The 72,089-nt window shown below is 37.8% G+C and overlaps 1 protein-coding gene across 2 annotated transcripts; it reads right to left on the bottom strand.

The window, feature by feature from the left end:
- Positions 1-19,708: 19,708 nt before the first annotated feature.
- On the bottom strand, positions 19,709-26,127 carry irx4a (iroquois homeobox 4a). 2 transcript variants are annotated; one of them, XM_021311015.2, is made up of 6 exons: positions 26,055-26,127; positions 25,107-25,268; positions 24,042-24,293; positions 23,220-23,326; positions 21,382-21,692; positions 19,709-20,484 (listed from the first exon to the last, which is right to left on the bottom strand). In XM_021311015.2, exons 2-6 carry the CDS (start codon positions 25,149-25,151, stop codon positions 19,766-19,768), a joined length of 1,434 nt encoding a protein of 477 aa, XP_021166690.2. In that variant the 5' UTR covers positions 25,152-25,268; positions 26,055-26,127; the 3' UTR covers positions 19,709-19,765. The 2 variants fall into 2 exon arrangements, with proteins under 2 accessions (XP_021166690.2, XP_035986587.1); XM_036130694.1 differs by lacking the exon at positions 26,055-26,127 and having other exon boundaries at positions 24,042-24,305; positions 25,107-25,486.
- Between the last annotated feature and the right edge of the window lie 45,962 nt (positions 26,128-72,089).

Here is a 72,089-nt window from a genome sequence, read left to right as displayed (position 1 = left end):
GGTGACAATGATGACTCGCATAATGTGTTTTTCTTTTGTTTTTGGAAGTTGAAAACACATTTTGCAACAAAACACTTATATCAGTATCTTTCTTGAACAGTGTGATGGCTAGACATTCCCATGCTGTTTTAACATGTGCAAATGAGCATGGCACCTTCAGGCATCTGGAAATTGTTGCCAAGGAAGAACCATCCTGCAAAGGTCTATGATTTTCTTTCTCATGTCTTTGCTGAATTTTTGTCTGACGTCATATGAGAAAGCTATGAGTTTGAAGTGTCATCCCGAAATATATCCATTGGTTTGCCTCCATTGACCTTATACAGTCTAAACTGACCAGTCAGACACTCATAAAACCATGTGCCTTTATGTGCAGTAAATATTGATATCTGTTTTCAAAACCAGGGTTAAAATGAAACTTTTTTAGCCCATATGTCTCTCCAAATTACCACTAAGAAAGCATTAAAAAGGTAAGCTAAGTCAGTCCATTTGATCACCCATACAAAACGTTTAAACCACATTCAGGCACAAACAGACAGTTTTATACAGACTCATTTTATAGGTTTCTTTCCTAATCACACTTTTACATTATTTAAAGATAACAGAATTTTATCTTCACAATAAAACCTTTCTCTAGGGTGAGGGAGGGAGTACCAGGTAGGCAATAGGAACGCTCCATACTGCACTGGTGTGTATTGTACGATCTTCAGGAAAAATACCTCAAGGAATAAACAAAACAGCCTATGACTTTTCATAAACTGCCTGACACTATATTTAAGGCATTGAAAGAGGTATGTTATGTGGGTGTAAACATGAAGAATGTGAAGAGTACTGAGTAACAAATCAAGTCCTATTGCAACATTGAAGACTCCATGTTGCTTTTTATGCACCCGTTTTTGTTTTTACATTTCATGTGCATTGTGATGAAAGGTGTAAAATTCTCACTGAACTGCATGAGTTACTGTCAAGTCCAAAATTAGTCACACCCCTGGCCGATTTGGAATCAGATTTAAAATAATTTTCATTCAAAGGAAATGTTTCTTTCTGAGATGAAAGAATGAGACAGAGATAAAATAAAGAAAACAATGTATATATAATTTCAATTGAAATTAAAATAAATTCAACCTCTTTTCAATCACCAGTCAATCTTTTCTGACATTACAGTAGTTAGACCCTTTTTATGTTTCACAGCCCAACTATCTACATACATTTTTGACAATTAATAGTTTGTGATAAGGCGTCCTTGCCATTATTGGTGACATTTAGCTTCCTCCTCAGATTCAAATTGGGACTCTGGCTGGGCCACAAAATACACTTTTGTGTATTTTTCAGACAATTACACTGAGTCTGAAGAAACATGCTTATATAATAAAACCACTACTTTAAACCAATATCTGGGTTTAATGGTGCACTTACTTTGCCATGTTATTACTTTTTTGATTTCTTTCCATGTTAAAGGATCAACTAACCATCTGGGGATAATTACTTAAAGCTGGACACTGCCCAAAATGATCAAAAAGTCATTAACCAAATTAATCAGAAATATATTTGCGCTGCTTTTGGTTTACTTTAAACGTTTAGCTAGCAAAGGACAGACCAGTGAGTTTCTCCATATCATGGCATATTGTGTTCTTATTGGATCCATCCAGTAACATTTATGTAGCACTTGCATTGATTCTGTTGCTGTAGCACATATTTGCAGTAAGTCTAGACATGACTTTGTGATGCCTATCCAACAGAGTTCTTTGACATGTCAAAATAATCTGTTGCAGCCTGGTTTATATAGTGATTGCATTTTGGTATCTGCAGTATCAGAATCATAGCAAAGCTGTTTGTACAGGCATGTGTCTTCAGATGCTATTGCAATGCAAGGCAGACATGTAAAAATGTGATGCGGTACAAATAACATGTCCAAACTGTATATTATTAAATTTTTTCTCAATAATTATGGGGAAGTACAGTCTACTAAGGATAGGCATTGGTGTGGCATTGGTCAACAGCAAATTTTAAAGTGGATGCTCAACAGACAATGGAGACATGCTCAATGAAGCATCAACTGTTTCTCCCTTGTTGCCTCAAATCCCCAAATCTCCGATCTTGTTCTCTGGTAGGTACCTACTGTATATACAGTCATATACTGTATATCTGCTTAGAATATTAATTCAAAGTTCCTTTATTTCAGTAGCTCTATTTGTAAAGTGAAACACATTTTACTGATTCCTACGCAGACTAACGTTTACACAGCTTTCTTTTGGTTAATTATGATAATTTCCTGCTTACAGCTAATAAAAACACAATATTTAAGATTAGAATATTACATCAGACCACTAAAAAAAATTTTAATACAGAAATGTGTGCTTATGTATATTTAATAACTGGGCAAAGGTTTTCATTTTCAGAAGGTATCGTTAATCTGACAAATGATCCTCATCTGAACACAAATCTCAATTTGTTGAGTAGATTTATTGACTGAAACCAAACTTTTAGGCTGTAGTTTAAAATCAATTATATATTTGCAAAAGAATCCTAATTCATACAGAGAAGAAAAAAAACTATTTAATTCACCTTTTCTTATTTCCTTCTTTACTTGTAATGCCACGTATTCTTATTTTCCCACTACTACAAAGTTAGTTTAAGTACCAGACTGTAAATTTCAAATACACCTTTCACCTACCATGTTGAGTAGATTCTACCTAAATCAAGGGAACTGCACTTGATATTTATGTAATGTTACAATAGTGAGCTGTTGATTCAACCACTATCTTCATCTTTTTATCTATTACAAATTAAATTTATACTGTAAGAACACTTGTGAGTCCCTTTTTGACAGTGGCAGTTAAATAATGCGGCAGTGACAATATTTCCATTTTAGGCACACAATATGGAGAACTCCGAGTCGTTGTTCCACTTGAATGCCCTGTGATAGCATATATTCATTCTCCAAAGGAGGTGCAAAGCAGACGGGGTGTCACACACACACACACACACACACACACACACACACACACACACACACACACACACACACACACACACACACACACACACACACACACACACACACACACACACTATGTAAATAATGCATGTGTCTTAAAGGGTTTCACCCCACTGCAACTGGCCCACTTCAATTAGAGTGCTTTGCACCCGTCTTTACTCTCTTTCTTCATGTCTGTTTCTCCAATGCGTCTTATACAATTTTCATTATTTTGTTTTACTTTGTACAGTAAATTTCAACAGTACAAGTGATTTTCGGTATGAGCCTTTTATTGTGCAATTCATGTCTATTTTTTACAGAACAGTTTCAGATTTAGTTAATATCGCTCCCTCCATTTATTGAATTGGTGCGCATGATAAGCTAAATTAACTCAATGAAAGTAAGCCAAGCCAACTTCATTGATAAAGCACTTTAAATTGTGTTTTATTTATTTTAAATTCTAATAGTTTGTTGATTTAATACAATCATACTTTTTGTTCAGCACCATGGTCAGTTCCTGCAGCTTTTAAAGTAGAAATAAAATCCAAGCAAATGTAGCAACATGAAAACACAACAGGCATACAATAAGGATTAATGAACAACTTACACCGGGTCAAAAGCCAAAGAGGAGAGGTGAATCTGTAGAGCAGTTTTAAAATTGTCAAGTGAAGATAAGTAAAAAGCAAGCATGAGGAAAAGGAATACACAGTATAGAGAATTTCAATTCATTTAAATTTTTCTTGGGTAAAAGATGGTACAAGATATAGGTCCAATGATTCATTGCTAGATTTAGGCACAAATAAAACATTTGGCTAAATGTCCCTAACCAAGTTGCGGAGAACCCAGATTTTTTGCATTATTCAGGCTGGATAATTCATGTTGGGGCCATTGCAGTATCTTTATGTTTCCTGTGTTTTCTGTATTTATGCATTTCCTATTTAACCTTTATTTTACCACGTAAACTGTATGTCTCGCCGCTGTCTTCACCACTCTTTCTACACATTTCCAGTCTGAGGCGTTGCCAGCCCCAAACAAGACAGCAATAAAGTTGGTCAGTACTCTCTCTATTATCCCTCTGTAGAAAGTGATGAGGACGACAGGAGGGAGGTTTGCTCATCTCATTTGCCACAGAAAGTGCGGACACTGGTGTGCTTTCTTCACAAGAGCAGAGGTGTGGAGGGACCACCTCTATGTATGAATCTGCACCCCCGGACATCTGATGCTGCTCACTCAGTTCACTGTGGCATTGATGAGGAGGGGTATGTGATTTGGCTGATTTCTCCTAAGGTCAACGATGATCTATTGTGTTTTGTTGACATTCAGGATCAGATCTGTTTTTTTGTCACAGCAGTCCAACAGGTGTTTTAACTCTTACTGTTGACCAGTTAATCGTTGTCTCTGATGAGACCCACCACAGTTGATTATGTTGTTTGTAATGACCCTGGCACAGCAGTCCTGGGTCAACAGGGTAAGGAGCAGTGGGCTCAATACGCAGCCCTGGGGGGGTGGTGGGGGTGGTGGGGGGGTTGTGGGAGATGACACTTTTTTGCCAACCTGCACAGACTGGGGTCTGTCTGTGAGGAAATCCAGTAGCCAGATACACAGTGGGGTGTTGATTTGAGAGGGAGCCATTTTACTCACCAGGTGCTAGGGGATGATTGTTTGTTAGGTTGTTTTTCTCCAGGTCTTCCAGGGTCAGATCGACTGCAGGTGAGATGGCATCCACTGTGGAGTGGTTGGAGCAGAAGGTCTTTTGAATGTTACATCAGACCAATACAAGTATATATGTGGGCTCAATGAAAAAAATATGTTTAAGACTTGCTTAAAGGTTGTTATTTTCAAAAGGTATTTTAATATGACAATTGTATATTCTAATTTATTGTATATTGCTGCTGAATTCTTATAGTAATCACATTTTACAGAGGTAACTTTTTACCACACCAAAATATTAAAATTTCAGTTTTTGAAATCCCACAAAAATCACATGGAATATCTGTTGCCTCTGTGTTTCTTCCTTCAGTTTCTCAACAACCCATTATGATTACTTTTTCAGTAAACTTCAGTTTCACATTGGAGCTTGTTTTTTCTTTCAATGTTGGTCTTCTACTGATCTATTTATTTGAAGTAAGGCCTTGTGACCCCTAGTTCTAAAGATGCCTCCCCTTCCTTGACTTTCCCCCATTTTACCAATTTACTTCCACTCACCATATGAGAAGGGCTTGGCCCAGTCTCGTCTTCTCCAAACACATCTAATTACCCCAATGCCAAGCTTTTCCCATCCATCATGTAATCTTTCGGAGACAAGGTATTAGCACTCCCTGTCCCGTCAGCCAATTACCTTGTGCCTTCTGCTCGAGTCACCTGCATTGCAAATGTGACCTTTACTTAGAGGGCTGATTGCATGTTTCCTTGAGTGTGTAAGAGATCGCAGGGTTTGCAAGTGTGTATGCTTGCAATCAACGAAAAAGTGTGTTAAGAAATTTAAATTGTGTCATGGCATGCTTTTTTTATATTCATGAAAGACCTCGTACATAGCAATCTGTATATATGGCGCACATGCAGGGGCCTTAAGAATTCCTGAGTTAGAGTACTGTTTTGTGCATGTTGTATTTAACTTAATGTACAAATGGGAAATGCAGATCTTGTGTGTGTGTGTGTGTGTGTGTGTGTGGGTGTGTGTGTGTGTGTGAGAGAGAGAGAGAGGGGGGGGGGGGGGGGCGAATGGTGAGTAAGCCCTCTGACCCCCTCTCACCTCCCCTCATGTGATAGGCCGTTGTGAATGTTAATGTGCTGTGATGGCTGTGGAGCAAATAAGTGTTTCTGACACAGTACAGCCTCCCATTACAGGACCAGGCCAAATGGACTCGCCAGTGCCTTAATGAGCCGGCAGATCAGTCAGCCGCAGCCACTGTACAACTCCTGCACACTACTTATGCAGGGACGGACCTCAGCACCATTGACTGGAGGGGAAAAATCTGGCTTCTGATGTCTGAAAAACACCTTTACTTCTTCCAGTTGAATTACTTACCTTTCCTGGGGTTTGCGGATTTTACAAAAATGTTCAAAAACAAAGCCCAGTTTTTTGTATTTCTTTGTCTCCATTTATAGTGGAAAACAAGGACAATTCTTTGAATTGTACTAAGTTAACCTATCTTTCTTTATTACATTTCCATAATGTTCACATCAATAAAACCCAGTTGTTAAGGCAGAATGTGTTTATGAAACTGACCTCTGCAGTGTCATCATTTGTGTCAGTCAAAATATTTCATGTTTTCTTATTTAACTTAAAACATGCCCTTTGGCCCTTATTACATTGTCTTAAAGACTGGTTGTATGTGTTCAGGCGTTTTCATTCTGGGAGATCAACCTTTGCCCCAGTCAGTTCTTTTGGAGCCCCAAACAGGTTTGCAGTTGTATGTTACCGTTTTGATTTTTGTATGATTAAACATTGTACAATGAGATTTTCAGAGCTTTGAATATTTTCTTATTGCCAAACACAGCTTTAAACCTCTTCAAAAGTTTACCCCTGACCTGTTTGCTGTGTTCCTTTGTCGTGGAGTGGCATCCTGGACCAAGATGCAGACGTACACTCGGAAGCAGCATGGTGAGTTGAAGAATTTAATTAAGAAATAATGACACATTTAGGAAGCAGAAATCAGGCATGGTAGCAGGAAGCAAACACAAACCCTCAATGAGAAACAACTAACTAACTAACTAACTAAAGGCTTAAACAATTAAGAAAACAGGTTCAAGTTATGGGCAAAAGGAGACGCAGGTGATCAGGATTGGCTAATTAACTGGTGACTGTAGCAGAGGGAGAAAGATAAACCAGTACAGGTAGGGAGGAATGCAAGAAAGAAACTAATAGAACCCAGTGCAGAATAAATAAATAATTAGATAAATAAATAAATAGATAAATAAATCAATAAGAAAACTATAACACAAAGTAAATGGCAATATTAAGAAATACACAAGAAAATAAAAAAGCTAAAAAACACACATGACAACAGTGAACATAAACTAATACGGAAAACCCCAAAGGTCAACACTAACAACAGAAAATGGCAAGAACTATTGGACATAATGAATAATTAGGAAAATACTGAAAAAGAACACCTAACAAAAACCAAAGACCTAAGGATCATGTCGTCATTAGTCTTCATGATACTGTTTGTTCAATATTGTTTCTTAAAAAACTTCAAAGGCATTTCACACAAAAACTGCATTTATAAAATTTAAACTCTATTTGGTTAATATGATGACTTCTAAGGAAAATTTGTTGATCTAGATTGTATTCAAGGCCATTAGTGTAAAGGCAGCTGAAAACATATGCGTGTAAATCTATACTTATTATTACCATTTATAAAAATAAAATAAGGAAGTGTATAATTTCCCTTCCATTTCACACTGTTTGCACAAGTCAGCAGTACGTCTCATAGAAAACTTTTATTTAAGGCAGATATCCAGGCATCCTTGAGTAGAAGTGAATTTAAAGATAGAAAATGTCACCTGTCAAACAGGCCAAGAAAACAGAAATTGGGAAATCTTGTAAAATGTTTTTTGGAAAGACAAACTAAGAGGCTTGACCACGATGAAGTCCCAGTTAACTCTGCAGCCGGTAGACCTTATAAACTCAGCCACAACCAGTCCAGTGGAGTTACAAGCTTGTGAACAAAGACACCGTCTTGCTCTTCTCCCCCTGGATTGTCAGGAGAAAGTACAGATTCAGGTTGTTATTTCCGAGAAAGACGGAAAACACATCGCTTGGCTGACTCATCATAATTTAGTTTGAGAATGTAAAATCCCCACTCCTTGCACCTGAGAAGAGCTTGGTGGAAGAAGAAAAGATAAAAAGGAGAGAAAGAAGGAAGGGTAAAGATAGAGCATCCAAGGAGCAGACGTTTGGCTTGATTGAGACGCATGGCAGAAACTAGAACCATACAGCGAGTCAGAGCACATACTCACAGTTGGCCGGGCTGTCTTTCAAAACTCTCCAAATAGTCTAAAGTGGACCTGTTGGAGTTACTGAGTCGTCACACAACATGTTGTAGCCCAGGAGCAATGGGCCTGCAAAGGTGTCTCTTTTCTCGCTCCCTCTCTCTCTCAGCGGGACTTGTTAGAGGTGCTATTTTGGATTCTTTCTGCTTTCATTTTCTTTGCTGCAAAACACCAGGAAATGTTCCATATACATTTTAAAATTCAAGGTTTACAGTTAAATCCATCAAAGAATGCTGAATGTGAATTAACACATTTTAATACTCTTACATATGGCCCCAAATCTTACTATATTGCTATCAGTGATGAGCACAGCAGTTCAGGTTTCATTAGCAGTTTGACGGAAAGGGAACCTGCAGTACAAAGAACCTTTTAAGAATCTCTTCGGAAAAGGAAATAATTTAAATACCAGATTTTTTTTTTTGTTTAAATCCGGACAAACCAAGCAATCAAAAGATAACAAGTAATGCTATCCTTAGGTCGTAAAACAGAACGACTTATTTTGTTAAATATGATGTTCACTTACCTCAATGACTCTATATTACAGTTGTTAACAGAACACAAAGGGTTCAACACCAAAACAAAAACTAGCTTAACTCTTTCCCTAGAAAAAAATTGTGGGGACAAGAGAGGAAGGAAGCATATTTGTATAGTTTTAAATTGCAGCTTAGATTTGCAGCAACACCACTGGAGCATCCTTATATGCTTTTTTACTGGAAAACCCTTAAGGTAGCGCTGCCTCAAACTGCCCGATGTTGGGACCCTATACTCAGGAAAACAAGCACAGACTTCTCTAAATCTGTGATATTCAGAAGCTGCAGTGTTTTTGTTGTATCCACATAGCACACTCAGTCCAGTACTGCCTAAATACATTTTAATGATGGCAGCAGCTTTTCAGTTTGTGGGCAATGGTTTTGAAGGTTTGTATTTGGGGGTACATGGTGATACATCTGTTTCCACTACTGCTAAGTGTGAATACTGCACAGGTTTTCACCTAGGTCTTTCCTATAACTTTAGCTATGTCCCACATCCAAAAACACAATAACTTTACTGGCTACGCTAAATTCCCCTTAGGTATGTGTGTTTTGATTTTTAAGTCATGCATGATTCTGTGTTGCCTTATTGGTGCACTGGCAATCTGTCCAAAGGGTTCTCTTGGCCAATAAATGATTGGACCCATACAACCTTTTCTACAAGGATCAAGCTTATATACAAAATGTATGGATATTTTAAATTTGGACACATAAGTCAAGAAGAGTCAGTACAGTACTATCTAAGTGTTCTCAGATGAAATAATAAGGTGTAACTTTTTTGAAAATGTTACAGACTCTACAACCTAATCCCCCCTCTAGTTTATTTGTAACAATTTCAATAGACACAAAGGTAACTACACTGGCAGGTGCAAAATTCCTGGACAGAACCAAATATTAACGTCATTCCAGTTACACAAGTTTTGACACAAATAAAAAAGAAGAAGGAAAATAAACTGCACATTAAATAATAAACTGTATTTTATCATGTATTGATTTCTATATTTACAAACATCAAATGAATTATCTAATCAGTTAAATTATTTTCCATTTATTCCCATTTGATAAATATGTGTGGTGATCCACAGCCAAAAGTACAGTCAATATTTATTAACTAAAGACATATGGCACAAATAAGAGACTGCTGTTTAAAATAAAATAAAAAATATAATATAAAAATAAATAAAAATTAAAGACCTGCAATCCTTCTCAATATCACAGCCAATAAAATTCTGATCCCTTACTTATCATTCCAATTTTTAAAATAAATAATCTCTAAAAAACTTAAATTTAAATTTAAATGCAGACTTGATGAGAGCAAGTGGCAGAAGATTACAAATCTTTTTTGTAATTTACAAATAAATTACAATTTATTTCCTTTTATAAATTGACATTTCTGCTGTTTAAGGCCATAGTAGACCCAGTGACAATTGGTGAGATCTAGTATCAGGTTGGAAGTTGCTGATAATGAGCGGTATGTAGGATCACCAAGAAATTAACATGTTGCGACTTCAGATCATATAAGGCACCGTAGAGGTTTTTTTTTTTAAGATGCAAAAATACACAAATCTTAACAACTTGCCACAAATGTAATTTAATTTTTATGGTATCAAACAGTAAGAATGAATGTATTCTGCAACACCCCTCAACAAAAGCTGCCACATCTCAGTATACTGTTGTAGAAAAAGGTGTAATATGCACTGAGGTGGATTGGTGTGACTTGGAGGCAAAAAAGTCAGAATCTGCAGATTTCATTATAAATATGATGCCTCTCCCATTTGTCTTTGTGTCAGATTTTCTAACTTAGCTCATGTAGCGTTCCTCCCATATTTACTCAAATAAACATTGATAAAATAGGTTTAGCAGTGCTATTGAGGCCCTCTTGCTAGAGAGCCAGCTTTTAAGTAGACTCTATTGCATAGGCATTGACAGAGTCTGCTTAATAAGAGGTGCATTTTACCATGTGTACATTTGTTAATGTACTTCAACCATTGCACATAATTAAACAAAACAACGGCAGAATAGAACTGACTAAAAGACTCAAATTACCAACAGTTAGGTTAAGCTAGGTATCTAAAGTCTGTGGTTATGAACTGCTTGGGTAGAGGATCATCAGATTCCTACCAGTTAATATATGAGACAGTTTTAAAACACACAAAGTCAATAAGCCCTTCATACTTACAATCTTACCCAGAAAATGACTGGTAATTATAGTCATTTACTGGGTCGGCATAATGTGTGAATAAAGCTAGAACTGATCTACCGGGTAAAACTGACCTGGCAACAGGTCAACACCTCGTATCATACCCGGGAATTTACAGAGACCGCTCTAGAGTCAATAAAGCTGTTACATTCCTGGGTCATCCACGCATTTGCATGAATGTAAAACATTTGTAATCTTCGAATAGCTTTCCCCTGATATCTGCAAATCACTTCTCTGATTGAGAAATTTACTAAAATTGTATTTCTTCTGTAGTTTTCATAAAGCTACTAACCACTGTAACAGATTCAAATTGCTTGAGGATCCCCTTCTCCGAAGGTTTGCTATCTTGAAAAAAATCTCTTGCATTGATGGGATTTATCCATATGAGCATTATAACTGAAGAAAGGATTTATACGATTTGCTGCCGCTGGACTCTCCCAAAGCAACCTTGGGAGAGTCCAGGATCTCAAAATTTTTAATCTTACAGTGAATACCCATCATTTAAGAAGTAGGAAAACAACACACATTCACCTCACAGTGCTCCTACACCGCTGCAGTGTCTGCTAGGCAAATTTGTACAAATTATTTTAAGCCCACCATACACTCTACATTTATGTCGGAAATATATAGAGGCTTAATTGTTACATTATTTATGAAGCAGGGAATTTTCACAAAAGGTGTCTTTTACTTTTACTTTATTTGCTACTCTCAGCTGGCTTAGCTAATATTAGCAGCCTGCTAAAAGCTCCATGTCAAACAGCATGACAAACGTTGATTTAAATTTACCAGTCCGAACACACAAGTATCAGGATATGGTGTCGAAAGTAAGATTTGGTTGTCTAATGGCTGCTATCAATGGTGCATTCAGTGTCTCTTTGTCAGTTAAGAGATCAGAGCTCCTGGAAAAAAAAAAATAATCCAAGGTCCCTCAGTTTGTCCACCAGTTTGTGGTGGATGATCGAGTTGAATGCTGAGCTATAGTCAACTAAAAGCAGCCGCACATAGCTCACCTGCTGTCAAGATGGGACAGTGCAGCATGGAGGGCTGTGGCTAGTAGTGGCTCTATTTGCTGGTGGGTGTCAACACTTTGGGGAGGAGTGATGTGATGTGATCCTTGACCTGATGTTCAAAGCATTTCAAGACTATTGGTGTCAGTGCAATTGTCTGGTAGTCATTAATGCCAGAAATGTAGGATTTGCTAGCGAAGTGTCACCATGAGCCACACTGAGGTTGGTCTTGTAGTTGGTGAGCTGCTGGATCCCCTGCCATACCTGAATGCTGTTCTTGCTGATTAGGTTGTCTTAAGTCACCCTCCTATTGTCCGGCTCAGCCTTTTTTCATGTTAACTTGGGCTGTGCTGAAGAGACCCAGATTGCCTGAACTGAAGGCATTGTTTCACTCATTCAACAGCTGCTGGACCTTCCTGGTCAACTAGGGCTTCTGGTTGGGGTAGAACCAGATGTGTTTCTCCACAGTAACAGTTACTATGCAGGTCTTGGCGTAACAGAGGCATCATGGGGCCAAATTTTAACAGTTTTTGTGATGGTAAGTACAGTTTTCCTTAGGGGGACATAAAGAGTAGTTCAAAACATGGAAGAGTAGTCAGACTGGCCCTGGTTTGGTAGTGGCACAGCCTTGTAAACCAGCTTATTGTTGCTGTAGATCAGGGGTGTCAAACTCAAGTCCTCGAGGGCTGGTGTTCTGCAGCTTTTAGATGTGATCCAACACACCAGAATCAAATGGCTGAATTATTTCTTCAGCATGCAGTCAAGTTTTCCAGAGTCCTGCTGAAGACCTGATTATTTGACTCAAGTGTGTTGGACCAGGGATACATATAAAAGTTGCTGATACCAGCCCTCGAGGAACAGTGATAGATAGATGGTGCGGCATTTTACAGTAACATACTCCATATTTGAGGAGTTAGTAGACGAGCTGTTATAAATGCACACACAGAGACGCCGTCCTCTGCTCGTACCCGTCTGCGTCCTGTCTTGGCTCTGTGCAGTGCCACCTGCTAGCTTGATAGGAGAATCCTGCCATTCTTCTTCCATGAGCCAACCTTTAAATTTTTTATAGCCTACAAGTTTCAAAACTTAAATTTACACTCTTTTATTCAAAGAATAAAAAGACTATAAATGATCTATATGCAGACAATGAATGGGTAAGGAAATTGATTCTGGTTTAAAGTTTGACCACAAAAATATGGTAATTTGCCAAGAATGTTTAAACTTTATGTGTCTAAGGTAATATGTCATGAGTCATGAGATATTTTCAACATTACCTTAATTCAAAGAAGTCTTAATACACTAAAATTTGGAAAAAGGAAACATGAACAAAAAACAATTAAGCACATTTTTCACAAAATGATATTTACATCATAATGTTTATTCATGTTTAATTAGAAATTGAATGGTGTAAAAATACATCCCAGTCTTTACAGGGTTAAACCTTCATTGCAAACTTTGATGTTTTTTTATTTTTATTTTTTTTTATTCCCCAACAAACCTGAGGGCCTTATTTGTATGTTTTGTTGAACCTCCTGAACACAATGGAAAATGGAAACAAAGGTCAGTGTTAAGTCTCCCTGGCTTTTGTTCTTTAAAACAACAATACTGTATTGATCTGTCCTGAATGATAAACACAAATGTCTTGGTAAAACACAGTCTCTTTTGACCTTTAGCAATTACTTTTATATGGTTTTAGTGTTTCTGTGGAGAGAGAAAAAAACTAAACCAACTTATTCTCTTCTGTCGTTTCTTTTGTGAGGTTATATAACAACACCTTGACTTACTATGATAAACTATAGTTTATCATGCAGAAGCTGCTATCTATTCTATGAAAGGATCATGAGGGCAAGATGTGAGTTTTTTTTTTTTATCTGCCAGAAGGAGCTCAAATCTTCCCATATTTTTTTTTTGTTTACAATATTTGTTTACAATATTTTTTGTTCATATTCTCAAGCCTTTATTGCTTGCTTGATTAATGTTTGTGAAAGTATAATGTCTAGTTGTTAATCACACTCTACTAAGACTGTCCAACTTTAAAAAAAAACACAAACATGGAAATGTCATGGTTTGTCCCACAAAACTGCATAAACTTCTAATAATTTACATACATTGACATGGCTATCACTCTACTCCTGTGTGCCATAAACAATCCTTTTAACTAGGCTGAAACAAATCCCAACAATTATTTAGGTTAATTTTAAACAGACAGTTAGGGAACCGAGCTGCTTAGATTATCTGTGGAAGAGTTTAACCGAGTGTCAAAGCTGAAGTGTGTCATTGTGACCCATGATAAGAGCCTCTTGACCCTTCCTACAAAAACAGCTGCAGATTACAATGCCAAACTTTATTTAGAAATCTACAATTATTGGTAAGCACATTAATGTAAACAAGTCTGCCTACAAATAATATTATTTGTTTTAAACCTAAATCATGATGCTGTAAAAAAAAAAACAATTAATTTGCACAGTACTGTTTTTTTTTTTCGTTCTTAGCATTTGTGATTCTGAATAAAAAAAAAAAAGAAAACAAAAAGAAAAAAAAAGATCTGAAGTTTTTTCTGATCAGCTTCAGACGACTGAGAGGATGAAACGCAACTGGATCTCAAGTTGACACTTGTGGAAAGACTGCAGCGAGGTGATGGCAGCGAGCGGTTGATAAAGGCCAGCCGTGGGGGGGCTGAAGGTGCATCTTGGACATGCTCATTTGGCAGCAGGGCTCTGGCCACAAGCGCAGGCGATCACGCAGACACACAAACACCAGTCCACACATGCATGAAGAGCCTATCTCCAAACAGTGGAGACAGGATAACAGGAGGCACTTCAGATCTCAAAGCAGTGGAGTAAAATGTCTACACCTCAGTGTGGTGGCAGAATGATGACAGCATTTAAATCCGCCATTCACCACAAAGCTTATTGTCGTGGGAATCATGAATGGTTTCAAGTTTAAACAGCCTGAAATGTTTAAACTTTTCAGGCTAGTCTTGGCAAATCTAAGCTCTAGATTTTAAAACAAATGGTTCTTGGTTTGACTCAAGCTTACATTTTTGAAGTGACCCTATCCTGTTTGTTGCAGTTGTTAATAAAACTAATATAGTACCTTAAAACAGCCTTCGTGTACCCATAACTTTTCCTAATTTTGTCACAATTCAGCCACAATGTTTGCTGAATTTTACAACTAGACGGACACAAAGAGAGCACAATTATTTCATGGATGAAAATAGATATATGGCTTTGAACATTTTTACAAATAAAAACCTGATGATTGTGGCATGCAGATCTACTGAGCCTCCATGGGTAAATACTTTGTAGAACCACCTTTTGTGAAAATTACAGGTGCAAGTATTTTTTGGTGTCTGCCAACTTTGCGCATCTAAAAACTGAAACTTTTGCCTATACTTCAGAGCAAATTGGCTTTAACTATCTATTGTAATTCATGAACATGCCTTGTTCCAAAACATATTATTGTGGCTCTGGCTGTATGTTCAGATTTGCCGTACTAGTTCCCTAGTCTCAAGTCCTTTGGAACATTTTATAGTATATTTTTTTTTTTTTGCTTTGTTTTGTTTTTCTAAATTGAGCTCTGTCTGTCTTCCCATCAACACTGATCAGTTTATGTAAAAAAGAAAAAAAATCTATCCCCACAACATAACACTGCCACCACCATGTCTCACTGTCCCTTACATGTGGGAAACTGCAGATTTCCTCCTCCACCGTTATCGTGGATGCCTTGGCTGATTCTCGAATGTCTTGGTAGGTCTGGTATTGTGCCAAACTCTTTCCATTTTTAGAATATGGTTTGAGCTGTGATTTGTGAGGTTTTCATGTTTTGTTTTGTTTTTTTACAAAAGCTATGCTTTTCCAAAAAATTATCCCTGACCTGTCTGGTGTGTTTCTTGGCCTTCATGATGCTGTTTGTTTGATAATATAGTTTTTTTCTAAACCTCCGAGGCCTTCACATTGTATTCAAACTGGGACTCAATTACAGAAATGTGGACTCTGTTTGTGAATATGGTGACTTCCAAAGGCAAGTGGTTGCAGTAAATCATATTTAGGGGGAATCAGAGTAAAAGGGTGCTGAATATATATTATGCACATCAAAACGTTCAGATTTTTATTTGTAAAATGAATAAATAAATAAAACCTGTGTTTCTGTCCTATAACTTCACAGTTATGTGCTATCATTCTAAAAAGATAATGCAGCTCCAACTTTAATTAATTGCTTCAATTGGCAACAAGTAATTGAAATTAGTTGATCCAACTTAATTTATTTAGTTTCTAAGTTCTTAAATTAAATAATTTTTGAATAAAGTTGGGTAATTTTTTTACATGTTATCCATTGAAGCAACTCATTTAAGTTGGAGCTGCATTCTCTTTTTAGAGTGATACGCTGTATTGTTTGATGACATAAAATGACACAAAAAATGTAATTAAGTTTGCTTGTAATGTAACCTTTTTAAAGGTTCAACTGGCAATATTTCATGTTAGAAAAAAATTATCTGCTTCATTTCATCCGGAAAAGCGAAAGGGCTGTGAGAGTATTCTTCTTTTTATTATGTCTGCCTGTGTTTGTGTGCAATCTTTACACACTGCCTTTTGTGTGTGATCATGCTTTACACGATTTAATTTAAGGACTGATCACATTAGCGCTATTCCCACCATATTAACGCCGGTCAACAGATAAATTAAATATTCAATTAGGACGTCGCACATACGACTGTGACATCACATTTTATGGGCGCAATCCTCTGTGTGCGTCTGTGTGCGGGAGGCAGAGAGAGTTCAAGTGTGTGTCTGTTGATGTGTAATGATGTGTAAATATATTTATGGCTCAGGGTCACAGAGGTATTAACCTGACCCAGGCTGCCTTTCCCTCTGGGGCAAACCTCCACGCTGGTGATTGTTCGGCATGCTTGTCCCCTCTTGTTTGGGGGGAACCTCTATAAAGAAGCCAAGTGTTTGATGCAAAGATTGTTTAAGAAATATAACCAAAGTGTTCTATTGCTTTTAAAATGTTACTTGTTTACATTTATGTTGCACCAGTGGTATTTTTATTTCCCATAAAGTGAGATCAAGTTTAATGATCCTAGAATTCGTCCATGGTAGGAGGACCGCTGTGCTTAGATAAGTGTTGGTTTTACCAAGTTGGCTGGGCCCATCAGTTAAATGTCCCATCACGCTGGCATGTGCCAAAAGCCTACATCTTACTCAAGTTTAAAACCTCTAATTGGTAACGTTTAAAAGGCGTTTAAGAGTGCCCTTTCCTCTCCCTTTTCTCATTTCCCATTTAATGTGTTGTGTCAAAGTCTATTACCTCAGTTGGACGTTTCTGTCCCTTAAGTTGAAAAAAAGGGAAAAGGGAGGGGGTGAGGGTGAAGAGAGAGTGAGAGGTAAGATGGGGGTGGATTGGGGGGGGGGGGGGTTAGAAAAAAAAGAGAAGCCATCAGCTGAGGTTTGCCAGGTCGATAAAGCTTTTAGATTTGGAGATGTTTTCAGGGGGAGCCCATTTCCTGCGGCTAAGAGTTGTTAATGGAGCTTAAGGAATTATCTTATGACTCTCAGTTCGAGAGCAGTTTATTTCTAACCTGGGCCCCCATGCTCCCTACGTCGGAGTGGCGGAATATGCTGCTGTCAAAGCGGCTTAATGAAAAGTAACGCGTCACTGATTACAGTTTTATTTGGCCTCTATGTAAAAAGCTCCTGTTAATTTACCATCGCGCTCCCTCTGTGCGTTCGTATTTGCCACGGCTGAATGATTTGGTTATACCAGCCTTGCCTTTCTGCACACACGATTTGTCCCTTCCTCTCACTCCTCTGTGCTGCCGTATGTCTCTTTCTCTCGAAAGAAAGGCCGTTTGGTTTAGAGGCCTAATCTTCATGCTAAATTCATCAGATGGTGAGGCTGTCTCCTATGGTTATTTCTTTGCTTATTTCTATCATGACTGACTCCATATGCAAGGTAAATGGGGTTAAAGAAAGTGGATTTTTTGTTGTTTTTCTTCTAATAAGGGCGTTTATATAGCGATGTTTATTCCATCCAAAAGGGGATCTCAATTGTTGGCTCTTTTCCCATTAAAATTCATCACTAAAGCCCTCCTCCCCTCTCTCTCACAGGACAGACAGAGTCCCCCGAGAGCTCCACTTTCGCCATTACTGTCAAGTACCCTTGACTCCTTTTCTTTTTGCCCTTTTATCTACAACAACTAATTTGAGTTCCTTTGCCCTTTTCACTTCTAGACGACGTGAGAACCTCTCACATAAAAAAGGAAGAAAAAGAAAAAAAAAACATTTACACTTCCCAGAAGGGGAGTCAGGATCCAGTTTTCATTTTTATTTTATTTTTCCTGTATGGGAGCCTGCCTCTTAAAAACAGAGGTGTCGAGGGGGCAGAACCTCACTTTAAACGGCTTGCTTAAGGCTCCAAATCCAACAGGGGGCTACCACGTGCACTAGAATCATAGCACGAAACGTGGTTAACGTATGATTTTTTTTTCTTTCTTTCTTCGTTCAGTATAATAACAATTATCTTGATGTTTAAAATGTCTGTATGGAAATCAGTGGGGTAAAAATGTAAAGTATTTGTTTGGGGCAAAGTATTTGAGTGGTGGTTGTTACAGGTTGAGCCTCTCAGGGCGCCATTCTTCTGTTTCCTCACAAGCAACCAAAATACACACCCTACTCTCTGGTCAACTCACATTAAAACTGTATTTTCAAAAGCTTCTATTTGGTTTAGAATCATCCAGCTAAGGTCTGACCGGTCTAAAGACATAAGATTTGGAACTACAGACCCCGCCGTGGCAAATAAGCATCAGAAACTTGTCGGGTACTGCCTATGGTGCCACAGGCATTTTCCTCCTGGGCAGGGAGAATATCACAATTAGAGAGTGCAAAAGGTTTTGCGGTGCCTGTTTCTACACCATACAATCCTCTAAACTCCTTAACTAAATATAACCATTACAAAACTAGTTATAGTTGATACATAAGACATGCATGTAAGACCAAACAAAAGTAATACAAATGAGGATTTACTTTGAGAAGGTAGGAGGAGGGTGTCCCAAATCAAATTGTCTTTAGGGCTCCATACAGCCTTGGACCGACTCTGCAGAACCTGAACACATTTTTTTTCCCCCTTCAAATGATTTCCTCTGTTTGAAGCTGGCGAATATCTTACCCTTTTGACAGCGCCACAGTGGATGATAAGCAGAACGGTTTCGATAATATTATCAGAGAGGGAAGAGAGGTGAGGGGGGGGAAATCAATAGCTTGACATGAAATATGACTGCAAACATCCCAATTACAGGCTGTTTAGAGGGAATTAATGAGGCAGATCTTAGCTACAGATATTGGCCTGTGATGTGCTTTGAGCTGCTTTATTTTCTAGCTGTCACTAAATAGAAATTGATGTTTTGTTTAAAAAAAAATGACAATAAAAGAAAGAAGGGTGTCTAAACTGGAGTGATCAAAAAAAAAAAAATAAATAAATAAATAAAAAAGGCAAGAGAACGTCTTGCGGGAAGAAGTCGTTTTTTTTCTAGGAACGAGCGTCTCCAGCTCCTGGACAGCAACCCTCAGCATTAACCCGACATGACAAGCTCTTCTTCAGAAAGCGACTGCTTTTATTTTCAGTGAACAAAGTTGAAACGCTCTCATTCACTTCTTCAGAGAGAGCAGTGCATACGTGAGACTTTTTTTTCTCCTTCTTTTTAATAGTGATTCTCATTTTCCGAGACTTAAATTATGCTCAATTAATATCATTTGCATGCTCATAGTTAAATAAATCTTGAAAAAAAAATCGCAAGCCAAACTCTTCCTTTTTTTTTTCTCACCAAGTTGTAAACTGTTAATTATACATTTTTTATTTAATCATGTGCGTGCGTTGGGTTAAAACAATCAAACCGATCCGGATGTTTTACGTCTGTAACAGTTTATGGATAGCAGGTAAAAAAAAAAAAAAAGAAATATAAAGGAATCGTTGAGACTTAACAGGCTTATCCCCCTCGTTGTTTTTTTTTTTTTTTTTTTAAGTCCCGAAACAAGTCTTTATTTGTGATTTGGTTACGTTAGGAGCAAAAAAGTTTGTTGATCGTTTTTGGGAAACTCATGGCACTGTCTTTGGGCGGGTCCTGGTGCTGCTGCTGCTGCTGCTGCTGCAAGGCCGCCGCGCTCCTCTCCGCCTCCAGAACGCTGCCTTTGGTGTTCGTGGTCCAGGAGACGGTGGTGTTGGTCAGTGCCTGGCTCAAAGTGCTGTGCCTGAACAGGGGGTCGTGGAAAACCCCGTCCACCCAGTTCCTCAGCGTGGTGACCGGCGAGTCCTGCCGGTTGTCCAGGCCGGTCACGGGGGAGGTGGCGGCGGGGGACGGGGTGAGCGAGGAGGGAGGCGCCTGGCACCGCAGCATGCAGGACGGGTATTCAGTCTGGTTCAGGGACGTCGCGGTCTGGGCCAAAGACCAGATCCGAGGCTTGCCGTCTAACAACTGGTGAGCCTGCTGCTGCTGCTGCTGCTGACTGTAGCACGACTTTGCCTGCTGTATGCTGTCCGGCTGGAAGTCCTCCGGGTTCGTTTTGAGGCAGGCTTTGCCCAAGTCCTGCTCCCCGCTGAGGGAGATCTTCAGAGACGCGTTCTTGAGGAGGTGATCGGCGGAGCAATCGGTGGTCGTCGACATGTGCGTGTTCATGTGGTATCGGTGCTTCATCTCGCACTCGGAGCTTTCGGACTCGAGCGTGTCAAAATCCTCCAGGTCGCTCAGCTGGAGTTCCTTATCAGCTCGACTTCTGGTGTCTGCAAGGATCAAGGATGGGAAAGGAGGAAGAAGCCATTTAGCAAAACGTGTTCAGTGTTCTACAGGAAAAGAGCCCAAAGTTATCCCCATAAATGTTGGATTTGTTTATTACAATAATCATTATAGGCCTTTCTATGTAATTTACATCTAATTGATTCAGTCTATTATTAAAAAAACATATATACATATATTTTAAAATTCTGTCAATAAGCAAAACACTAACAAGGTGTCAAGATCTGTGTCCCTCTATGATTTTTTTTTGTTTTGTTGCAAAAGTCTATATATTCAAGCTCTGTGGCTCATTATATGCTAATAACAGTCAACTGTTTTGCTTTTCAATAAATATTTTGCATGTGTCTAAATCATGGTGGTAAAGTGGCAAACATTTAGAGAGCAACTAACTTTGAAAGTGTATTTTTAATAGATAAATGCTTGCTGAGAACTTTACCTACAACATATAATATATATATATATATATATATATATATATATATATATATATATATATATATATATATATATATATATATATATATATATATATATATATATATATATATATATATTCCATTCTATCATTCCAAAGTGGGTATAAAGTTTAAATGTGCTTAAAATGTGCAGTTTAAATAAATAAAATGCTATAAACAAGCACACATCCCGTTCTGGTGTGTAAAGAAAACGATAATGTCTGCATTATGCTGTTTGCATGTACATGCAAAGGTCTTAATCTTAGGCGAGTATCTTCTTACTTATATATTTAATTTTATCATTTGAGCTTTATTGCAAACCTCTACCGAAGTGAAAAAAAAAAAAAAACACAACACATTTTTACATGCATTCACTAATCATCTTCCTTAGGTTTATTGTGCCAAGCAGCAAGGCATCTTGACACTAACCATCATCTGTATTCTCGCTTTTTATCTGCCCCTCCTGGGACCCCTCCTCATCTTCGTCATATCTCTTCTCCTCTGAGCCCTTGTTTCTGGGCGGCCACGTCATCTTGTTCTCCTTCTTCAGCCTCCTCCGGGCGTTCGCAAACCAGGTGGAGACCTGCGTCAGGGTCATCTTGGTGATGATGGCCAGCATGATTTTCTCCCCTTTGGTCGGGTACGGGTTCTTCCTGTGCTCTTGCAGCCAGGCCTTCAGGGTGCTGGTGGTCTCACGGGTGGCGTTCTTTCGCCTTGTCCCCCCATCCATAGAACCATATCTGTGAATAAGACGAATACAAGGAAAATCTGGACTGAGGAAGTGTTATACTTCTTGTAATATTTATCGCACAACAATTTCCTCATAGTTTGTCTTCAGAAAACCTTGAATTGCCCAGAAACGATGTACAACGACTTGAGAAGACTTTCCCGCTACTCTCATCTTAAAGAGATTTTTGCCTCAATTGCCTTTTATTTAATAGATAACATATAATAAGATATAGAGACGAGCAAACACAATGTACTGAGCCTTATATTTAAAAAAAAATAATAAAACAGCTTTCCAACAATGCAAATATAACATTGAATAAAATAACTGAAACTTTGTACCACAATGGCAAACATATGGAGATAAGCAAAACTAACATTTCCAAGCAAACTTCCTTGACAACATCAACACTAAAGTATGACAAAACTATTCTAATTAATATTGCAAACTGATTGATCTGCAACTCCTTCAAAGTATTTCCCCTTGAAACCATTCTTAGGGTAGCGTACGGACCTTCTCCTACATTTACCTCTTCCACAAATGCAAACCATAAACCTCCATTTAAAATGCATGGTGTTGATTTTCAGTCAGCAGTGGGCTGTAAAAACTCCCCTCATGGGAACCTTTTTATGAGGCATTTATTGCTCCGTCTGGCTTAGTGCAGGTCAAGCACTGCTAAGGGAATCAGGAAAAGAGGGCAAGTGTTCACCTTTCCCTTCCCCACGTTGTTCCCTTTCAGATAAAATAGACTGTAAAATTGCTTTATTGAGTGTAATGATGAGCCCTCAGGTAAAAGGCGGGTGCAGATATTGTGTTCGTCCTGTAGGCCTGCTTGTCCATCACTGTGCCATACAGAGAGCATATGGGCATTATTTGTTGTTTGAAAATCTATAATAAATTTGTACAGACAGTTTGTTTTGTGTGCTCCTTAACTTATGGTAAGAATGAATCAATGAACAGGCTGCATGTAAGGATTATGTCAAATGTCATTTTTCTGCAGAACTCTGAGGCTTTATCACAATACGTAGCCTCAAGAGGTCCCATCTGATCTAGTGGCGCAAAAGATTAAAATGGACATCTTCAGCATGAAGTTCTGTTAGTGCTTAACTGACTTCGGCTTTGATGGTTGTCCTGAAAGTAAATGAGCGAATGACGTATTCAAAGATCAGTTTGCATGTTATCCTATTTTTGATAAAAATCTTACATTTTACACTCTTAACGGGTTGAGGAGCACAGTTTTGTTTTTTCTAGCGAAACTTTGGATCAGAAGATAAATAGAAGTTGAGGTGGCTTTTCTCCAAAATCGACCTATAGTCTGTATTTTTGTTACCATAACTTTGTAGTCTTTCTTTCATTGTCGCCCTGACATTAGTAACTGACAATAATATCGCAGGACATCCTTTGAAATTTGTCCCAAACTATTTGAAAGCAGGCTGTTCCCATGGAAAGTGTGTGAAATAATTATTTGCGTAACTAATCACAATACTAACAGTACAAACACTACTATCTAAAAAGAATAAAAATAATAGAATAAACATACCTGTCATACTGATACTGTCCCAAGGTAGGATCGTAAGGGTAGTAAGCAGTTGCTTGGGTGATTCCCGCATGCGCAGAAGCTGCAGCATCTTTAGTATCAAATGTCCCCTGCAAACATATGAATGATAAAATAAGCACCTCAGTCCAGGTGGAACATCAATAAGGCTCAAATGATTACAGAAGTTGTTCAAGAGGCTGACCCCTGATTACAGGTGGAAAGAAGCAAATGAAACGAAAAAATCTAAACGAAGAAATAGTTTTTCTTTCAACTGTCTAAACCCAAACTTTAATAAACATTTCTTGATAAGCAAAGCAGAAAGAAGGGGCTTTAAGCTCTTTAGCTACTTTATAACAGCCCCCCCCCCCCCCCTCAAAACGTTGTCTATTTTTTTTTCTCCCTGGAATACTGCTGACACTGTTTTTGCCTTACTCAAAATAAATCAAAATACGAATCAGTTTGTTGGAACTTTGTGTCCATGCATTGCATCCATACTTTCGTGTGCTTAATAATATCTTTTAAGCTAATTTTGACAGTTCTGCTCTTTAATTCTCCAATTATTTTTTTGTGAATCACAGTAAAACTTTTCTTTTTTTTCCCCCAGCAGTATTCTCCGCAAGACAACATTGAATAAACTGAATGGAAAAGCAAAAGGAAAATATGCCTCTTTTTTTTTAATTACAAGAGTAAAGTCTTGGAGGGTAATCTAAGTGCCATTTGTGGGAGCAGGTCATTAAAGATGGAAAGAGAAAGCCCCGTTTAACTCTCAGCACCCCGCGGCTCCATTAATCAATGCCAAGAGGAAGACACAGAAGAAAGGCTTACCAGCGAGTAGAAAGCCGACGCGTCTGTGCCGTATGTAACGTAATTTCCATAGCCCTGACCGCCGGTGTAGGGGTTGCCGTACACGCCCAGCGCGGCGGCCGAGCTCAGTTCATGCCTCGCCGTGGCCAGAAGCCGGCTCTCATACACTGGACAGTAGACCGGTGTCTGCCCGGACGCCGCTACCCCGGAGTCGGCTATAGATCTACCCGTGGACTCGCAGCAAGTGGTTAGAGAGTTGGTTGTCATCAGGAACTAAGAGGAAACCAGAAGGGAAAAAATATATATATATAAAAGCCAATGTTATTTTTGGGCACTCTTTTTACTAACTGATCTTGAAGTTATGAACAGTTCTTTTTCAGATAAAAAAAAAAATCCTTCATGATTGAGGTCACAGTTTTTTTTTTCTTTTTACAAAAATGTGTTTTGAATTTGTTTAGGCATGGTACTTCTTTAAGGATAACCGCACAAATCATAAGTTGTGCATGTCAGTAAAAAAACAATAAAACAGCAAACTGGGATGGAAGTGTTTGCGTAAAGGTGCCCAAAAGAAGCAGCAGCTATACGCTCGTCTTGATTCGGATGAAACACGTGTCTTTAACAAACACATCTTGTTTTTCCCCCCTATCGCCGTTCTGTGATACCCAAAAGTAATGCCCAAATGATTTTTTATGGCTCAGAGCCAAAGCCAAACAGCAGCTGGCTTGTGGGGCTGCGTGTGCCGAACAAGTTGGCACGCGTGTTCCAGCGCAGATAAACATATCGTTGACATTACAGACGGGCTATTATCTTACAGAAATCAGTGAATGGGAGGTCGAGGGGGTCTCGGTGGAATCTGGTTACCTCTCGTTTTACCCTCTTTTTTCTCCCTCCTCCGCTAGAAAAAAAACCACAGGTATCACTGGCTGCAACGCAATACCTTTCCGATAGCCGAATCTTGTCTAAAAGTGCGTAAAAGCATCAGGGTTTAAATCAATAACGGAACGGCACGGTAAGAAAAAAAAAACACACAAAAAAACCCGAGCATCATCACCACCACAAAATGCGAAAAAGAAATAGCAAACTTACTTGTGGAGCAGACGAGTATGGATATCCAAATTGTGGATATGACATGGTAGAGAGGTCCCTCGGTATCCAGAAATAAAGCGAGACTGAAGGTCTCCACTCCTGCGCAGGCTGTGGCTCTGTTTCACTGCTCCAATTGATTGGCAAGCACAGGCTCCTAGGATGCTTATAGGGCGAAGCAGAGTAGCATGTTTAATTTGGGTAAAAAAAAAGCACCCCTTTAGGGTAAAAAAACCTAATAATAAAAAAATGATAATAATAATAAAAAAACACACAGTTCTTTCCTTTTAAAGTCAATTAGAAATAAATTAAAACGCCTGGAATAATCACTCTCTTGTCAGGTACATATTTTTGCCTTATAAAAAAGTAGTGTAAAGGATGTCAGCAGCAGAGGCAGGTTGTTTTAAACTGCGAGGATTCTGACGTCATAAGTTTCCCACTCAGAAAATAACCTGACTGTAACTTCAATATGCACTTTCTGTCTCACAATGACGACACAAAACAACAGCATGTAAGGGGAAACAACGTAACTGTTACATTGACATTAAATTGGATTCCCAATCAATCAATTAGGCCAATCAATGTCTTGAATGCACAGATGTATGTATCAATTTAAATGTATTAGGCCTGATCAAGTGCATTCTTATCATTCCCGCGCACTGACAGCAGGAATTACACGAGGAGCTCATTGATTTTTAATATTAAATTATCATACGAAGCAGAAAGTATTGAAAATTCATTTAAGCCTGAATGAGTGAACTCATCAAATCAATACATTATCTATCTATCTATCTATCTATCTATCTATCTATCTATCTATCTATCTATCTATCTATCTATCTATCTATCTATCTATCTATCTATCTATCTATCTATCTATCTATCTATCTATCTATCTATCTATCTATGTTTTAGTCGTGTCGCTGTCAAAGACAGTAACCAAACACCTACAAGCCACCAAAGTGCAAGGCTCGCAACCAGCCCACCACCGGTGCACGCTTCCTTGCTTGGAGAATCCCGGGCTGAGACATGTGGATAGCCCCGGGGGTCACTCCTCAAATTAATGATGATGTACTCCTCCTCCTTCTCCTCTTCTTTACCTCCTCTCTCCCTCCCTCCCTTTTGCTCTCCTCTCCAGCTGGATCTCTGCCTGCCGGTGACAGGTCGATTGAGAGTGATTGATGACTATCAGGGGGACCGGGGCCAACATAATAATATGATACCGGCACCTCACAATAATTGCTCGCTTTCATTTACAGATGAAAGTGGCAATAAAGGGGTTGTAAAGACAGGGAACGCTTGTGCATCAGCTCAGAAAACTTTTGTTTTGCCTCCTCTTCTATTTAAAAGATGTTTCGGGTGCCTTGGCGACGGGCGGGCTATATAAATTGTCAGTCCTCTCATTCATTTTGACAAATTGAATTATAGGGGGTGAGTACCTCCAAGCAAATGGCCGCATTAAAGCAGCGAACAGAGGGGGGTTAAAAGAGATCAGCCAGCCCTTTTTAATTTGCATTAACTCTAATGCCACCTTAACAACCCGTCGGAAGCGCTCAAGCATGCACTCACTCACACCTACCGCAAATGCAGCTTCATTTTGTCTTATTCATTTAGACTGGGGAAATAATCAGTGGGGTTAATGTGACACAGAGTGCATTAAGTGGGAGGCGGGGCCCAATTTATCCTAAACATCATACCCAACAGAGAAGCAACAGGGCCGGCGCAAAGTTGTGTGGGGCCTTAAGCAGGATTTTGATGGGGGGGGTCTTATTTTCCACGAAACCCAGGGGTGCCTTTGTAAAGGTTTTGAAGGAATGTTAAGAAGAGGGTCACTAATAATCTTTAAACTACACAACAAAATTGAAAGCCATAACAGAATTTTTTTTTCTTGCTTTCCACTCTGGGTAAACAAAAGGGGAAGAGAGGAAGAAATTAAAGAAGGGGAGGGGGGCAAAAAATCCCACTTGTTCGGTCAATAGTGCCAGTCAGCATTGTTACTCGTAATTTTACAGCTCTGCTTATTTTTCTGTTAAAAAAAATTATTTAGGATATTTTTTTGCTGGAATTATTTCTAGATTTGTTCTCACTCACTGTAAAAAAAAAAGCGAGGTAAACAAAATATCTTGGTTGTAGCTTAGTTAAAAACTCTTTTTACATTTGATTGTACTGTTGTCATAGACAAAAATGAGAGCTTTAAAAGAACATCTCAGTGCAAGTGACAGAAAATTCTTTAAGCAAAAATAAATAATTAAATCAATTATTATAAATACATCTTGTAACTTGATGAAAGTTGTGTTCTCTCATAAATCCTAAAAGAGGACTGCCCATTGCAGCCCCCTGTGCATCCCTGGTGGCCCCACTGGCTAAGTCCCAGGCATTTTTATAAATTTTGGACAGGGAAAACTTTATTTTTTTTTATTTCCAGAGCAAGCAAGGCAGTAAACCTTTCCTTTGTTAATTTCAAATAATTCTTGGGGCCTCCAACATCTATCTGGAGGCCCTAGGTATAGGTAACGTCTGTGTATCTCCAGCTGGCTTTGGGGCACAACTTAGAAGGTGTTGATTTTATTTTATTTTGTTCTGAAATCATATGACACACACCCTTTTCTTTATGTGCAGTTTATACTATCAAGGGTCTCTGGCTTTGTCCACTATTTGCATACACAGAATGAAGGAGGCATAGTCTAAAAGAACCATCTCCACTCCCTCCCCTCTGGTGTATACCTTTTCATTATCCACTGCGTTATCCACTGTTATCAGGGGCATATAATAAAATATTTAGGTGCACCAGTGTATGCTTTTAGACATAAAATGAAGGCGAAGGCAGGAGTTACTGTTTGTTTAGCGTTTAAAGATTAAAAGAGAAGCTTCAGCTTTTTTCCCTCCCTTGAACAGATGTGGACAAGATGGAAAGAAGGGATGCTTTCAGTGTAAATTGGAGCAAGTGAAGGATAAAATGTTTTTTCCCCCCATTTCAAGACATATAGGTTATCCTTTTTAGGCTGATTGCCTTTTCACTGGGCCTTTCCCCCCCTTACCAAAGAATTAGACATAATTTTGAACTGAGAAATTTCACCTTTTATAGGTAATATAGATGAATAGGCAGGTTGGAGATGGTCTTACTGCCTAGATTAGAATAGATAAGCGTTCTGCTGTGACCAAATGTAGGAGCATTTATCATGTTCAATGAGCAACATAAATCAGCTTACTTACCCTATTAGACTATATGGGTGCATTAAATGCTGGCAGTGTGTTAAAATAGGTGTTAAACAATCCTTTTTCCAGTTTCCAGTTATAGCTGTAGACAAATTAAAATTTAGGTCTCAGTGGTCTCATGGTCAAAATGTCCAAACTGTGATCTTAGATGCATTTTGAAATAAGGCAACTAATTTGCATCTCCTTTCCAACTGAAAGTCCCCAGGAACGTTGCAATCATGAAGGTGCCACATTCATGATAATCTGTCATTGATTAATGAGACACATAGGAGGCAACTGAGAGAGTGTTGTGTAGATGTTGCAGTGTGTGTATGGGTATGTGTTGGTGAGTTAAAGAACTATATAGTTAAGGCCAAAATTTTTATTTAGCTTTAGATTTAAAATAATGTCCATTCAATGAAGAAGTTTCTTGTTTATAGCAAACCAGACAGGTTTATTTCAAAGGAATAAAACATTGTAAAATAAGTTTAAATTTTGTCCCCCCGCCCCTACACACATACACACATTTTCTATCAGAATTTTATTTAAAAAATATAGATATGTCAGAAATTATTTGTGTCCTCCACAGTAATCTATGTAAAATCTTAATGTGAATAAAACTTTGTGTATAATTATACAATTTATCTTTGGTGATGAGCTCCAAGTCGTTAAGGTTGGAAAGGCTTCTTGTCATTACTCATTCATTAACTTCATCAACAGGTTCTCTATTAAATTCAAATCACGATTCTGGCTTTGCTTCCATCCGTCCATCCTTTTTCCAACACGTTTATCCCTGTTGGGATCGCGAGGGGTGCTGGTGCCTATCTCCAGCTGTCAATGGGCGAGAGGCGGGGTACACCCTGGACAGGTCGCTAGTCCATCACAGGGGCTTTGCTTCTTCAAAAGGTTAATATCTCTTCCAGCAATAAGAAACATGTTGGCAAAATTAAAGAAAGATTACATCTGAATTGGCGTATGAATAAATTGGGGCTAAACTGTATGAAACATATTTTTGATACAAAGATGCCACAACCAGGGCAGATTTTAAGGAGCATATGAGCCCCTGGGCTAGAGCCAGTTTTGGTACTCTACTTAGGCAAGTGTGCTTATCACAATTCATTGATAGTTAAGTATACATAACCGCTACCATTTTTAGGCCTTGACAAAAATTAAAATTTGTCCAAAACAAATTTCACAAATCTTTATTATTGTAGCATAATTTCAAAAAAAAAAAAAATTGTAATCCAAAAACAAACAAACAAACAAAAACTATAAAATACATTGTTTGTAATATCTCTGGTCTCTAAAAAAAAAAAAGCTAACACTTGGAGGTCAGCAAAAGCTCAGTAGTCCACACTATTGTCCCATTAAGGCCTCCCTGAAGTCCAGCCCAGGTTGCAACACATATTCCATGACATTTTATTTAGCAGATTTCACAGTGAGGCTACTCAACAAAAATCAGTAGTATAAGTGATGTGCCTGTTCAGTATTTAACAATGATCCTGTATAAAGGAGAGCAGCCCTTTATACGGGACCATGCTGCCCATTAAGATGTATTAGCTCAGAGATGGTTCACTACAGAGTTCCTCTTGTAAATGTGGATTGAATTCAGTTGAACTGAAATCAACTAAATGGAAATGATAATGAAAGAAATGGGCCAGCATGTTTTTAGAAGATGATAAAAAAAACATTATGAAACAGCAACAATAAAGAAATAGAAATAGCTTAAAATGAAATGTTAAAAAACATTTCATTCAACTTATCGTTGTCTTTTAGTCATTTATTTATTGTTAATTGTTATGTTGAATGTGCTGGACTGGTGAGCTGTCCAGGGTCTGCCCCGCCTCTCGCCCCCAATGACTGCTAGAGACAGCCAACCAGCCACCTTGTGACTCTACACAGGATAAGCGACTGAAGACGATGGATGGCTGTTTCTTTAATGTTACCTTTGTACTTCTTTTTTTAAGTTTGATTGGTCTTAGGGGAATATTTTTGTAAAGAATTCGTATATATTATTCTTCTAAATCTAAAGCATTTCCCAACTGGTTTATTACAATAATTAACATACTTTACCAGTAATTTAACATCTAATCTTTCAGTTTTTTTTATTTAAACCATACATAAGTATCTTATACAAAGTACAATTTTCTTCATAAGAAAACCACCAAAGGCGATCCCTGTGTAGGTTAAGTAAAAAACAGTGTTCATATTTTCTATCGTACTAGTTTACAAGATAAAGTCATTTTAAAGCTTTTTACATGGAACAGACTTCAGTCAGACCATTTGACTTAAATGAAATTATATGCAGTTCCAACACAGCATTTTTTATTCTATTTTCCATTGATACAGGTTAATTCTAAAAGTGGACAAAAAATTAAAATAATTAAGAAAAACTATGCATCAAATCTTGACATTTATTCAATTCCATCAACTTTCCTGACCATCCATGGGATAGCGGGAAAGATAAGAGATATCTCCAGTACAACCCGACTTGGAAAGGGTGGCCATATAGCTCAAGTAGCTGTAAGTTATGTTTGAATGTGAAAACATTTAAGACGCGCTCATTAACTGACATGTTCTAAACAATGTTGCAAAAACTAACCTGCAGCAGTGGGTGATAGACAGCATTTGAAAAGCATAATAATGATGGTCTGCACAGTAGTAAAGTAGTCAGTAGTAAATTTCTAGATGTTTGAACCAATGCAAAAAAATCTATTTTTAGGATGTAAACTGAGCGAGCAGTGAGACAAGAAAGTTGGCTCAATCGTGTGTGGTTCAGTGATAGTGCTGATGTCAACCTCTGGCATTTCTAACTCCCCAAAGTGGGTGAGCATCAGGTGAAAGAACTCAGTTGATTTTTGTTGCTGTTATGTTTTTAAGTCTCCTTATGTCTTTTTTGCCATACCTGATGTCAAGTAAAGATTTTTTTCTTGTTGACTCTTTTTCAATTAGTAGTATGTTCTAGTATCCTTTTTTGTGACAGTGCTAATGGTATTTTTTCTAACTTTTATAAAATGTATCTTTTTCTGCTCCACCTTGCATGCAGCCAGTGCTCCGATGCTACATTGTCTTGTGGTCCACTATCTCATGCATTATTTTTGAGTCAACAAGGTAGAAAACCAAGCTGACCTCAATAGACGAAGACAGCTGCACAGCCCAACTTGCTCTGTGACATGAAGCCCCGAGCAGCTTTCAGGCTTTTCAATAGATTCTGTGTTTCTCCTTTTGTAGTTGTTGAAACAACACTCACACATTCACACAGAATGCTTATCCAGCACAACATTAACCTATATACTGTCTTGTAGTCTTGGAGTCCAAATGGAATATTGATCTCCTCCGATCTTTCCAGAGTTAGTTTTTTTATTTGTTTTCTCAAACACAATGATTTTTGTTCCCACTTCCTTACTTTTGTCCCTAAAGCCCTAATGGTTTTTGCATAAGTTGGTTAGGAACCTGCACCACTTCAGGCACTTTGTAGAAAACTTAGGGCTGCCACTGAAAATGTCCTTGTGAGTACAAGCTAGTTCACAATATGACTCCATACTTTAAAATAGCTTATTTTAAGAGACTGTTTATTAGGCTAGCTAACTTACTTATTGCTACTAAAAGATTTCTCACACAGTTCTTAACTATTTTCCATCTGATCAAACATGAATGAGGTTTTACGATCATTTTTAAGATGAACCGTTTAACAAGTGCCACATTTTACTTACCATCAAAACAAATTTATAGAAAATCAAAATATACTGACTCATCAGCTTTTCACATATTGTCCTATGTATTTTATAATTGCTCATGTTATGCCAGAAAGCTGTTTGAATATAATTATTATTAATTATAATTTGGTATTATAATTTTTTTAATAATAGGTCATTCAAACTCAAATAGTAGCTATAACAATATATGGTTCAAATGGTGGTGATTCCAAGGCTATAAACTAGTAATGACTAAATACCACTAATGCATTTATTAATTAGCTGTTATGAACTAATTTATGCCAGAACAAAATTATCTGATCAGTTTCTGACCGATGAGATTTATCCAGCAAGCTATGAGAACCCCGATATAACTGCAATTAAGGTTTAAATCGTTACTTCTTTATCACCATCCAATGATTGTGTCTCTGTATTAATGTCAGATGTTAACTCAAAAAGAGATAGCTCTGTATATTCTGATGACCATGCAAACTCTGAATCGAAATGAACACAAACAATTACTATTCCACAGGTTGCTATTTAACGAACCAAAGCAATTCCCTTTTACAGTAATTATTCTGATTCAACAACCTTGGGAACTCTACTCACTACTATCATAAGCATGTGAAAATATATGAAAATAAACAAGTCAAAAATGGATTAAAATGAGAAGTAGTAAATCTTAGTTCAACTCAGTTGTCTAAACATCACATTCAAGACGTCGACACTGACGTAGCAGCATTAAAAGACAAAACAGCTTTGAGAATCCAGATGGACACTTCAATGTTTTCCAACAAGCTAGCTACAGCTTAGCTACGCTGCACCTTCTGAAGATGGCGACTATGACAACACGTGATCTACCACCTTGCGTGATACGTAAAGGGGGAGGTCTTAATGACGTAATCAATGCCTACGCTGAGTGGGGTGTGCCTTGACTAGGAAAGTGGTCCTGGATGAGGTTTTCAAAGGCGGAAGGCAGACTGAGAGTTCCAACAAAGAGATTTTACTCATTGATAAGAAGACAGAAAAAGAGAAGGGGGAAAAGATGGAAAAACTTATAAAACCACACTTATAAAATCACCAATCAACACAGCCAAAATCACTTACAAAATGCATGCACATACATCAGAAATATTCAGCAGTTAAAACAAAACTCCGTCTTGGAGTAAATAAGCATTGGAAACTACTAAATCCTAGTAGTTTCTCTGCCCAGGCACCATTAGATCACCTTAAGGGTGAAAAGAGAAATAAAAAAAGGGAAATCTTTCTTTACTCTGACATTGCCTCGCGGGTGTCCTGGGGCGCTTCAAGTCCGCGAATCTGGTTCAGCTCTGGCGGGCCGATGCGTTGGACAGCGGGGAAACGGGAGGAGAAATCCCTTCGTCTCTCTCTGGGCTTTTCAAATGCTTTGTTTGGCCAAAACGAAAGCGTGGTCCCTTTTACGATCACCGGGAGATAACGTCTCTCAGTCTTTGATCAAAGTGGATTTGAAAGTACTTCTTTTTAGGTCGACCTCCTGCATCGGCAGTGCAGGGATGAAGTTGCTTCGGTAAATCTCGGTCGAGCGAGAATAATCAAGCACATGGCGTGTGGTTGGTTGAATCCCACGGAGTGAAACAGCTGTGGTATCTTCTCGGGATGGCGGGGTGCCAAAAAGAAGAAAGATTGCAGTGTGCGATCGGGTTAAATACCTTTTCCATAGTAAGGTTATCTTGTTGCTACGGGTTTGTGGCCATTTTGGGCCGTGTTGCATGATGGGAGAAGGTGGCCATTTTGACCACATTGCATCATGGGAACTGCAATCTGTCACGTCCTGAACTGATGCAGGCTGTCACGTCCTGAACTGGCGTAACACTCAGTATGATCATATCTCATTAAAACTCAGATTTACCTTAGTTTTGATCAGGGGAATAATTTCTGGTTCTGTAAGATAGCCTGAAGAAAGGAATATAACCACCAATATTTTCTCATCTTCTTTAAAATTTGGTCATTGCGGTAAAAGCTCAGTGAGGGATACCTTGACACCCCTCTTTCGAGAAGTGCTTCCCAGGTCCAGACTCTAAGGGTTTTCAAAGATGTATTTTTTTTCCAGTGAGTTCTGTACCTGGTTCAGGTTCTAATCTGAGTAGGATGTGCCTAAAAGGACTTCAAAGGGTGTCTTTGAGGAGACGTCCTGATCAGAGTTCAACTCCCTTGTTCAGATAACTTTGAATTCTGACAAGCATTGAATCTTATTCAATGAGTTTCCAATTATATCCCATGATCAATGGTGATCATGGGATATAATTGGAAATGAGTATATGAAATTGGAATGAGTATAGGAAATTAAAAGGACAAGTAAATCAATAACTTTTTGTCATGATTTTGGTGTGTATGGGTTTAGTTTTCCTTTTGTGTGTGTGTATTTTGATAACTTCCTTGTTGTTATATTCTTTAGTTTTTGCCATCTTCAGAATTCTTTATTACTAGATAGATGTTGCTTTATTAGTTAGTTTCCTTTTTTTTTGTTTTCTTGTTTATTCTTGTGTTCTTTGTTTACTTTGGAATTATTTTCCTTAAGATCACTGTTATATTTTCCCCACTGGGTCTTTACATATCTATTCAATGCCTTTCAAGGTAATCCTCAGCTCCCTGTTTTAATGCTTTCTCAACTATTTCACATTTTCCCTTAATTATTCTCACCTGCATTCAGTGCCACTCTCCACCTATCCCTCAGTATTGGTCCCAGGCTCCCATTCCTCTCTGCTTGTTTCTTTCATTAGTCTGCCTTATTCTCCGACACTGTCCATTCCCATTAACCTGCATGCTTCTTGAACCAGATCCCATAGCCCTGTTTTCCTGTGTGCACCAAGTATTCTTTGTTAATAAACTTTTTTTTAAAACTTTACACTGTGTCAGGCTTGACTGTTGGTTTCACTGTCTTGTCAGTGCATCACATATTTCAATAACAAGGCAATGCAAGTTAATTTATATAGCCCTTTTCAGTACCAAGACAATTCAAAGTGGTATAATTGTAGTATTTTATTAACAATACAAATATTACAGTTGATATAATGTTTACAGGTTTAATAAATCTTAACATTTAAAGGGCTTGTTTCATGGTCATCGTGAATGTTTTGTGCTGTCAGGCATTAAATTTAAAACCCTAGTGTTAAGTTTATTTGTAAGGATGTGTCTTGTTAGGGTCATAGTTTGGATTGGGCATAGCTTTTATGCGAGTGTAATTATGCTGTTGTTGCTTTAGAGAATCTGTGTGGTGACAGATTTCTAGACTACATAAGGTTGATTGGAGAACAATGTGGTCACCCTGTATAGATAATAACATTTTTATCTTAAAGTGTTTTCAGTGGACTGGATGGTGAAAGTATGAAATAGGTTCTAAAGGAAACATATAAGGCCAGTGTTGAAATATCTGCTTTTTAAAAAAATAAATAAATAAAATCTACTTGTTTAAGTCACAAACACATTGCATACAATTTAGTTAATATATTTCCAGTAGTTTGCACCTTTTCTTGTCCTCCACTTTTCTGCAAGTTCATCACTCGTGGTTACTGCTATAATCAACTAACTAAATTAGCTACAAAAGCTAAAAAATAGGCAAGGAATAAGATCAGCTCCTCCAAGTTCAAGGGCATGGTTCCTGACTAGTAAAAGGAATCTTGACCTCTCCAGGTGGTAATTTATAGCAGTGGTGGACACAGTTGCACTAAACAACCCCACAAACAGATGACTGCAGTACTAACTTTTCATTCTTTGCATTATCATTCCCACTAAGTTTAGAAACTGTTTGCAGACCGGTTAGCATCCGCTTTATTGGGTTTTGATACCTGTAAATATGATACCAACATTCATTAGAGATTCATCCGCCTTTCACGTCCCTGTACTGGCTCTCAATTCACATCTACACAGACTTCTCCACAACAGTAGCAGTCATGGCACAAACAAAATAAAAATACATTGTTTGATACACTGTCTGGCCAAAAACAAAGTCGCCACCACAAAAAAGATCACACACTATAATATTTAATTGAGCCGCCTGTAGTTTTGATTATGGCTGTGATTATTTGCTGTGCTATTATTTTGATAAGCTCTTGCAATGTCACAAGATTTTTTCCACCCAGTGTTGCATTAATTTTTCACCAAGACCTTTGCGCAACAGGCAGATGTGTTGCGCAAAGCCTTATTCAGCTCATCCCAAACATTCTCAATGGGATTAAGGTCTAGATTCTGTGGTGGCCAATCCATGTGTAAAAATTATGTCTCATGCTCCCTGAACTACTCTTTCACGATTTGAACCTGGTGAATCTGGCATTGTCATCTTGGAATATGCCTGTGCCATCAGGGAAGAAAAAATCCATTGATGGAATAACCTAGTTATTCAGTATATTCAAGTAGTCAGCTGACCTCATTCTTTGAGCCCATACTGTTGCTGAACCTAGACCTGACCAACTGCAGCAAACCCAGTACACAGCATTGTACAAGCCTGTGTGGGGGCTTGTACAGTAGGCACTAGGCATGATGGGTGCTTAACTTCACCTGTTTCTCTTCTTACCCTGATGTCCTCATCACTCTGGAACAGGGTAAATTTAGACTTGTCAGACCATATGACCTTCCATTGTTCCAGAGCACTAGCTTTATGCTCCCCAGCAAATTGAAATTAACCTCACTGATTAGTGGTTTTCTTAAGGCTAGACAGCTGTTCAGTCCCAATCCTTTGAGTACCCTTTGCGTTGTATGTGTGTGGAAATGCTCCTACTTTCACTATTAAGCATAGCCTGGAGTTCTGCTGTTGTTTTTCTTCAATTGCCTTACCAGATTACATGTTTAAAGTGATCACTGATCATGATCATTCAGGATTTTTCTCTGATCAAATTTTTTCCCCTGACGATGATGTGTCTCCTCTATCCTTCCAGTTTTTTAATAATAAGTTGAACAGTTTTTAACCCAATTTTGGTAGTTTCTGCAATCTCCTTAAATGTTTTGCCAATGATTTGATTCTTGTCAAAAAGACTGACATCTTTTCCATGACCACAGGATGTTTCGTTTGAAAGGTTGTTTAAGAAATGAGAAGCAACTCATTGCACTAGTTAGGGTTAAATAACTTGTTGCCAGCTGAAACATAACCGCACATGCAGTAGTTATCCAATGGGAGGCTCTGATCTATTTGCTTAGTTAAATCCAGGTGGGAACTTTTTATTTGGCCAGGCAGTGTAGCTGTGCTACCTATCCAATACAAAACACCGGCCAGCTTACTGCCTAAGCTTTGACAATATATTGATATACATATATTAATGTTGCAAAAAAAGTTACCCAAAAAAGTCATGATTTATTAGACACCATGAGGATTAAATTAAGATATCAACTGCGCACAATCTTTTAACAGTAACTAACTTCATAAATTCTGACGTTTCCCTTTAAAGCTAGGGTTGGTGATTTTTTCGGGAGTTCCCCCAAGTCTCTTTTTGGATAACTGTGTATGCGCAAGACCATCTTAGCTTGCTCTTCCACACCTCAGAGGGTTTGCATGAAATCTTCTTTTCATAAACTTGTACATGGTTTGCTTATTGCGACTGTCAGTCATGTTCAAAGTATACGGTGAGAGCAGCGGAGGTACAATGAACGACTAACACCAAAAGCTAACCACTAACCTAACAGCTAAGCTAACCGGACGTACATTTGCGTTACGTGAGCACGTCAGAATGATTGGTATGTGGGACAACCAATAGATAAGGCGATACCGCCAGAAATTGTGGGACTGATGGGGGTGAGAGCAGGGCCAAAACTCTGACAAATCCTTACTCTTTGGTGTGAACAGTAATGATTGGTTATAGTTTTTACATGCCTGCAACTCCCACAGAGATTATTTTTTTAATCTAATTTTTCTGAATACATAATGCATTGACTAACCCAATATAACAAAAAGTTTTTCATGAAGAAAAAAATAAAAAAGTGATGTCATTTGTAAGATAGAATTGGATCACCTGTAGGCTTAAATGTAAGCTTTAAGTCACATTAAGATACATTTAGAATAATGTTATGCCACCAGCTGTATGAACTTATTTATATGGCTTTGCTTGTAAGTTAATTATGGAAATCATGAAATATTAACATATTAAATGAAAAGCATTTCCATTACCTATGATGTATCAGGTATAAACAATGAGGGTGAATTCAAAGTAAATGAACCCTTAAGTTTTTGCCTTAATAATGTCCTTCATATGAATCTGATAAACCTTTTCTTCCAGGGTCTGCTATTTCTCCTAACTCTCCTGGTGTTACTCCTCTTCATCCTCTCTAAGAGGTTTAACATGTCAAAGTTCTCTCAGCTCATCCATAATTGATCGCCACATCTGAGCATCTTCACTGCACTTAGTTAACCAGCTTTCTCCAGGTGTTCCCTTAGCAACTGACCAGGGACTCAAACACTGAAGTACTGTATCTAGACTCTTTAGCCCCAAAACTTGGTACCCAATGTGTCTTGTAGATCTAGACATTGGCCCCTTGTTCGCTTGTTATGTCCCTTAACTTAGTGTGTATCTCTGCCCATTACACAGCCCAGGAAATGCTGATCTTCTGTGGTAAAGCAGTGATTTCAACGAGCATGAAAGACCATTCCCTTATCATCACATATTTAATATGTTAAAAGAAAATATGCTCATATCATCTTTCAAACAGAGGTGTCTGCATGGCAGTTATTAAAATTTCATGTTCTTTTCACTGATATTGTTATACCAATTTCCATGTGAAATGATGTGATTATTGCTTTAAGAGTACTATGAAACCTTCTTTATGATCTACTTTATGGAGGAGAATGCAAACATGATGGTGTGTCAAACAGGGAGTTTAGTCATACAGTGTCTTAGCATATGTCACCGAGAGTGGACACATAATGTTAAACACTGCAACCAAAAAAAATCTTGGTGTGACACACACACACACACACACACACACACACACGCACACACACACACACACACACACACACACACACACACACACACACACACACACACACACACACACACACACACACACACCTAAGAGGCTGTTCTCTCTGTCTTAACAAATCCCAGGCCTGACTTCCTTGACTGCTCCAACACCTGTGGCCACTTGTGATGCAGCCATGTGCAGTCAACTTTTCATGAATACATTTTCACCATATGGAGCAAGCTCGAGACTTTTCTCAGAAAAATAGAAATATTTAAAATTGTGTTCTCCATCAATATTAATAATATACCAATAATTGTGCAAGCTAATTGTGTTTCTTATAATATAAAAATACAATACAATGCAATATAAGGTATAATTTTGTATTACTTCTGAAATGTATTATAGCTTTTTCTCTTCATAATGTGAGCCTCCAGCTCATTAAAAATATTGAACTCGCTGCTTTACTGTAGCTATTGCTATCAAACCGAAACTTGCTAGTGCAGTCAATCATATAGATGCACTGCCAGCAATAACAGAGATACTTTCTGGAATGAGCTAAAGATTACATTTTTGTGACAAAATGGTTATATATGAATACAGACACAAATATGCTCCTAAACAGTTCCAGTTTACAGAGCTGCCATTCACTGCATTACGGAATCTCTACACATAAATTCAAATCTCAACTAAGAAATAGTGGCGTGGTCCCCGAGAGCAGTCTTGGTATCAGGGCTGGTCTAAGTTTTAAACCTAGGAATTGTATTTTTCCCCAGCAACAACATACATGGCAACAGTGTTGTTAGAGACACCTCATAGTGCTTAAATGGTGTTCACTGATCTTTCCTTGATGAACGTGCTGTTCTAGAAGGTTTTCAGTCTGAATCCAAAACTCACCACAGCAATGAATTTGTTCTGTTAATGGTTTTCAATCATATTTTCTTATCAACCAACTCTGGTGACTGTACACTTCTTGTGCTGTTGGAACTGACAGATGGTTCGGACGCTGTAGATCATGATATACTAATTTCCAAGCTTGAGCAGTGGGTATGCATCACAGGTTCAGCTCTCAATGGGTATAAGTTATACCTCTTAGACAGAAGTGTCTATCAACATTGGCATTCTTTCCTGTAGCTCTGCTGATCTCCCCTGGAGGGTATAATAATAAACTTCCATTCTTGGCCTTCTACTATTTCTTCTACCAACTTCCACTAGGCTCAATCCTTTGGAAACAGACTATTCCTTCCCGCCTCTTGAAGACAACTGTCAAATCTATTGCCAAATAAAGTGCATGGGCACATTTCCCATCTAGCCTCTCCTCAACTGCCTTAGTAACTTCCAAAGCAAGATGACACTAAGTTTCTTGACTTCTAATGACAGCAAGATCATCATGCTTTTCAGGCCAAACAACCCGCTAAACTTTTCTTTTCTCACATATTGAAAGGCTTGATTACAAATGTAAATGCTATGTGGTAACTGGCAAAAATCAAGCTATGTTTATCAAGAAAAAAACAGAACTTCTAGACTCAATTACAAGAATGCACTCTCATTTGGGACCACCCAGGTCTCCCTTGTTTGCCTTCAGCAAGTGTGTAAAATGCTGCAAGTAAAGGATTTTTAACAGGCACAAACAAAAGGGAGCATCTTACTAAAGTTTCAGTATTCCATCACTGGCTTCCAGTATTACCGTATTTTTCAGACTTTAAGTCTCTTTTTTTGATTGTTTGGCTGATCCTGCGACTTATAGTGAGGTGCAACATATATCATATATATATATATCAATGGTAATTCATACTGACCAACATAAATGAAGGAGTAAACATTATCATCTGTAGCTGCATGCGGGCTTTCTAGGCTTGTGAAAACTATATGCTGCTCCTGTACTACTTAAAAAAAACTATTGAATTATTAACTTATAGACAACAAAGACTGAACACAATGTTGTTTTGCTGTTTCAGTATGCATTCACACAGCAGAGTTTTGTGTGGTGCAGCTCAAAGGGGGGTGCCAGACCACGACAGAACACAATCCCTGGGCTTTCTGTGAAGCTAATAACAGTTAGCATTACATTTACAACTTTGCTGATGCACATTTAAAGAAATTTGTTGACCTTTCAATGTTGTTCTTTAATATCCATATTTTACTGTGAGCCTGCACGTAGGACCGTTACACTGGTAACTTGCTAGTTGGAGTTGCTGGTTTGTTATGTTAATTTACCCCATTCAACTGCCCAGGTATCTTCCATGTTATTCAGCCTCATGCGGAAGCTAATTGAATAAATTGCCTTAAACAGATTCCATGTTAGTTTTTAGTCTTGGATTTTGTGAAATAATTTTTTTGAATAAATGCAGCATATAGTCCAGTGAAACATATGTGTTTTTTTGTCCCTTTTCTGGCCAGTCAGATTGATAATGTGTATGCACATTATTAATCTACTGATCCCATTGAATCCGTTTTGGGAAAGGAGGAACATTCAGCACAACTCTCTGAGCTGATTGGGCAAAGCGACACCTAGTGCCCGCCTACCAAAGGTTGGTTTTAGCCAATCACGCTATCAAATTAAAACGTTAAAAATGTTTGTACGCAAACGGTTGAAACCGGAGTGGTACAAGATGGATTGCTGTGTGTTTGACAAATTTTTTACTAATACAACTTATATTCTGAAGTAACCTATAGTCTGCAAAATAAAGTGACTTTAAAAGGCTTGTTTTTACACTTTTGAAATAGTGCTATCTTATTTTATTTTTTCAGAACTGCTGCATCTATATCAAACATGTTGCTTTTCTAAGACAACTGACCAGAGGATGTCAATCATTCCAAAGACTCAATTAAAACTCAAATGAGACAGAACTTCCACACGAAACTCCAATTTGCATCACTGAAAACAATTATCCATGAAAACTCCAGGCCTAAGTGGAGAATTCAGAAAACCACCTTTTTGTGTTTGCTTGTGTAAAAGGTAAAATTGAGTTTCAGCGTCCAAATAGGATGCAAACAGGATAATAGTTTAGAGCAGGGGTCACCAACATGGTGCCTGCGGGCACCAGGTAGCCTTTGAGGACCATATGTAATGCCTTCAAACATATTCAAAAAAGTACCAAAATCTTCCAGTGAGCTGCATATAAAATTTTATTTTATTTAGTTGCTCTTCCTTTTTAATTATACTTGTACTTACATATATTTTAAATGATAAATACATTAAAATATGTTTATATTACATAAAGTTAAGGTGAGCTCTTACTCTTCTAGTTCTAAGATCAGTATAGGTAGCCCTTCGTGTGGCACGGTAGCAATGAAGTAGCTCTCAACTTCTAAAAAGGTTGGTGACCCCTGGTTTAGTGATTCCCTAAAACAATTATATATTTGGTCATGCTGTGGAGGTAAAATTAATGCTATCAGAAAGGTCCTGATTTTTACATCAGTGTTGTGATTGACTGTTTCTATATGTATATATAAATAATATATGCCTAGTTTAAAATTATCATTGTTAAACTGGAAAATTCACTGCTAGGAAATCTCCAACTTATGTTACCCTGGCAACCACACAGTAATATATGTCTTCACCTCGGCATCGAGACTTCAAAGAAAAAAGCATACATGGAACATTATAAACATTACAGCTTTTTCTGATGTGTTTTGCAAGTTTGTTTTTACAAGGCCAACTGCTCCATTACGTCGAGGTGCAAAGGAGACAGGGCGCTTGAAGGTCAGCAGGAATCTTTAGCCAAATAGTTGGTTTTAGCCAATCAGATAGGGAAATAAGCCCGTATGCTTCCTATCATAGTTCCTTTAGCATAGGAAACTCACAATGTCCCTTACTGGCACTAAGAATCAAGACTGAAAAATCTTTATTGTCACCATGTGTTACAATTGTTTTTTTTTTGAGACACAGATAAGGAGCTATAAGGAATCCCACAATCCTATGATTTATAAGTAAAGCTTATCTCACTGAACGCAATGAAAATGTCCAGAGAAGAGAGCGCGCACTTGTAAGTAGCACCATTTACCCTTTCACATATTACATGACTTGTTGTTTATTCATGTGGATAAGAGGCCTTTCACCATCCTCACTTTTGTTGTGTACAGCAAATAAAACTATGGAAGTCTGATGCTAACTAACCAATGGGGAGCAGTTGTCCCCTTAAGACCTCCCCCTTCTCATTTGCATAACGAGACAGAAAACCATACAGAAATGGAAAAAGGACAGGCATAAATAAATAGGGTTGGAGAAATAAATTGGGTAAAAATATAGAAAGGAACAATAAAACAGACTGAAATATTAAAACAGTTTTTAAATGTATTTATTTCTGTCTAGGTAATCAATAACGTTGACAATTATAACGACAAATAAATAAATTAAATTAATATAATTTTTTATAAATAAACAAGCTAATTAAAATATATTTACATTTATGTCTCATTGTATAATTTAATTACTACTTACATTTATGTATTTCCTGTGTTTTTGTGTATTTGATGCTTATATATTTATTGAGCATGTATGTATTTCTGCATTTATTTCTATATGTATTTTTGATTATGTCAGAGTTAGTCCTCCATAAATGTTGTTTTTTATGTTAGAAAAGGGTTTTAAGTGAAATGCATGGTTTCGCTGGAGCGCTTTGCGGCCGAGTGTGAAGCAGCCGGGATAAGGATCAGTGCCTCCAAATCCGAGGCTATGGTCTTAAGCTGGAAAAGGGTAGAGTGCCTTCTCCGGGTTGGGGAAGATGTCCTGCCCCAAGTGGAGAACTTTAAGTATATTTGGGTCTTGTTCATGAATGAGGGAATAATGGAGTGATTGGTAAATTGGTGCTGTGTCTGCCGTAACACGAACACCGTACTGGTCTCTCGTGGTGAAGGGAGAGCTAAGTGAAAAGGCAAAACTCTCGATTTACCGGTCAATGCGCTTTGGGTCCTGACCAAAAGAACGAGATTGCGGATAAAGGCGGCCAAAATTAGTTTTTTCCACAGGGCGTCTGGGCTCTCCCTTAGAGATAGGGTGAGAAGCTTGGTCATTCCGGAGGGACTCAGAGTAGAGCTGCCGCTTCTCCACATCGAGAGGAAATAGTTGAGGTGGCTCGGGCATCTGGTTAGGATGACTCCTGGATGCCTCCCTGGTGAGGTGTTCCGAGCACGTCCCATCGGGAGGAGAACCAGAGGAAGACCCAGTACATGCTGGAGAGTCTATGTTTCTCTGCTGGCCTGGAAACACCTTGGAATCCCACTGGAGGAGCTGGCCCAGGTAGCTGGGGAAAGGGAAGTCTGGGCCTCCCTAGTTAGGCTGCTACCCCCGCAACCCGATAAGCGGGAAAACAGAAGAAAAAGCATGTCCTCAAACTTTTTTTCTTTTTCTGTCCTCATTTCTCTGTCTGTGAAAACAGCAACAATAATCGAAAATGACTTAGTTTTATCCTCTTCAAACATCTTCCATTCAATTTTACTTGTGATGCACATGGATATTATAAAGTCATGATCTTCTTTCAGTATTCATCAACCTAATAGTACGAGAACATGGAGCAAAGGTGCGTTAAGGGACATAAATGTGGCGAAGGCAATGATTATCTTCCTGAAAAGAATGCTGCCTAGGTAGGGCACTTAGAATAATTTATTTATAATTTGGCCGCTAAAACACAAATGCACTTTATTGTCTCATTCTGCATCTTATTTTACCCATAAACCTGAAAATGGGCTTAGTTTTTAATGAAAGAGCCATGTTAATATCAAGGCAGATAAAGGCTTGCATGTGCAGATGGGAGTGCAATGTGGAAACCCAATCACAAGTTCCTTCAATCACTCCAAACCAGAACAAGAGGAAATGGATGCATTTGAATATTTTCCTCCACCTGGACCTATTAGAAGTATACAATATTAATACCTATTTAACATGCATCTGCTTTTTGTGCCTCTTATTTTTGCAGTTCTGCATAAAAAGCAAGCAGGTAATGCAAGAGTAACTCTGGCAGCTATGGGCATGACATGGTTTTTCAACATGAGATATTTGCAGTATTTCCACTCAAATCCTAATGTTATGATCCTCCTCTATGAATGGGTTGAAATGGCTTTTTATCTTCTAGGCTAAACCCTACGTTTTCATATCTGTTGCTTTCAATTTGCACAAAAAAACATAGAGATTTTTTGTGTAATTTGTCTCTTTATTTTATTCCATTAAAAAGTTATCTTTTATCATAAAAGAAACAAACAAAAAAACTTCTGTTCTAACAGAAGATGGAAGAAGGGTTAGCCATTTCTCAGCAGTCATCAGGTAAGGGTACAGCACCCCTTCGGTGGATTGCTAGTACATCACAGGATCTACACTGAGACAAGCAAACTTGTGTGAGCATATCCGCAATTATTTAGAGTTTAAAAATCTCCCATATCCAGTCTGATCTTATTTCATTCTACTGAGCACCTCTTCTTCCCATAAACTTGAATGTGGTTTGCTTATTGCAACTGTCAGCTATGTTAAAAGTATACAGGGAAGAGCAGTAGAGCTACAATGAATGGTTAACTGCTAAGCTAACCGCTAAACTATCTGTATATATATAAACACTAGAAGTGTGCATGTGCTGCCAGCAAGCAGAAACTAACGAAGAACATGCATGCACACTGGCATTATGTGAGCACGTCAGAATGATTGGCATGTGAGACAGCCAATAGATAACGTGATTCCACAAGAACTTGAGGGACAGAGGGGGTTGAGGGTAGAACAAAAACTATGACCAATCCTTGCTTTTCGGTGCAAAGGGCAGTCTTTACAGGCCTGCAGCTCCCACAGATATCTAATTTTTTACCTCTTTTTTTCTGAAGACATATTGTGTCGACTACTTTCAGGATGTAAGGACTATTTTACCCAATGTAACAAAAAGTGTTTCTGAACAGGATTACTAGTTCTTGCTTGGTCAGCAGTTACAAGACAGTAACTATAGTGAAACGAAAGCAGCTCCTGTATTTTAATCGTTATGTTGTGCCTCAGCCATGAGGAATATAAAAATCAGATCATAATGTAAAAGTAATGTTAAGACCACCCTGGAAAGGAAGAGCCACAGCAGGATGCATCCTTGGAACTACAAATCCTTCCTTCATCTTCAAATTCATCTCTTTTCCTGGTGTCCGCAATGGTAGGCAACATCAGAGAGCCGATCTTTGTCCATTTACTGGCCAAAATGGACAAACAGTTCTTTAAACTGGAACCAAAGCTTAAGTACGGTCGGGAAAATTGGACATTGATGTAGCCAGCAACTAAAGAAACAGGCTGCTTGAGATCTTTCTCTCAGCTTTTGCAGGAAAAGCTGGTCCAGAACTAAGTACTTCTAATATTTTTGTCCCTGTATTTTTAAGGTTGAACTGCTGTTAAAACCTGAAGCTAACTAACAGGCCAATCCACCTAATAGTACTCTTTTTAGCCTGGTATTAATGGGCTTTTGGTTGAACCTTCCATATGAGGAGGACGGACAGGTAAAACAAAATTAGCTATGTTAATCCTACAAGCTAACACTACAACAGCAGCGTTTAATAGCCGCATAAAAAGGTCAGTATTGACAGTAACAGTGAAGAACTGTAACTACATTAGCTTCAGAGACACAGACACTCTAATGACAGGATTCTGTCGGTCTCAGCTCCTCCGTTGAGATGCGCATTGCAGGTATGCAGTCCCGAACCACACAATGTTCCGTTCTATTGCGTATGGGTTAACACAGCAAAACATTAATCATCTGACACAGATTGTGGTGAAGCAACACTAAAGCTCACCATTAGAGCAGAAAAAATATAAGACACCATAGCTTCTATTATTGTAGAGTACTAAAAGAAAATATAATGCAAATGTACCGTAAAGGCAGAAATTGTTCAGTCCTGCTGCTGAATTAATTTGCATGGACCAGATCCTTGTTTATACAGTAAAATAAATATGTCTTGTTTGCACCAGATCCATGCTTGTTCTGAAACATTTTATTTTAGTATAGGATGATTCTTTATTTGTCCCTCAGTAGTAAATTTCAATTGTATCATCTGCAAATTTACAGGCAAATGGAAGCAGGTTGTGAAACACAACAGATTATATTTATTTATTCATATTTATAATGTGTATATCAATTAGAATAAAATAAACTTTGATAAAAAGATAAAACTTTCGATAAAAGATGATTACACATAAATTGTTAACTTGTCTACTGTTTTACCAACCAGGGAAGTGACGCCTAAATCAAATCTTTCTCTAAATGAGGGCTGACAACCCTACTGCAAATACTAACTTATTCTTGTTCAAACAGAATATGTGGTACACATCACATTTCTTCTTATTTCCAACTGTTGTTTCAACTAAAGTAACAAGCAAAAACTTCCTTATTCAAAAGGAAGTGAAAAGATGAAGTTAAAAAATAAGTGAAAGAAAAAACATCAGTCTTCTGCTTCCCAGATGATGAAAATACTGATGTTAAAAAAAATAAGCTTTACAGGTTGATGGCAGTCCAAACCATTGATGAAAATATGGGATAAAAAAGCATTAAACATTGCACGGACTGAAGCAGATGTGTTGACAACTGTTCATCCAAAGTTTTCAAATGGTCTGTTTAGCATAATTTAAAGGGTTCTGCAAAGAGTAGTAATGCCGACAAAGATTAAACTTACTCACATCTGTTGTGATAATACTGGAAAGTTTTATTTAAAAAGGCGCTATGTACATTGAAATTATAGCTGTAAAACACCCCATTGTTTGTTGTTTTTTTCTGCCAAGGTCACTTAAAAAAATAAAGTAGAAATTGAGAGTTGATATGGAAATAATAAGGGAGTAGGTGGAAGAGGGAAGTCATTCCATCCATACTCGTTTCTTTATTTTCCACTTCACTGCTCACATTTGAATATTTTGAAAGGGATGCCTGTGTTTGCCTTATCATGCATTATTCTGAGACATTACCTGAGCCTTGCCACTGCAATAAAGATGGTTAGGAAGGCTCTCGCCTTTTTTTTACCTAGTTGCACAACAGTAATATTATTAATACTTAAGTAACCTTTTGAAGTGGAGTCTTTCATATAACTGTAGATTACATTTAATGATGTGAATGTTGGATGTGAACTTGCATGAATGGTAGAGCTGCTTTTCTAATGGATTTGTACAACAACTTTAAAGGCAGTAAAGCAGAGAGTATAATTTTGATAGGTGAAATGTTACCAAATCATTTTCTGTACTTACATGTTCCTGTGTGATGTGTTTGGATTACTGGGTCCTATCCCAGCAGTTACTGTGTGAGAGCTAAGGTTAACTCTGGATAGGTCAGGTTCAGTTTAGGAGCAAACATAGCAAACATGAGACAGACAATCACGTGCACACACATTTGAACTCAAGGGTGGTTTTGGAGATGCCAGTTAATCTAAAAAGCATGTTTTTGGACTACAGGGGGGAAATCAGGAGAACATAAAAACAACAAGCAGAAAGGCCACAATCCCAAACTTACTCTGGCGACAATCTAATGACAAAATCAACCAATTGTATCAAGAATAATATTAGTTTTTGCACCAGTTAGCTGCACCGGTTTAATGATATTTTCAAAACTAAAAATCAGGGACACCCTTAATTTGGTCCAGACCAAGGCATCCTGAAATAATCAGACCCAGAAAGAACTCAGTTCCTGATAAGCATTGTTGTATTGTTTGTGAATTTGACAGGCACACCCCCAACCAGCCATGCACCCTCACAGTCAATTATTAACAATCACACCTTGTTTTAGTGTGTATGATTTACAAAACTGTATTTTAGGCTGTGGACATCATTTTGTTCTTATTGTGTATCCAGGTTTTCCACCAGGTTGTCCACCAGTCTTTGTAAATATATTCCCGGGAATATGTTTTTCGTGGTAAGTGAATGCAGCTTAAATATTAAAATGTATAATGTTCAAAGGAAACTATTCAGTTTATGAAGTTGAGCCAGTTTATTTTCAGCAAGTTTTGTTCCCAGAAGATTAAATGGAAATGCACAGAAAACTGTTGTAAGCCATTTTTTTTTAGAATGACATCAAGCAGTGAGTCTTCGTTCCCAATCAGGGATTTAATAAGAATACACAATTTTCATAACCCTAACTTGCCTAACACAGGTGTTGTTTATCCTGTATGTATGGGTACCAAGATGGACAGCAACCTGTGTAGGATTTACTACACCTCTCGTCTAAAGACCCGTGGAGTAAAGCACCTGCAGTCCTGCAATAATTTTTTTATATAAACCATAGATGCATGAATGTATAGCTTCAACTGTATAGCTTAAAAAAAACTAATATTGTGAGCATTTTAGGTGAGATGTTATTTGAATATTATACTGGTTGTCTTAAGCAATTTACCCCCACTCTGCAGATTTTTAAACATATAAATGGCATTCATTTTATTAATTTTAATAGAATATAAGACTGAAATTATATTTCCAACTGCCTATTCTTATATTATTTAAACAAAAATTAAAACATCGTTACAATCCAGATTTTAAAAATATATATATATTTTTGGAACATCCCTTGAAAAATGCATCTTTCGTTTCATAAATTCTCTTTATGAAAACATTTGCCTGAGAGTAATAAAAATATAGCATTATTAATGGCGTTCATACAGTCAAATTCTGTTGGAGCTTTTTCAGTAATCTAATTCATAGTATAAATTATTTTTTTTGTTTTGTTTCAAATATATAGAATGTCAAGATAGCTTTATTTAACATTTATTAGTTGTGGCAGCAAACACTGACTGTCATGTTCCAGTTATACAGATAATGGACAACCGGAATGTCTAGTACATCTTGTTACATTAATGAATATACTGCCATACACCTGCACTTAGGCACAGAGCACCACGTTGTCTTGAATAACCACATATACTGTATCTCAGCTATGCTGACCACCCCCTTCCTTTCACTTAAAGATATAACCTGTAACAAGTTCACATTCTTAATCACTAACTTTTTAAATTAGTTCATACAACGCTCTCACCAAATATATTACCCAATATGTTAAAAAGATATTCACTGCAGCACTGGCTGACCGAGCAAATACAAAATCACCAAATTATTAGCAATGTTTTATTTAAATCATGAATATAAATTGGTAAAAAATGTATTATTGAGATCAAAAACACTTTTTAGAGGACTTATATAGCAAAACACAAGCTGGACCTGTTGGTCACAGGCACTCATACTTAGCAATGAGAATATTTGTCTCTTTGTATGGTTCATATGTGGCTCTTTTCTCATTTCTTTTCTTTTTTTTTTGCTTTTATGCCCATTCCACATTCCACTTCATTGCTTCTGCTTTTTTTTCTCTTTTTTTTTGCACCAGTGCTCACAGACAAATAATATGTGCTGGCCTTTTGCCCTGCGTTTCAAAACAGTTTTAGTTGATCAGAAAAAAACAGTCCAATTCAATGTGGTGATAGATGAGGAAAATAAGAAGGTCTCTTGGATGGATGAGGGTATTTCTGACTTCGGGTGCTTACATCTTTCAAATGCACTTATTCTGTTTGTTTTTACAATGTTTGTGTGACATAAGTCTTTGAACACGTATGATGCCCTGAAACTTAAAAAAAAAAAAAAATACATTCTTTGATATCACACTGACCCTGAGCCCTATTGCCTGTGGCCATTACTGACACACACCCATGTAGGGTCACCTCATAAACCTTAAAAAAAAAAAAAAAACTTTCCTGATTTTAAGAAAGCTATAACATCATCACACTGTAGACATGAAGAAAAGGGAAAGAAAATAAGGAAGAGTGAGCCATAAGCCATTTGAGCTGTTTTTGGTCTCCCAGACATTGCCTGCAGCCTTGATGCTTTTTGTCTAGCCTCTGGACCTGTTTTACTTCCTTCTCTCCATCTTCTTCCCTCGATATTTGCCATGATTGCTCCATCTCTTATGACCGCCCTCCCCATCTCTCTCCTTACATCTGTCTGTCTCTCTCTTTGCCCACTTTCCTTCAGAAGGCTACGGATTCTTGAAGCTCCTCTGAGAGAACTGTGTGAAAATGCACAATACAGGTCCCCCAGCGTGCCAACCCCCAATGCAGAGTGTGAGAAGAGGGCCCTGCATTTGATGCCTGACTGACCAAATCTTCTGCTAGATAGCAGGGCCTCTCTATTCCCAGTGGCAGAGCGAAAGCGTGTCCAGAACTGGTGCGGAAGGAGGGTAGGAAGGCTTAGTAATTGTATCAAGGTCTGTAGAGAGTCCCCCACCATCAACTCGGCCCCCCATCTAAACCCTTGCACACACACATACACTCACCTTCCTAAACCGCTCCTGAACCGCTTCTCAGTTAAAAGGAAAAGGGTCCCTGGGCAGAAAGAAGCAACTTCTCTCCAGAATAACCAAAAAACAGTGTGCACTCATATATGAATAACATTCAATTTATCACATGAAAGCCCATTTATTGAATACAACACCTTGCACTGTCCCCAATTCCATCTATTTTTCAACACCTCAATGAAAAAAGGAAATAAATGCTGAGTTTAATTCCCAAGGCACAGAGATTTAGTTGTTGAAAATCCATATATCAAACACAGATTTTTTTTCGTCTCATTTTTACTATTGTTATTTTTTGTCATAAAGTTGTCATTACAGCTTCAAACTTTACAGCTTTGTCCAGAGAGAAGGATTTCTAAACAATTTGCAAATGGACATCAGTACTATTACTTTCTTGGAGATTTAGAGCTTATAGAAAAAGTTGTGCAAGATCTATTTTCCCTCAAGGAAACAATATAAAATGCAATAACAGAGAGCTTAATATGAAACTATCACAGATTAAAAAAGTAAATAAATTGGGTTTAATGTATGTCATTAGAATCTTGATAGTACATAATTGTAAAGTGGAAGAAAAGTGACGTATGGTTTTCAAAGCTGCTTCCCCAAAGAACTCTAAAGAGATGGTGTTCCTATGTCTTAGGACCTCTTTAATATCTTCTATGAAATACCGGTACAAATGAATGTGTTCAGAAGTCAGAAAATTAGTAAATAATCCGTCTGTGTAATTTAATAATAATATAAAATACAGCTGTTTTGTGAAGGTCTTTAAAACAATAATTTAAAAACAGCTGCAAGAAGACCAAAGAACACAGAGGTAGGACAAAAAAGGTGTAGTTACGTTTAAAGCAGGCCTAGCTCATAAAATATTGCAAGCTTTGTGTATCTTAGAGAGCATTGTCCAATCCATTATCAACAAATAGAAAGACAATGAATCTTCCAAGACTTGGCCATTAAACCAAACTCAAGGTGCTGAAGAAAAAAAAGAATAAGAGACCTAGTCAATCATGGAAAACCATCAGTTTTGCACTCCAAAAATCTGTTTTTTTATGGAAAAGTGACAAGTAAACGGCCATTTTGCAAAACAGCCACAATAATTCCTGCATAAAGCTTGCCACAAGCTATGCAAGGTACAAAACGAACATGCAGAAAGTCATCTGGTTAGATGAGAACAAAATGTAAAAGTTTTGTCACCATACAAACTGCCATGTGCTACGGAAATCACTCTGAACAAATTCTCTCTGCAATTAAACATGGTGGCAAGTCAAAGCCATTATAAGGGTTAGAATGACCCAGTCTAAATCCAATCGATTTTTGGTGCCAAGACTTGAATGTTGTTGGGAGATGCTCTTGTTCCCTCTGACTAAGTTTGAGCTAAATTTGCTGAGAATGTAAAACAAATTTGGTTCTAGATATGAAAGTCCCATAGAGACATGTCCCAAAAGACTTACATCTAACTGCAGTGAAAGGTGTTGCTACTAGAGATTAACTATTCTGACAGTGTAACAGATACCCAATATGTGTTGCAGATTGTTAAGGCTAAAATTGTTTTTTCTTCCTCCGTTCACATCATAAAAATTACACAATTACAACAAATGTTAGACAAGTCTCAAAACTTGCATTCAAACCAGCTAATATTTTCTGGTTTGCTTTCACATGGTTGATCCAGAAGCAACAACTGACTACCAAGAGCAAATGGAGTGTAGCATAAATAGGGGAGGAAACAGGGAAAGGTAGGTGAGAGTAATTAGCACAGTTGAATGACATGACGATAAGAAGCTGAGGGAGACAAAGGAAATGGCAGAGACAAGGAGGAAAACAGAACCTTAACAAGAATACAAAAACCACAAAGAATAAAAAGACTATAACCTGGGTGCAATTTGCTGGGGGGAATGGGGGGGAATTTCCCCCCCTCTGGTTGTGATGTCCCCCCCTCTGGTCATTCATGTTTTATCCCTGGGGGGATACATTCCTCCCCCCCTCTGGTCTGAATTTAAAAATGTATATAAATTAGGGCTGTCAGTTTTAACGCGTAAGACCACAACGCCGACATTTTTTTTGTCGCCGTTAATCGCGCGTCAAAACACACACACCGTTCCCTGATGTTTTTCCCCACTGCGCTCTCCGGACTGAGGTTTCTTTTATCCTCTGCGCTTTCCGTAGTTTCAAGAAAGCTAGGGAACTGTAGCAAAAAACAGACCCGCTCTCACTGTTGCACAGGCTGTTCATTTCATGCGACTTTGGGCTTTTTTTATTCTAAAGGCGCTGGTAAATTTTATAAGTCACGGGCTGCGGTTTTTTTTTTGGGCACGTTTCTGAAAGTGAAATCGCTTATTTGGGCTCTAAAATAAGTGACGAAACAGCGGTTATTAAGAGACCGGCCTTAGACACTTTATATCCAGCTGAAATATCCCTCCGCCATAGGAGCCGATGGTAGTAAAGGCAGACAGAGCAACTCTGCACGTATTTTCTGCAGTTTATGGTGCAATAACCGGTGATAACTGCTGAAAGTAGATTACTTGGTGCAGATCACCATTTTGAGCTGACATTGGTTCTGAAGATGAGCTTTTAACATGCTGAGAACATTGCAGAAACCCAACCCATAAACCGTACTTTAATCCTTATTAATTTGTTTTCTCTGTATTTGACAAACTAAGGCTGAATCACGTTGCCAAACGAAGGACCTGGAGTTACTAACAGTTGCTAAAATGTCTCATTCAGGGTATTAAGCTCCTGCAGTTACAAGCAAAGTGTAAGACTGGAATGACCTGGAGATTTAAAACCTTTTCCCAGGCTTAAACTGTATGAATATGGATATAAACAGCAAGCAAAAATATTCAAAGAAGTTATTGTTGGTGTGAAAGCTCAGAATTAGATGTGTGTGTGAGAGAGTGAAAAAACGAACAATAAAGCTTATGACTTTATTGAAATGTAAAATTTTTATTAATGCCTAATACCATGTCTATCTTTGTTTAAGAGGCAAACAAATATATCGGCATGGTATTTATTTACAAATTTATTTACACATTGTGTAAACATCAGGGCGTCATGATTAGTCATTTAGCCATCATAGTCCAAAGTTTAACATTTGGCACTAGGATGTTTTCATTCCAATTCTCAAAAGTGCTTGAAAAATAACAAAATACAAATATTTCTTGTACAAGCATGTATTTTATTAGTGTCATTTATTACAAAATTAGATATTAAAATGCCCAAACAGGCTATTACACTTTCAGAAATAAAAGGATAAAACATGCAATTAATTTGCAATTAATCTCGAGTTACCTATCGACATTATGTGATTAATCGAGGAAATTATCCCCCCCTCTGTTTTTTTTGCAAATCGCACACTGACTATAACTAAATAAATCCACAGATGACTAAACTGAAGGCAGTAAACAAGTGCACTGGGAAACAATGATCTAACAGAAACAATAAATACCTGACTAAATCCATGGTGAACAGAATACTAAAAGAAGAGGCAAAACAAGAAGGAATGAACATAATCCAGAGTATTAGGCAATACTAAAAGTGACAGAAACAGAGATGTATGATCCCCAAAAACCTAAAATTAACAATAATATTAACACCTGGCGATCGTGACAAGCTCCCAATGTTTCAAGATCCAAACAACACCTCAGCCCCAAAGACATATAGATTGAGTCATTTTGTGCTTTTTACAAAGCAAAAGGTGTTCATGTAAAGTGGTGACAGTTTTAAGGTAGAGCATATTAGACTTCTGTCTCAATGAACTGGACAATTTGTTATCTTCAGCAGTTGGATGCAGTTGTCGAACGAAAACAGTGATTGAAGTCGGGCAGCACAGAGAAAACATCCTTTTCATTTAGAAATGCCTCTAGTGCCTTATTCATCTGCCAATAAATTAGGTTGGTCCGAAACTACTGTAATTTGGTAGCTTGACAAGATCTTTGTTGATTGCAATCTTGTGGACATCAAGCTATCAAGAAAAAGCAATTGTGAAAAGCAAAGAAACTGCAATGCTATGCTTAATTTTGTTCGACAAAGCAGTTCTAAATTTTGCTAATAATTTTTGCTCCCAAGTTTAATGTATTATTAAACTTGGAAAAGTATACATGTACTTATATGTACATAAATTAATTTGGCCGTTCCAACTTATGGCTTTTTATGACATTAGTTATTATTTTGTAGTTTGCTTGGTGTTTCGTATTTTCATTGTATGGAGAAGATGATTTTTATACCATTGCTTTTAATACTGCATCAATGCAGTAAAAACACTGCTGGCCATAAAGAAAAAACACAGAGATGCCGATACTTGCAAATTATCACCTTTAGGCTTTCCAATGGAATCACTCCAGCTTTAGCTTTATCACTATGAAAATGTAATCATTATTATCATTAGAAATAAACTTCTTTCTGGTGTTGAACTTGGTATGTGACAATATCTGTGTGATTGAACAAGCCCAAAGACTTTGATGAATTTAGCCTTCAACTTATCAAAAGACACACCAAAAACTCTCATGGTGAATTGTAAAGTAGATTACTATAGCTGACTTTTATTCTCTGTCATCATGTCTTTAGCACTGATCCAAAGGTCCCTCTGCAGTCAGTCACACCTGTTGGTCATTAATCAGTCAGACTCCCTCTGCTTTCACTCCCCTGCCGGTTCATCATCAGACAACACTTAATCCTCACCCGTCTACCTGAGTGTTCCCTGCTTGCTGCTGGACCCTGCCACCTCTACTTCTCAATACCTCAGCCTGCGATTGATTATTCCAGCCTCTTCAGTGCAACTATCCTGTTAAGACTCAGATCTGCAAGTATTCACCCAGCCAAGCTATTTTATCCTGTTGTGACTCTGACCAGCAAGGTCCCCTCTCTGCTGTGCTGTGGATCCTGCTGCTGTGCTCTGGTTCCCTCTCTGCCGTTCTGTAGATCCTGCTGCTGTGCTCTGGTTCCCTCTCTGCCGTGCTGTGGATCCTGCTGCTGTGCTCTGGTTCCCTCTCTGCTGTGCTGTGGATCCTGCTGCTGTGCTCTGGTTCCCTCTCTGCCGTGCTGTAGATCCTGCTGCTGTGCTCTGGTTCCCTCTCTGCCGTGCTGTAGATCCTGCTGCTGTGCTCTGGTTCCCTCTCTGCCGTTCTGTAGATCCTGCGGCTGTGCTCGGGTTCCGTCTCTGCCGTGCAGTGGATCCTGCTGCTGTGCTCTGGTCTCCAAGAACTCTCCGGGCCGTCAGCTCCTGCTCTCATCTACACCCCTGTTCCAGTTCAGTCCTGCCTCTCTGGTTTCTTCATCCACCATTCCATCTACCTTTCAATAAACTCTCAATTTTAGCTCCGTGTGTGTGGTTCTGAGTTCATTGAAGACAAATCATGACAATGAGGCTTTTGTATTTTTGGCATGCCCTATCAAGACTTAGTTATGTGTCTAGAACCTACCACCAACCTTTTTTAATCATGGGCTGGACTGGTTCATCATTGACCCAGGACTAGGTTAATAAAACCACTGACACTGACAGGAGAGAAAGGAGAGAGCAAACAGACAAAGAAAGAATACAAAACTGCAAAAGCACAAAAAAAAATTCGACTAAGGGTGAATTGTTCGATTGAAGAGTTGCAAATTCTGGTCCAGATGGTGATATTGCCATCCAGTTACATGCTATAGTTGTCATGAATGGTGTGGAGTAGAACCCGGAATTCAGCCAAAACAATGTTTTCCTTTGCTGGATTTTATTTAAATGAACAAAAAACAGATCCAAAAAGGGGGTAAGGCAGACATCCAAAACACTTGACAGGAACAGAACTGGGCAGAACAAACAGAAGCAGGTTAACAAAAACAGGATCAAGGTGCTGGGGCTCTTACCACAACAAACGAGGAGGAACAGACGCGTGGGCATGAAGTATGACGAACCGACAAATAACTGAGGAGGGAGTGAGGCTTAAATAGAGCCAAATAACAGGTGAGCGGAGTGAACCAATTAACTATAGGCAGGTGAAAGCAATAATGACGCTGACAGAAGAAAAAAACCTAAGACTGAGCATAACACAAAGCACAGAGCAAAAATAAGAACTAATACAAAGACCGGATAACTTAAAGCAATACACAGACTAAACCGGAACCTAAAACAAGACAGAACCTACAATAGAAATAAACCCAGAGGCAGGAGAGAACTAATTTAACCAAACAATAAACCTAAACCAAAACAGAACATTACAATAGTTCCCCCACAAAAATTGGTTTTGATAGATCATTTGATAGATCATTTGACAGTGTATTGCTTCCCCCATCAATGAAATGAAATTTCCTCCCTTATCTAAAGTCCAGTCATCCTACAGAGGTTCATCGCAAACACTTGTACCCAGGATCTTTTTAATGTGGCCACACCTCATCATGACCAATAGCTAATGGTTGGAACAGATCTGTAAATCGAGAGCTTCACTCTTTGGCTCAGCTTTCTTCACAATGACAGACTTGCGGCTGTCCCGGGTTTGACTCCGAACTCGTGGACCTTTGCTGCATGTCTTCCTCTTTTCTTGCAACCTTATTTCCTGTCGATCGACTTTTGAGTAAAGACCACCATTGTCACAAAACCGATAATAAAAAAGTGTCCAAGATACCTCAACTCCTCCACTGTAGGAGTGAACCACTGAGTCAGTTGCTGTCTGAGTGGCAGTCTTAAGAGTGGACTGTTTTCCCTGTAACCTAAAACAGAAATAGTACAGACTGATTACAACAATGTTCAGAAGGTACGGTTGACATTTTATTCATACACTAAAAAAATGCATTTAGGTAATACATTTTATCTGCCTGCACACATTTTCATTAAACCTTTTGCTGCAGTAAATGTAAAATTAGATGGAACTGTTTTGTGTAATGATTCAGAATTAGGCAGTTTTTTACATTTTGCTTAAGTTTTGATAACCCCAAGTGTGCAAGTCAACTCCACAGAGTGCCCACTATCACCATTCACCAGTTTTCTATACAGGCATTAAAACGTCCAAACAGGCTGTTTGGGGACACAGTTAGCCTACTCGAGAGTTCAGTGTCAAACGCTCCAAAGTTTGTAACTCAAAATTCTACACATGCTTTATTTACATTCATTTTGACACATAACCACAAGCATACACCAGCTCAGAAGTAGAGAACTCCAGCTAAAGTAGTTATTTGGTGGGACAGAGACATAAATCTTCCTGCCCTAAGGACAGCTTATGGAACTGGGTAGGGAGCGGTTTAAATGCCCCCACAGAGTGGCTTTGATTCACTGTAATTGTCACAGTACAGTGGAGAACAGCACCATTACATCCCTCCAAAGACATAAACCCCACTACCCTCTAAGCTTATAATACAAAGTTACAAAAACAATGTAATAAATTGCACTGGGTCATTATTAAAAAAAAACAGTTTCTCTGTTATTGACATGTTGCACAGAGGTTTTAGCAGTTGTAGAGTTATTGTTGCAGCAGTTGTAGACAATTCCATTCTAATGGACATTTTGTAACAGAAATGAAAAAAAAAAGTTATCAAAAACATGGTGCAATATTTTGCATACATTTTATTTGGATACATTCTTATGTATTTTTTTCCTTGTAATTAGTAATTTTTAAATGTATAAATACTCATGCATGTTTCATACATTTTTAAATCATCCTACTCAGTTGATTTTTTTTATCTGAGTGTGCTATTTTTAACAACTTTGGAATGTTTTTCCAAATGTTTTTCTTATGTAGTAAATTTGCCCTTACTGCACAGTGTCTTATTCTAATTTTGTGGTTTTATTTTTCTTACCTTGTGTGTATCTGTATGCTTCCATTTATTTTTTTACTTTGCTGCCGGTACACCTGAATTTCCCCAATAATGGACAATGAAGGTTATTTCTATTCGATTCTATTCTATTATTTCTTCTTCTATTCCGTTCGATGTAGAAATTATGTACATATTGCAGTTGACAAAAATATAATTGAAATAGTAATATAAATTATTATAATTCAACAAGAGGCCATGTAACTCATGTAATCCGGCAGCTCAGCTTGCTAGCAAGTAAACCAGGATATAAACTTAAATTGTTGTCTAAATACGGAAATGTCTCCTAATAAGTCTTAAGAGAAGTTTTCTGATTGAGTGATTTTTGCAGTTAAAAAAAATTATGCTGGAACCATATTAGAGAACACCTGTCTAGGGACACATCACACCTGAAATTAAAATGTAAGAGCATTAGTAGCCTGAGATGTTCACAAGTCTTTATTTCCAAATCATACTTATCTCAAGTCTTTGAGGGCCAAGTCCAAGTAATATCTCAATTTCTTCACCTAATTCCAGCTTAAGTATCAAGTTTCAAACTAAATAGGAGGTAGACTACACACTGGATGCATCATATCTTGTATGTCCAAAGCACATAATTGCACTAAACATTCAACATCTGTATTTGTATCACATTTAGGAAAATACAGTGATAAATAAGTGATAAGTGATAAAACTGTCAGTTTTTAAGGTGTTCATTTGAAATTGAGCAAGCCACAATATCACTAGTAATATAAACTGTGTATGTTCATAGAAAAATCTTTAAAAAATAGTATATCACCAGTTGATATCAGGTTTCTAGATACTAATCATTTTGTAGAACCAGATGTGTTTTAGTAATGATGCTAACCCATAAAAACTTTGTTTAAATTAATCAAATACCATAGCTCAAGTCTAAGGAAAGTTTAGAGTTTTTTGAGTTCAAGTCAAGTTTGAAACTATTGTTTGTATCACTTAAGTACAAGTTGAATCTGTTGAAGTCTTAACTCCACATCTCTGTAAATAGCTGGGCTTGAGAATGTTGAACAGTTGTGATTCATTATTTAAAGGGGCCATGACAGCACATTTTTTGTCTGAGGTTTTAGGGGTACAATATAATCTGTTGTGCACTGATGAGGATGTGAGAATGTTAAGAGTGAATGCCAAAGAGGCAGTCAGCTTTGCTTCTTTGCTCAAAAATTGTAAGATCAGAAAACAGTTTGATTTTCTACTTAGGTTATTTTCTACATAATTCATATTCTCCAATCATCATGCAAACAGCCTTCCTGTCAGGGTTCTCTGTGTCTTGCTGCTCTAACTCTACTCCTCAGGTGTGTCTAATTGGCTGAGGAGGCGTGGCCCACACCTGCAGCTCGTTGCAGGCGGCTTCCTCTTGCTTCTTAAGCAGAGCGCTGACAGATGGAAGACGCCAGAGCCTTAACCAGTCGCGGTACGACGTGGCCTCTGTCCCAACTCTCGGAGACCAGCTTGTGAGGTTTTTTGTTACTCTTCATTTTTTAACCTCTCTGTTGCTTGAGATTTTGGTGCTTGGATGCACTCACCTGTCTTGACGTCTCGTCCGAAGAAACAGACCAGCAGAACCTGTCTGCTCAGATTTTGCTCTGGCGCTCCCCTCATACTTCCTGGAAGTTACCCAGCGAGGCCTGAGATCCCCTCTCCCGGGTTCTGTTGGTTCTGTGTTCACTCTGGTCAATCCATCTGTCAACCGTTGCCGATGAGGCTCGCTCAGGATCCCTCGCCAGCTACATCAGCCGCCCTCAGCCACTAGCCGCCTATCTCCAGCAGAGTAGTATCATAGAGTTCTCCTGACGCTACTTCTCCCCGGTTAGGTCCGCCCAGCCCAATGGTAAGCAGCGCCACTTCTAGCAGTTCTCCGGGTTCTCCTTTCAGAGTTACTCACTTACTCTCTTTGGCAGACTCTCCAGCCGTGACGTTCTGACCCAGCCGATTCACCTGTAGTTCCGTCCGTAGATCTGCCTGTTTCCAAAATAAACATCTTAAAACTGTGCATTGCCTCCCGTTCGTATCTGCATGTGGACTCGTCACCTGAAAACCATGACACTTCCTAGGTAAACAAAATCATGACATCTGTATGCATGTATTATACAACTCTTGTGCAATCATCCAAGTGGGAATTAAAATCAGACTGTAAGTTTAAAGTGACTTAAATGTGAGACTTTACAGGCATCAAGGGACTACCCATCACAACAGGGGGTGCCAACTCTAAATGCTTTATATAACTCATGCATAATTTGCATTGTGAATAGGTTGAACATATCATATATAACTTAACTAAATTAGTTAAGCTAATTTGATCTCATTCCATAGTCTTTAAGATGAACCTTTAGTTCTCTAACTTGGATTTCAAGTGAACAAGGATTCACTAAATTATTCTAATGATGGTTTTCAATTATTTTATTTGTCCTTTTGTATCTTTTGTGTGTACATAGTACCTTAGCCTCTTTTTATCTTCATTTTGCTTAGTAGTTTAGTTAAGTTTCACTAGCCTAATTGAGATGATTTGTTGATTGAAATAGAGTGCTAATTCAGATAAACAACATTCTATAGTGGTGTTCTCTGGACGTTCATTTTTCTTCTTTTTTTTTTTTTTTGCTGTAAAAAGAAATCCAGCGCTCAAATTACCCTTTCAACCATTGTCCTAATATCAGCTGTTTGGTCAGATATTCACTGGACAATACGTAACAGACAGAGTTATTTATTAAATATTAAATATTTTAAAACTGTGCGTAATGGCACAACACACATTTTTTATATTAATTATCTTTGATTTACCTGCAAACTCATCGAATCTTGAATAAAAAAGTTGAGAGTGTAGTTTTATGCATACAGATTTTTTTTATTTTTTTAAATGAACTTCATCATTCATCGGGGTGCTTGAGACAGGTTATATCCCGGAGATCTATTACATGATTGACAAGTAAGAATGTTGGGGAACAGCACTGCATTTGTCCAAACAGGCCCTGATTGCATCAGTCACACCTGGCGACTGCCTTGGGCTTACCAGTGTGTAATTTCATGGCTCAAAAGTACAATGTCTCATTCTGTCAACATTCACCCCTGATGGAGACTTGCTTATTTTACTATGGTATCCAGCAGCATACCCTACTACAGTTTTGTTATTGTGAGCATGTTGCATGTATGTATTTGGTGGTAACTGCTGATGGCAGTTATCAGGTAATTGTTTCACCAGTGATGAACAATTGCTTATCATTGTTTTGCTTTTGCCATAATACAAACAGTTATTGGCCCTATAAGGACTTCTCAAGAACACAGAGGTCCATCTAACATAAACGACAAGCATTTATCAGCTGCATAATTAGCAAAGTACTCTAATGATTCTCCCATCCTACTATCTATGTTTGAAAACTAACTTACACCAAGATATGCTTTTCATGGTATAGTAATGCTAATGACTTTCAGATAATCAGTATGCATAGAGCTGTTCATTTAAATTAAGATCAATATACTTAACACCAGTAATACTTTATGCTAACAAGGAATGTCTTTAGGTATTGTATTGCTGTGTTTAAGTATTCAGACTAGATTAAAGCACCTCAGACTTGTAACACTCATGGAATTTAAATTCAAATGTATAAATTCATAACTCACAAGAATATAAAGAGTCTATACAGACCACAGTGCATTTTCTAAAAACATGCATAAATCTTGATACGCTCCCAATGCTATTCTGGACCAGACTGGATCCCTGCCTTCTCATCCCTTAATGTGTTTTTTTATTTGAAACATTAAAAACAGACCAGAATGTACCCAATACTACTGGTTTAAAAATTATATACATTTTGTTTAGATATATTTTAACAATATTTCTCTTTAGAAATTATTTAAGTTAAACCACCAGAAGACATTTAAATGAAATCGCAACCAAGTTTCAAATAAATTTCTACAACTGAATTAGCTACATTTTTAACTTTTTTAAGGCAACTTTGTTCATCTGGTCTGTTCTCTAATTTTTAAAAGAACTGATTTGTGATCAAGGCATCACACACTACTGAAATAATTCAAATAATGTATTTTAAAGGGACAGCATGGACACCTTTTCCCTGATAAGCAGAGATAGGATGTGCTTTTCATTTGCAATGACTTCATCCTGATTAAGAATCTTAGAGGAACAGCATTAGCATTGTCACTAGGTCCATTCTAGACTTCAGTTCTTGGTCCAAAACAGAAATGTTCTAAAGCACAAGTTATGCTAAAGTTTGTCATCAGGGAAATGCAAACGCCTTATAAATCTTAAAAAGAAATGAATACACAGTAGAGACACAACACAACAAATAAGGAAAGAAGACCCGAATGCATGCAGAAGGGAGGCAGAGGTAGAGCAATTTTTTTTCATAATACAAATTACAACTTACAAGCACACTTAAACTGTAGATCACAAAACTAACTAAATCCAAAATCAAAACAGGAACAAGGAGGAAAAGAAGATGGCAGAATTACACAGGGCATACTAGATAGATAGGCACGACAGAGCAGAATAGAGCAGTTTTAGGTAGTATTGAACAGTTTCAAGCAGATGAACCAGCAGTGCTAAAAGTGCTGAAACCCCGAGTTCCTTTAAATCAAGGTTAACAACCTATTCGTTTGAAGTTGCCTTTAAATTTTAATGTTCAATTTAAACTGTTTAAATTACATTAGATTAAGTTTGAAGTCTAACTTGACCCACTGCTACTATTCCACCGCAATATACTTTCCTCTGTATGTTTTCCTTTCTTATGTTCTATTCATATACAGCACTTTGAATTTGTTTGTTACTAAAATGTGCTATACAAATAAACTTGCCTTGCCTTGCCATGTGTCTCTGCAAGTCATCCATGAGTTTTCTAAGTAATGTGCGGACGACAGAGAACCATGGCTTAATCCGCAAAAAGAAACCTAAGAGCTATTTTTGTTCACCCCTCAATGAGAAGTGGTCTCTGTCTGGCCATCCCTATAACAGTTTGTTTACTCTGCCACTGTATGCAACAAAATAACCACTTAAAAATGGTAAATGTTTAGAAACTTTCAAATAAGACTACATCTGTATTTAAGAATAAAACATGTTAAAATTACAATGAAGTTGTTTTGGTATTTTGATAAACTAGTGTACCGGCTGCACCTGAATGCAGCATGAGGAGCTGTTGGGACAATCCCTTTCCATCAATGGCGATTCATCCAACTTGCATTGTATACAAGTATCTGCGTTCTTTCAATTGCGCTTCACCTTGTTTTAGGTCAGTTATTCGGTTAAATGCAGGTTAAGTGCAGAGCCAGTTACAGACTTCATTGTTGTTGTGAAATACGTAGCTGACATAAAGTTTTGATTTGACTCACCTTTCTTTATCCACTGTAGCCACATGAAAAATCCTAATGTTTCTAAATTGCACAATTTAGTGATAAGTAGGAATCTTCTCTGTTTCGTTTTGGTATCACTTTTCACACATACCGTTACAGTCTTGATGATTTTTGAAGAGAATAACTAAAGTTAATGAAGAAAATAACTATGAAATAAAAAAGTTCTAAGTCATTTGCCTGGGGCATCAAATGATCATAGGTATAAATTGCATTTTAGTAATTAGGGTCTATCTTACTTTTCTGTATAACTTTTCATCAGATGACTATATATGTGTAATGTCACCCTCGCCAGATGGATTTTGTTCCACAGAGCACCACACATCTATCTGGGATTGCTCCCCTGGAGATGTATTTCAGAAGGATGGGTCTTATCACAAATCCTTGCATATGATTGGATAAACTACTTGTCGCCATCTTAACTGACGTGCTACTTCAACCACTCACATCAAAACCAACCCGTGACACTGACGTTAGGGAAGATCAATCTTTTGCCAAACTAGGTTGGGAGAAGGGCGAAAACATTGTTTCCACTAACAAAAGCCTTCAAAGCCGTTCTCTGGTGTTCTTGTAAAGAATTAATATCCGGTAGATTGGACAACACAGCATCAATGTATTTTGTTGTTGCTTGCTTCCTCGCCGTGAGCCGCCATTGTTGTCTGAATCCAAACAGTCGCTTCTCTGATACGTCACATCTACAGAAATCCCGCCCTGCAATCTTGATTGGCTCGTCCATTTTACGTGGTACTGAAATCCCTCCCAACTGGCAGCATTCCAGATGGATGTGTGGAGCTCAGTGGAACTACATGCATCTGACGAGAGTCAGGTTAATGAATGTGCTGAAGACACTTGAATAAATGATTATTGGTCTTCATTGTCATATCTTAAAATGCCTAAAAAATAAAAAGTTTCAATTTTATAGATTACTTGATTTGAAGTAAATTCTCCTAATGTTGTTGCCTATCATAATTATTCCTTGAACTATGAATCCCTCTCTGAGCAAACAGAAATATCTGCTTTCAAACTTTGCTTAACCCCTTGTATAAATTATTCCTTCCTTTCAACTGTGACTATCTTGTATTATCCCAGTCTTGTAGCATTTAATAAAATGAAAAAGCTTGACTAAAGCTTTTAAAATTTGAATTTATATTTATTGCCTTTCAAAAATGTATTTTTTATAGTGTATGTTTGGCTGAACATCAGGTGGAACTTTTTAATTCACTACTTGCAAACAAAGAGACAAGAGTTTAAAGATTAGGCAAAGTGATCAGAGGCCCCAAAGATATCACATTCAAAATCATTAAATAGAATCGTAATACAAACATTTCGTGTTAGAAAAGCCAAATTATAATAGAACAATGGTAGTTGAATATTTTATTATAAGTGTTTTTTCAAAATTTAATTGAGAAAATTCCCTACCAGAATAATACACTAAATTGTATTGATAAAAGTATACACATATTTTCAGAAGGAATAAAGCAAGTTTTTTATGTTGTTCTTTGTAAAAAATTATATCATATTGCAAAAGAACCATAGTAAGTAGCACGAGTGCATTTGCATGTTCCCGTTCATGAATATGTGTATTATTTTGTACTCCCCTGTCATGACAATAAAGCCTTTTTAGATTTGCAGCTGATGGCATGTCACGCTGAAATAGATCCCCCTCAGCACTGACACCCGAAGTCGGACTGTTTGATGATTCCTAACTTGGGTCACTTCTCCGTGATTGACGGTTTGTAGATTGCTTGCAGACCAAACACAAGTGTGAGGGACACACAGCATCAATAGCTCCCCACCCCTGCCTACCAACCCCACCCCTCAACATCCTAATGTGTTTTTATGCCATTGGTTGAATATGGGGTTTGCAGACATCTGCAAACACACAAATACACAAAGAGCTTTTAAAGTTATCTTTGTGAAGTAGGTTGTTTCCTTCCGAGTTTATTTTTATGTTGCACCCATATTCATACAAAAGTGCATTAGAAAAGAGGGAACATTTTTAAAAATCATGTTAGACTGCTTATTTTTCCATATTTCAGAACTTTGAATGAGTAAATAATTTATTGATTATTTAGCTACAGATTGGCATTACATAGTTCTTTAAACTGGTCACTTCTTTATACACAAACAGACACAGTGGCCACACATAAACTCAGGCTGGTGAACTGAGGCCATCATCAAATCACGGTGAGTATTGTTACTTTTGAACAGGAGAGCCAGTGGGCTGGAAAGACCCCATGTAAGTCTGAGCGCTGGTAAGAGAGGGAACAGGACCTAGGCAAGCATGTGTGTACCTGTGTGTGTGTGTGTGTGTGTGTGTGTGTGTGTGTACGAGAGAGAGAGAGAGAGTTTGGTGGTTGCAGGTAGGGAGGCAGGGAGGGGCTGATGACGGAGGGAAGGAATGCTGAAAAAGGGAAATAAAGTAAAGCGGGATAGGGAAAAGTAGAAAACCAAGGACCTTACTGAGATAGGATTATGACAAACATGGAGAAAAACGCAAGAAAAGAAGAAAACGCCACAGAAGGAAAAAGCTGAGAGACAACTTCAGAGTGAAGTGGGAGTGCAAAAAAACAGAACGAGTATGCGAGGATGGGGGTTACAGAAAGGCAAGGAGACACCCAGGGGAAGGTAGAGGAAAAGGGTTGAAAAGGTGGAAGTAGAGGAGAAGTGAGGAAAGGAGAGGTTGAAGTCAGGGGGGAATAGCTCCTGTGGCCCAACCACGTTGATGGTGCGGGTCAGCGATGAATTCCTCCTGTTTTGCTCCCAAGATGCACACTCTTATGTTTCTGTTTCCAGTGCCTCTACGCTTCTTTCAGGGGAATTGTCCCCCATTCCTGCATGGATAAAGGGGATTGAACGGGTATAAAGCAAACACACGTGTGTGTGTTTGGTTGTGCGTGTATTTATTTAAAGACGGATTGTCAATGTTTAAATCACATCAGAGAGAGAAAAAAATGAAAGGGAGGAAAAGACAAAGAGAAAAGGTCATTTCATTGGTAGTGACCAGAGGGGGTATTTGGTGTAGGGAAATTGGAGCGTATTGCTTTTGTGACCGAGGAAATGTAAACTGGCCGTGTGGGTGCGTGACCTCTCGGAAAGAAAGAAAGGGGACTAAATGGACACAAAACACCCGCTGGGAAGGTTCTCAATTCCTATAATGTAATCAAAAGTGGTTCTGGTATGGTAGTGGGAACGGCTCATCAGTCTGTTATGTTTCTCCCAAACCTGTCAATGCTCAGCATAAAGAATGGGATAAAGGTGAAGGTTTAAAAGTTATGTGAGGATTAATTTTAACACCCTCTTTGACCTAAACTTTATGAATATTATTTAAAACCTAGTTACTAGGTAACATTCTAGTTTCCTTTAAAAATAAAAAAAATAAAACGTAGATAACTAAATGTAAATTATATTTAATTTCAGAAATAAATCAGGATTAATTTCTTGATATTTTATCAGCCACATTGAATGATTTATTTAGTATGTGCATTTACTTTTCTAAAAAAAAAAAGTAAAAAAAAATGGATTTAATAAATGAATAAAATTGATGATCCTGATAGAGAAAATCTCATCAGTGGAAGTATCAGAAGCTTGTGGAAAGAGTATAACAGCTGCCACCTTCTGGATTCTTGAAATATTGCAGCTGCCTTTAAATTGGAAAAATAAAGGTAAGGGAAAAGCCAAAGGCCCGTGTTACAGAGGCCTGATATGAACTCATAGACCTTACACCTAAAATTATCTTTAAATGTCTCAAGTTTTATGGAAAGTTGTTTCATGAAAGTATTAACAGATAAAAAAAAAACACTGCTGGAAAATTTATTATAGAAAATGGATTGTATTATGGTAGTTTTGTTAAGGAAGGATTATAAGGTAGATAATTCCTAATATTCTGTTTTTTTTATGAAAAAAAAATGACAGTTTGATTTTTAGATAAACAACTGATATATGAAGATTTTTTTTTCTGTTGTTTTACAAGAGTCATACTGACTGGTGTGAATGTATTACTCTGCAGTGCAGCAGCCCATTAACACAGAACTAAACACTCTATAATGCTACATCAAAACCTTAACAGTTGACTGGGTCCAGTCAATCCATATCAATGCTGCGACATTTAAACACGTCCATGAACATCGCATCTGCAGCATGCAAAAATACATGTGATTTAATACCATTTAAACAGCCAAAGCCTCACACACATATAAGCGCTTCCATTCGCAAGCACTCATATGCATGAGTATGGATACACATCCCTGCACATTGGTCTTCAGACAGTTTCATTAACCCCATATGTGTTTTTGCAGAGGGTGATTTTGATGTTAAGTCTAAAAACAAACAATATGCAAGTCCACGCTTGTACATATGATGCAAATGTGTCTGTTGAGGTAACGGTGTCTGACTCTTTTCCATTATTGTTGATCAGTTAACCTTTAAGACACCAGACACTGGTATTTAATAGGTGGTACGACTCCCTCTCACTCCTCTGTCAGAAAATCAATATAAGGATTTTTTTTTAAAGAATTAAAAAAAAAATCATCTTGTCTTTGTATGTTTGAGATGTAAAAAAATAAAAATTATGTTTACATTTATTGTTTTAGATTTAACATCCTCATCAAATAGTCTAACATGCTAACATGTTTTTTTTCTACAGGTGAACTCTTAAGATAAAAAAAACAAAAACAAATACTGTTAAAGTTATATATAATTTTTTTGGAAGATTTGTTTGTATGTATTTCTTTAACTTAGCTAGTTTTATATTTTTTTAGGAAGCACTGGAAAAAAAACCTAAATGCTTTTATTTAGATGATTGAAAACAATGCAACGCAAGTTATCAAGAGTGTATGGAAAAACATTTTGGCAGTACTCAGATTTTGTAATACTTTCTTTAAAATAGCTCCTCTTTTCTACACCTAAATTGTTAAATAGCAAATTTATGATGGTTAAGCTTGTTTTTTTTATTTTAAATGGTGTTTTATTTACAACAAAAGGCCACGTACTTTTGGATTTGGTCTTCTTGGACCAATAAAACGGCTACGATGCATAAAATTGCTGCTGATCTGGGAGGCCTCCATAATGTTGGCCTCCATCGCTCTCCTGCTCCTTCTCTGAAGGGATCACAGCAACTATTATAATAGCAACAAAACAGTCTCTGGGATAATGACTTCATATAAAATCATATTGAGGACATAGCATAGTGACTGGGGGAGGACTTGTGTTTTGGTGTTAAATTGATTTTCTCTTCAAACAGAATTATTTGTGCTCTTCCTTCCCACCCAAAGCGTTACTATTTCATTTGTTCAGGATCAGTTCACTGGGACACTCCTGACACATCGCGGAGATACTTGAGTAACACACAGATCACACACGGGTGCACATGCACGGTCTTACGCTGCAGTGGAGAGGAAATAACATAAAAATATTCAGAAACAGACGCAGACCACTAGTGTCCAACTGTCACTGTATTCCTGGTATATTCCACTCAATAAATTAAATAGGATAAAAAAAATAAACCAATAAATCACTGTTATAACTAATCGGCAAAATAACAAATGAAAAAAAAATAAATCACACGTATGAACGTAAATTGAATAAACAAAAATAAAACGGCTGGCAGCACATGAATGGTGGAACTGATTTATTTTGGTAGAACATTTCATATGGTGAAGTGGAGGAATGGCATGGATTTTGCAGTGAAAATTAGAGATCATAATGGACTGTAGCAGCTTTAAATGGTCCATTGAAAACTTAAACTGTTAGGTTGACATATGCTAGCAGCGGTGGGGTCACTTACTGATCAATAATACGAGTGGAGAAAGCCCTCCCTCTGCTCATTCCCTGGTGCAACTTTCTCTCTGGCTGAGTTTACCCTTAACCTGTCGCAATGATTGTCTTTTTTGTGGCATAAACTCACAAAACCTTCCCCCCGAAACAATTTGCTCCCTATTATCCACCTCAGAGCTTTTTTTCCGCATAATAATTATAAAAATAAACTTTAAAAAAAACACTCTAATTGTCCCCAAGTCAGTCCTTTCCTTCTTATTTTTGAAGACCACCTACATCATCAGATTATCCACTCTGTTTTTCTGATAACTTGTTAGACCCTTCAAGTATTGTTCAACCCCCAGTCTCTCTCCTATATTTTCTGATCCGATACTGTGGTGTGTGTCAGCCTGCTGGGTGAGACCCCCCACACCAGTAGCAGATTGTTGCGCTATCAGCCTCTCTCCATCCTCCTGCTATTCTCCAATCCCCTTGTCACTCTTTAGGTTTCAAACTCCATTTGGCTGATCTATGGGGCTCCTCTGGCCAAATGACTCTGAACTAGTTTGGACAGTTGTAGACAGCTTGTTTGAAGGCCAGCTGCCACATACCCCACTTATTTATTCATCTTACATTGATTAATGGAGAGGCAGGTCATTGGTCAACCTTTTATTATTGAAGACAGCTTGACCTGAAAACAAATAAGTACTGACGCGCTTCTTCTTCTTTTTAGCTCTTGGACTCGTTTGCTTTGATTTAACTGTCTATTGTTAAGCTAGAGAGGGATCGCATGTCGGCAACAACCGTCCAAAAACTGTAGCTAAATATTTTATGAGCAGTCATTTGAGAATGAAAAAGTGTACCTAATGATCTAAAATGTCCAGACAAACCTCGCTCAGCAGCATTGGTTTGCTGTAACTACCTCTGTTCTAACAAGGCATTTAGCAAAGTTAATTGTGTTCTACATACGTGTGATTTTATCCATTAGGATCAGCCTAATAATCATGAATTTTCTTTCCTAAATATGTTTTTAAATCGCTGTTGATCATTTCCTTTAAGCTTTAGAAATCATTTATAGCCAATTTGCTTGAATATTTTGAACTTTTTTACTTCATAGCCATCTCCCATCAAACCGTCACAGTGCGGTGGTACAGTATTCTTCAATAAATGTCCTGGGTTTCTATTTTTTCTTTTCAATATACAGGACTGTCTCAGAAAATTAGAATATTGTGATACAGTTCTTTATTTTCTGTAATGCAATTAAAAAACATGAAATGTCAACCATTCTGGATTCATTACAAATCAACTGAAATATAGCAAGCGTTTTATTGTTTTAATATCGCTGATTATGGCGTATAGCTGAAGAAAACTCAAAAATCTTATCTCAAAATATTAGAATATTTCCTCAGACCAAATAAAAAAAAAATTATAACAGCAAAACAAAATCAAACATTTGAAAATGTCCATTAATGCACTCAGTACTTGGTTGGGAATCCTTTTGCACAGATTACTGCATCAATGCGGCGTGGCATGGAGGCAATCAGCCTGTGGCATTGCTGAGGTGTTATGGATGCCCAGGATGCTTCAATAGCGGCCTTTAGCTCATTTGCATTGTTGGGTCTGGTGTCTTTCAGCTTCTTCTTCACAATACCCCACAAATTCTCTATGGGGTTCAGGTCAGGGAAATTGGCAGGCCAATCAAGGACAGTAATGCCATGGTCAGTACACCAGTTACTGTGAGAATCTTATGTCGTCTCTTAACCACTACCATACTGTAATTGTGATTTAGTTTACTGAACCAAGCTGAGTGTTTTTCAAGGCTCAGGAAACCCTGCAGTGTTTCGAGTTAATTAAACGATTCAAGTGATTAGTTGAATAGCCTACTAGTATACTTTTTCACGATATTCTAATATTTTGAGATAGGATATTTGGGTTTCTTAAGCTGTAAGCCATAATCAGCGATATTAAAACAATAAAAGGCTTGCAATATTTCAGTTGATTTGTAATGA

Source organism: Fundulus heteroclitus, chromosome 3 (genome assembly GCF_011125445.2).
Source record: "Fundulus heteroclitus isolate FHET01 chromosome 3, MU-UCD_Fhet_4.1, whole genome shotgun sequence".
NCBI lineage: Eukaryota > Metazoa > Chordata > Actinopteri > Cyprinodontiformes > Fundulidae > Fundulus > Fundulus heteroclitus.
This window is presented reverse-complemented; position numbering and strand designations above follow the sequence as displayed.

What these genes read in the sequence shown, in the direction of transcription:
- irx4a (XM_021311015.2), bottom strand. Translation starts at nt 25,151, where the DNA reads ATGTCATATCCACAATTTGGATATCCATACTCGTCTGCTCCACAA. An exon ending in CGTCGGCTTTCTACTCGCTG is followed by an intron (nt 23,327 to 24,041) that starts GTAAGCCTTTCT and finishes ATATGTTTGCAG; the next exon opens with GGGACATTTGATACTAAAGA. An exon ending in GGACAGTATCAGTATGACAG is followed by an intron (nt 21,693 to 23,219) that starts GTATGTTTATTC and finishes TCTTATTCACAG; the next exon opens with ATATGGTTCTATGGATGGGG.